The 72089-nt window shown below is 34.6% G+C and overlaps 1 protein-coding gene across 3 annotated transcripts; it reads right to left on the bottom strand.

Moving 5' to 3' along the window:
• Positions 1-47615: 47615 nt before the first annotated feature.
• LOC103487254 (probable plastid-lipid-associated protein 4, chloroplastic) lies at positions 47616-69372 on the bottom strand. Of its 3 annotated transcripts, none has more exons than XM_017044313.2 (7): positions 69233-69372; positions 69013-69087; positions 58825-58938; positions 58363-58458; positions 53122-53196; positions 50862-50929; positions 47616-47833 (listed from the first exon to the last, which is right to left on the bottom strand). In XM_017044313.2, the coding sequence occupies exons 2-7, from the start codon at positions 69022-69024 to the stop codon at positions 47761-47763; spliced, it is 438 nt and encodes a 145-aa protein (XP_016899802.1). In that variant the 5' UTR covers positions 69025-69087; positions 69233-69372; the 3' UTR covers positions 47616-47760. The 3 variants fall into 3 exon arrangements, 2 of the variants coding, with proteins under 2 accessions (XP_016899802.1, XP_008443741.1); XR_001762361.2 differs by adding an exon at positions 52842-52968 and having other exon boundaries at positions 47816-47833; positions 69013-69364; XM_008445519.3 differs by having other exon boundaries at positions 69013-69364.
• Positions 69373-72089: the final 2717 nt, after the last annotated feature.

Below are 72089 nucleotides of genomic sequence, written 5' to 3'. Positions count from 1 at the left end.
TCCTTATTGGGAAGTTATTTTGGATAAGCGTATAGAACATCCTGCGAAGGAACATGGCAAAGGGTAAGAAGGTGACACAAAAAGAAATGCCTAAGTACCATCACGAGAAGGCAAGTGATGCGATAAGGATAAGATGACAAGAAAGAAGCATGTGTTGGATGCTAAGAGTTAGGCGATTAAAATAATAATATGAGAAGAAATGCCTATGCCTAAGGAAGGAAGCAAGGAAGTGTCTTGTCAGGATGACTTGACCACTCGCTGAGATGAAGTAATTGTCTGCTGCATCTCGAGAAGATAGGAGGGGTCAGACGATTAAAGAGTTTGATTTTTCAAAGAGATAAGGTGTGCATCTTGAGGGAAAAGTCTAATTGCTACTAACGAGTAGCCCACATGTCAAGTTTGGGTTGGTTGCATGGTACGGTGAGTCAATAAAGAGACACGTCTAAATTTTTAAGCGACCCTTGGTTGTGCGAGGTCATTATAAAAAGGACCAAACGCTAAAAAGGAAAAGAGAGATTTTGTCTGGAAGAGTTAGATTTTCAAAAAAAGGTGAAGGAGGGAGATCCTAAATGATAGACGACTAGCCGAGGAAATCGCTAGGTAAGAAGAGGCATCCAAAAACAAAAAATGAAGGAGTCAAGGCTAAGTATATTTGTCAGTGACAAATAAGATATGAATTATGAATCAATATCTATGGGTGATTCTTTCTAATCCAAGTGAGTATCTCTGTAACTATTGTTGTCTTTGAGTAGTTATCATGAGTAGAATATCTGTGAATCCTTGACAAGGGAGAAAACGTTTACGAATGTCTTCCATACATAGTTAGTATATATAAATCTTTCGTCAATGGAAGAAATGTTTGCGAATATCTTCCATAATTAGTTAGTGACGTGGTTGTAAACGTGATACGTGAGAAGTATGTTTTATTAACAAGAATATTCTAAAGCTGTTTCTTATTGTGTGATTTTGGTGGCTACTGAAATGCTATGTAAGGAAAGTAAGTAAGTGTGCTAACCTTTCTGTGTACTGTTTATAATGGTTGTTTATCAAGGAAAGATGCAATCTACCGCTAGACGCTAGTGGGAATTCTAGGTAACTGGGGCGATGCTGGTTGAGTGTGAATCCCAGGTCTAGGTAAGTCACAATGAGATGCTAGTTGAATGAGAAAGAATGAATGTGACGAGGCACTGGTGGAAATCCCAGGTAACTTGCACAACGATGGTTGAAGGTGAATCCAAGATCAAGACGAGGGGAGAATTCAAGGCCTCCAATAACGAGTTGGAACACGTGATGGCTTGAACGCATGGAAATAAATAGTGCTTACAGTGACAATTGCTTTGGTTGATACAAACGTGTTATGGCTTGAACGCGTAGAAATTAATTGTGCTTATAATGACGATTGTTGTGGTTAATATCGTGATGACTTGAAAACATGGAAATCAATTGTACTTATGATGATGGTTGTTGTGGTTTTGAACGCGTGGAATTCCTTTGTGCCTATGGAAATGGTGGTTGTGGTTTAATGTAATGAAAATCATTTGTCTACATTCTAATCTTCTTGATATTTGTTATCTGAATATTATTATTTTCCCCATAAAGGTATTTTTCAACCCATCACTCACTAAGTCCATTTGACTTATGTTTTAAAGATTCCCCTCCCTAGATTGTCAAACATCAAAGCCAAGCAAAGGATGGACCTTAGGCGTTGTAGCGTAGTGAAGGAGGGAAGGCTGAATTATTCGATAGCCTTGCATGGCACGTTAGCCATGAACATTTCTATTATGCCTAAGGAGTTGGCTGGCACGGTTGCTCCTTAGTGCAGATGGCTCGACTCACAGGAAGGTGAGAGCAATACTTAGGTTAATGAGGCCTAACCCGATGAGCCAAAGAGCAAAGGAGTCAAAAAACTGAGCTAGGAGAAGAAATGCTTCACACCTTTAAGTATTCGCCTCAAGAAGTAACATTAGGTGGTGGACGAGGAAAGGGGTATCTTTGTGAAGCCATAAAATTATGTTTTAAGTCTTGTTGTAAGGAAAAGTGTTAATTATGTTTGAACCTTGTCAAAATGTTAGGTTAATAAAGAAAAGTTATGTATTTATTCCATTGTTTTATCTTATGTTTGTCACATAAATAGCAGAAAGGCTTTGTTAAGATAAGATTTAAAGGCTTAGTAACAAGGCTATGATTAATGAAATCTAAGTTGTATTCCGCTGTTGTGTTAAGAAAGCTTGGCATTTAAGCCCTTCATCGATGTTATAAAAGAGGAGTAGTTATGTTTACTAGGTGTTGGGCAACTATTGATCTATTTATTTATACCTTATTCTCAATCCATAGTATACATATATATTCATTATTTTGATATTTTGTGTAAAATATGAAAGAAAACTCCTATATGAACCCAACGCAATGAAAATCACCTAAAATGGAGTCCAAACGAAGAAGAACAAGTAATTTAAAGTTGGAAAAATTGGTAAATATTCAAAAATTCGTGACATGTGCCAGCCATCCTCAGGTCACGAGTTTGAATTTCAAGCACCGTATTATTATCTGGATTTCAGACAACTTGAATTCCTTCTTAGCATGCGCGTTCATCCGCCTCTCCACTTTTCCGAGTTCGAGTCTCTTGCGCTTCATTTCTCTTTTTTTCTTATAATTTTAGTGGCATTTTCATAATTCTTTTGAAAATATCTGAAAATCAACTAACTTCTCCGTCAAGCCTTATGAGTGGTTATTTCCAAATATTCTCAATATAAGCTCATTTTCCCCCTAATTCCTCATAAAATTCATCATCAATTCACAAAAAACCCTAAATTCTCTTAAGTTTCTAGAAAATCCCCCCCCCCCCCAATTCTGCCTTTTTTCTTCCCTCAATTAATTTCCAAAATCTCTTTTCAATGGAAAGCTAATCTTCAAGAGGTAAGTGACAATGGGCTTTTTCAAATTCTTGGAGAATTTTTCTTATTAATTAGACATGATTGAATATTTGAATTTCTTGTTGTTTTGTGTGAAATCTTTAATTTTCTTGTGTCAAGAACATTTCCTTCTTTTAATTACAAGTGTTCTTTGCAATTTAGTTTTTGAATTTGTTCTTGATTCACCAATTTGTATGTAAGATACTCATTCCTTAGAATATTAATGCAATAGTGATTTGATTATCCATGTCTACACAAAAGCTCAATTTATTTCTTGCTTATAATCAAACATGTCAAACCTTGAAATTGATTAGTGCTTAGGGAAATCACCTTGTTTCTGGTAATTTATGGTTTAATTGCATCAATTTTATGTACACAATTAAAATCAATTAAGTTATGGTTGTAATTTCTTTCTAAAAAGTATGAAAGATACTTTGATTTTCTTTACGAGCAAGAATTAGGCATGCATTAGTTGTGATTGCAATAGTACAATAAATGTTTGTGGTGATTATCGCTTTTCTTGAACTTAATCAAGGCTCTTACAAAAATCAAGCAATTAGTTGGTCTTGTAAGAACCTTGATCAAGAATCCCCTTTTAAAGCAAAAATCATTTCACCATTTAATTCGATGATAAGAATTTAACACCATCCATTGCCCATCACCTAGTTTTTTTTTCTCATAAGAGTTTAATTTCTACTTCTTTTTGTGTGAATTGAATTTACATCTCAAATTTCCTTGATTCTTGGTTCAATTTTGATTTTCTCTACATTTACTTTAATGATTTCCTTTTGCTACTAACAACATTTCTTTCAAGCTTGATTTCAAGAAATTTTCTTTTCGACCATTCCCTTGGGTTCAACACCCCTACTTACCACCGAGCTATAATAAAAAGTAAGGGTAAATTTGAAAATACTTTTTGTCAAGGTAAATCTTAGTAAGCATCCTACCTTTAGCAAGTTACATTTCATTTTTAAACATATTAATGGTTGATTCTAACGACCTTACCGATACATACTTTATTATGTATCATCTTTTCCTTGTCACTAGGCGTTCAATGTTTACTACATAGTGTGGTGAGCATTGAAGGTTTAGGCATCATGCTTCACTTAGTTGCGAGAAGCAACTTTGGGGCGAGGCGTGACACCACAAACCCACAATGTAAAATGGCGAAAATACCCCGTGGTTAATCCCACACACGTGAAACAAAAACGATCTTGTACCCAATCTAAACGATATTGTATCCTTGTACCTAATCTAAATGATCTTGTACCCATTCTAAACAATCTTGTACCAAGTTTAAACGATCTTCTACTGAATTTAAACATTCTTGTACCAAATTTACGATCTTGTACCAAATCTAAATGATGTTAGTACAGGATCTACCCTTATACCTAGTCTAAACGATCTTGTACCAAATCTAAACAATCTTGGTACACGATCCTATACCCTTTTACTCAATCTAAACAATCTATTAGTGATAGTTGTCTATCTCTATCTATCTGGAATATATATATAACTGGATATATTTATTTTGGAAAAAAGAAAAAGTAAAAAGGTGAAGAGGGTTTGGGGTATTTAATACACTTACAATTAATGGAAAATAAATTATCTTTTTTGGAACTTTTTCCATCTTCTTCCACAAGAGGACCGCCCGCCTCCTTGGAATTTCTTTTCGGCTGCTCGTCCACCTCAACCATTAACGACTACCACCCACACGTCCTTATCGCCTTCCATGGGATTTGATCACCGTCGTTGATCTCTGGTTATTTTTGGGTTAATTTTTTTTGTGGTTTTGGTGTTTTGGTGTTTTGGTCGTGGGTTTAATCATTAAAGATTGGTTTTAAGGAATTTATTATGGAGTTCATGGGAAGCCATTTTTAGTCTTTGAAGGTTGTTGAAGAGTGAAGAACTTTTGGAATTTATATTTGGTTTTTCCAACAAGATTAGCATTTGGAGTTTCAACGTCAATTGGGTAGGTTAAATTGGAGAATTAAAATTGGTCGTTTGTAATTGATACTTTTATTAGATAAAATTATTAATTTAATTTTGTTATGTCTAGGTTCAATTTGAGAATTTAATTGCAACCAAGGAATTAACCTCTAAGTTTAAGGTAAGAGGTTTACTATTGGATCTTTGACACAAGTAAGAATGAATATGTATTGAATGGACTGAGTTACATTAAATTGCATTGACAAATATATGTATCAAGTTAGAATGAATTGGATTAAATTGTATCGACAATATGATTAATTGTGATATATTTTGGTAAAATCATGAAGTATGATGATTATAGAAATTGAATGAAGTTATTGAATAAATATTTCATGATATGTTTATGACTGAACTGGACTTGGATTGAGTTTGAGTTGAATTAAAATGTTTTTGGATTGATAGAGGAAACTGTGGAAATAGCAAAATCTTGGATAGAAAAAAGAAAACTAGAAAATCCCAAAATCGTTTTGATTCATGGCAAAACTACCTACCATATAAATTTTTCCAATTTTTTTTCCCGAATTTACCCCTCCACGAACGGTAATTACTTACATCCAAATACAATATTGAGATCAAAAAATCAAACAAAATATCACATATCACGAATACAGTGTATTTGTAAACACATTTACTTATAATAAATCTTAACTAAATCAAAAAATATTCTATTATTGCAAAAGATTGAACTAACAATCCCTAAAGATATGGTTTTAGTTTCAATATCTCCTAATTATTAGGATACAAAATCAAGTAACTAATACAAAGTCAAGTAAGTAATACAAAATCAAGTAACTAAAGAATTTGTATATTTCATATTATTTATAAAAAATATATTAAATGATACATATTACAAATTTTTAATAACAATTTCAATCAAATTCATCCTCTAAAATCATCAATTTGAATTCAAATTCCTTAAAATAACTTCAAAGATAAATTCAACTATTTCACATTTTTTATTTTTCAAATTATTTATTAATAAATATACATAAACAATACATAATACATATTTGATATTCTAACATTACTTTTAACATTATTTTCCACCATATTTTAACCTTTAGTTTTAATTCAAATTTGTAACACTATTTTGAAATCCAAATTTTACACCTTAATTTTAGATTATTACTTTGAATTCCTAAAATTATGTCAAACATAATGGATAATTCCTTAATTTTAGCATTTTTTATTTTTCAAATTATTTATGAAAAAACATACATAAATACATTAATTTTAGATTCTTAATTTGAATTCCTAAAATTATGCCAAAGATAATGGATAATCCTTTAATTTTAGCATTTTTTAATTTTTAAATTATTTATGAAAAAACATACATAAATATATATGGATAACATCCGAAGGACCCTCCAACGAACATATATATATATATATATATATATATATATATATATATATATATATATATATATATATATATATATATATTATTTAACTTCAAAGATACATTTAACTATTTAGCATTTTTTATTCTTCAGATTATTCATAAAAAAAATAGACATGAATAATACATAATACATATTTTATATTTTAACATTCTTTTTAACATTATTTTCCACCATAAACCACTGAATTTTAAATCAAAATTTTAACACTATTTTAAAATCCAAATTCTACAAATTAATTTTAGATTGTTAGTTTGAATCCCTAAAATTATGCAAAAGATAATGTTTGATATATATCCCACTCTAATTTTACACCTTAGGCCACAGTTTCTCTAGTTTTAATTCAAAATTTTCAAATTATTTTTCAATTAAAATTTTACACCTTTATTTTAGATTGTTTGTTTGAATTCCTAAAATATAGTATTTGTTATATATCCCACCCTAAAATTACAGTTTGGTTTTAATTTAGTTTGAATGCTTAAGATTATGCCAAATATAATGTTTGAATCCTTAAAATTATTTTGTATAATTTATGAAACAATAATTTTATATGCATCTGTCATATGCTATGATAAAGCTGAAAATCAAATCTTTATAATTCAATAATATTTTAGCATATTTCTCTTCACTTAATTATTCTCACACATTTTAAATAATGTTGCTAATTTAAAAATATACTAGACAATAATTTAAGATACATCCGCATATGCTATGATAAAGCTGAAAATCAAATATTTGTAATTTAATAATATTTTAGCATATATCACTTCACTTAATTATTTCCACACATTTCAAATAGTTTTGTCAATTTAAAAATATACTTGACTACTCAGTAAACATGTTCCCTTTGTAGACTGTAGCAGACGATGTGCCGAACGAAGGATATGCTATGATGCGAAGCCTGAAGATTGAAGATGCGAACAGACGATTGAAGTTGCAAATAAGATTGAAGTCAAATATTAGAGATATGCCAGACAAAGGAGATGCGAAGGACGATGTGAAATAGACAATGTGTCGGACAAAGGAAATGCAAAACGAACGATGGGTTCTCTTCTGATGCAAAGGAGATGCAAAATGGACAATGTGAAGGATGAGATGTAGATGAAGTTTGTGTTTTCCAATTTGAAGCGGACGAAGTCAGGGTTTTCAAAGTAAGGGAAGGAAATGCTTGAAGATTCTTTTTTTTCCAAATTTCAAATAATGGAATATCTGAAACGGTGGCCTACACAAATTGAATGAGATTTAATGGGTTCTTTTCTGTTTTGGAAAAAAATAGGGAAAGTAGATTATTCAATTGTGGGTGCAAACTTTTATTTAATTATAGGGTATTTGGAGATTAGTAAACAAATATATTTAGGAAGCACATTTGTCACTTAAGTATGGGTATTTAGGGCATTGTCCCCTCCAATTTTTATTTAAAACTCTTATGTTTTACTATTTTGTCAATTTAAAAATAAATTTGTCATTTATACAAACTAAACCTCTAATTTTGTCATTCTTCTTGTCAGCATTTGATGATAACTGTTAACTTTGGCTATTAGGCTAGTACACCCAAACATACTGTTAACTGTTGATTATATGAATGATAAGTGCACCATCGAGTTCACTTTTATGCTTGATGTATGCTCCTACAAGATCACTAAACTAATTGATGTGTACTCTTACGGAATCACTAGACTGTTATGACATAGTGTGTTTGGAAATTAATAGTTCACCTAGTGGGACCAATAATGGGTCTCTTACTGAATATTTTATATACCCAACCTATCTATGTTTAATGTTTTAGGCAAAGGTAAAGATAAACTGACGAGTGACAAGAATAATGCATGACCGTGTCATTGGAACTAGATATAACTACTGCTTTCGCTATTTATTTTTATTTCTATAGTTTTTGAATGTTATAAACCTTTCATTAGATGGTAACTAAGTTTATTTAAACATCTGATTTTATTAAGGGACTCCGACTAGGTTGTTTTTAATTATTTTAACACTTGTTTTTCACTTTAAGGTTGTCTTCATTATTATTTTTTTTAATAAAATGTTCTAAATTTTGCATAGTTTTGGTTTTAAAAATATTATTTTTATTTAAGTAATGATCTAAACTTAGGTTGAAAAGTTGGGTCGTTACAATAACCATTAATACCAAATAGCAATTATATATGTCAAAGAATAAAAGCTAATAAGATGACAATTGGAAGACAAACAAAAATTTAAGAATTATTATGACAAAATAAAGTAACTAGGTGACATTTAAAGTCTAATCAAATGACTATCTCAGAAGACTAACTAAAATTAACAAAAAAAAAAGTAATCAAATGACTATCTTAGAAGGCTAACTAATTTTTTTTAAAAAAAGTAGAAAGTAATGAGATGACAATAAGGTAATCAAATGACTATCTCATCAATATAAGAAATAGTGGGTCTCCCAACACTTATTTAGGCCGTCGAGAGAAGAAATGTCGTGAGATAGGCTTTCTGCTAAAGCTATAGAAAGAGCATCGGCAGAGGTACTCTTTCCCGACACCACTTGTAAGACATTGAAATTTGTTTGGTTAATCTCGACACTATTAGTAACACATCGGAAATACCCACACCAATCCTGATGTGGCGTTGGCATAAAGGAAACCTTTAATTAATTGTTGTCTTTTTTACCGACCCCATGCACGTAGACGTCGAGAATAGCCATACCACTCCTAACATGTACTGCAAGGCATCGGTAAATAAAGAAAACAATTAACTAAATGTTTTGTTTTACCCGACACCATGCATGTACACGTTGGGAGTGGTATGGCTATTCCTGATGTGTTACTAATGGTGTTACAAATAGATAGGAATCCCTGATGTTTTCGTGCTGCATCGAGAGTTCCCCTATAAAAAAATCCTTCCAGATCTATCATTCAGAGATCTAGAAAGAAGAAGAAAGGGTTGAGTGAGAGAGACAAACGGACGAACGTCGCGGCTTGCTGCCTGCCACCTTCGTCAAAGCATTCTGTCATCTTACTTCGTCGCTCGCCGTTCTGATATGGGTTTCGGTTCATTTTTTAAGTTAAAGAAAAACTTGTAGATTTAGTTTTTGAAATTGATTTTGTTTGCTTGAGGATATGTGTTTGATGTATTTTGAAAGTTTGATTTTGTTAATTTAGGAATATGTGTTTTTCTTTTTATTTATGTTTATTGTTTAGAAATACATGGTAAATTTGTTGTTTACAATATGTGATGAAGAAGATGGAGCTTAGAAAATGAGAGACTTAATGAATTAGAAGTATTTAGGGGGGCGATGGGGGGCAGGCATCGATTAGAGAAAATAATGGAGAATTTGGAAGTAAAATTAAGAAAGATTAAGAATCAAAAGTACTTTGTTTTTAGACTTTGTTTGATGAATTGCAAGTTTTGTTTTGAAATTTGTTTGATTAATTGTTGATCGTAGAAGTTACCCTAAAAACTCTTTTGTTAAGAACTTTAATTTATTGTTAGTTTTACTCATGGTGATTTCATGGGATTGAGGATGGTGTGGCTTTTTTGTTTGGGGGTGAGGGTGGGGGAAATGTTGCAAATTAAAGTTTAAACTTGAATCATTCTTCATGTGCCAAGGTTTGAAATTGTATTGAAATGTAGTTTTTAATTTGTTAGTAGTTTTATTTTTTGAAAGTGTTATCTAGCTTGTAAAGATTGAAGTAATTTGTGGTTGACTTTTTTGCCTATCTCGTAGTTATGGTAGCTTTTAGTTTAAACTTATCTTTGTTGAAAGTTGCAAAATTGGGTACTTAAGAGGTGTAGTTTGTTCATGGAGTAAGTTTGAGGGGGGAGAGAACAAAAATAGGAAGATCGATATTTTGTTGTAGAAGTAAGGGTTTCTAACTTTCAATAATCAAACCTATTTATATTTTAGATCTTTAACGATGAACAAGGGTTAGATCAAATTTAGAAATAAATTGTCGGCTGAGTATAGAGAGGGAGTGTCCCAATTTTTAGAGGTTGCAAAGTTTCACATCGATGATTATAGATGAACAAGGTGTCCATGCCAGAGGTGTATGAACTCAATTTGGGAGTCATTAGAGTGTGTGGATCGACATCTATTAACATTTGGAATATCCTTCTCTTATGCTTAAACTCAGGGTTGATTAAATCCGTAATTAATCCAATGTGATAAGTCATTGGTCATGACCATTGTATGCAAAATACTTACTATGTATCTCTTTATTGCATGAAAGTTAAGTCCTCGTTTATTACAAGTTTTCCTATTACTTGCCCAAGTATAAGCGAAACAAAAGTTTTATCTAGATGATCCAGAGTCGAACATAGGGAATTGATTTCAATAGTTAGTTCTAGGATTTACTCATCATGCGATATGAAAGAATTATTTGTACAGTATAATGAAATGTATGTTTTACTATATCTACTTATCTACACTAGAGGATATGTAAAAGGTGATAGATGTGGAGGCGAGATGGAACTGCATACTAACTAGTATAATAGAAAATGTAGGAATTTTCCAAGTAATTAGCCGTTTAAACCATGCGAAGGCCTTGATGCGATGTATTTCACATAACTAGTTTATAATTAAGGCAAGCACCTCTCAGTGTTTCAAACGCCACACTTGTTCGCCTCTCGGGATGCAAATGACTAAACTTAGTTAAGCGAGATACATCTTGTCACACCCCCTTGCAGACGATCTGCTAGCTTAGACCGAAAGACGACGTGAAGCTGACTAACAACGCTTTTCGCTACCAATATCTGTCGACTCTGTTGAATTCTTTAACGTGATAAACTTGCTAATCTAGTATATAAGCTATTATACATGCAACACAACACATCGGAACTTAAACTAATCATATACGTACATGAAGTGTAGCTCGGAAATAACTAATTTCGCAAGTAAACTTGGAGACACCTTAATCAAAACATAACCAACAAAGGTTTACACAACTGCAGCTCCTAAAGCTTATACAAACTATAGAGTATCTATATCATACACAGATATATACATCAAATATATACATCACAACACAACAAACTCTATGCACAACTCTAACCAAGTACTGCCAATCAATATCGGAGCTTCACCAAACTTAGGCAGTCTATCAAGCACCGGAAAACTCGATCTCTACCTGGAAAGTGGGTAAAACATTTGGAAGAGTAAGCTATAAAGCTCAGTGAGTGGCTCAGTTTAAAACTATAAATTTAAAGGTAAGAGCACGTGAAAGCTTACATATATAAATCTGTTTATTCAAGTCGTAAATATTAACATATAAGAGTAAGAATAGCTTTCTCAAATACTCAGTATGTATGTCATTGAAAACTAGCAAGCCATATCAAGTATATCAAAATATTTTAACTAACATAACAAATCTACGTGGTGTAGGACACGCCCAGTACAACCAACATTTACGAGCTCTACGATTTACTGGGGTCCACCCAGCACTTCCATCGTTTTTGTCGTAGTGGGGCTCGTCTAGCACTCACAACAGCATAGTTGTTATGGAGTACACTCAATGTCAACAACGGAATCTAACCTATGTGAATACGGTACATATAGCCTCGAGCTCAAACACTTAAGTCATGTAGTTAATAGAAACATCAGAAAACCATACGAAAACATTAAAACAAGTATGCTATCTTTATCTTTCATAAAGCTTAAACTTACTTAGATTGTTCGTAAAAAGTTGTAATTCTTAAAACAAAACTTGGTAACTCGTGCTTTGTTTGAAACACAGTGGTTCAAATACTTTCCAGACATTCGATAATCACGTGCTAGCATAAATTTTCATTAAGAAATCTAGTCTCGAACCTCCTACTTGAAAATAATTATGGAATTCAAATGATTTTCATAGCTTCATAATTAAACGTTTAGAGCAATCAATCATAAATAATAATTAGGGAGAAATATTTTCAAAATTGGTTTTGTCACTCACAGTTTTAGACTAGTTTCCCCGTGTGTAAATCCGACATATTTCCTCTTGGCCTGTCAAACAACCAGATCGAGTATTAGAAACAAAAATATTATTATCTTAAAATGTTATGCTTGACATGGCTCACTAAGGATAATGCTAAAGAAGTCTATCTTTTAAAAAAAATAAACCATACTCCACATATTTTTCAGAATTTTCCAGGTTCGCAGCGTGGAATTCAAATAATCATAATTCTTCCAATACATAACCAAAATGATATTTCTTTATGTCAAAATATTCATTTTGAGATCCTCTAAAACTTACCTCAGACATGTAAATCTGATTCCCTGTATATAATCTCAGATATCCCTCGAAACAGAACCACTCCAATAATCACGTACACCACAACCCCTTTAACTTGTCCCTACAATTTAACTTATTTTTAGTCGTTTTTGGTTTATGATTTATTCATAAGAGTTGTAGTAAATTGAATAATCTTTCCAGCCATACCAAATCGAGATCCTAACTCCACCAATACACCCTGAAATACTAAAAAAACCAGAGATCTTCTGATTTCGCGTGAAAACAATCTGCCCTGTCTTCCCTGTCAAAATTCACCCAATGAACATTAGAATTTGCTCAAGCTTTATTCATAAAATTTTGTTCAAAAATGAATTAGCTTTCAGTAAATTTAAACCTCACCTCTTAATTCTTTTTGTATAGCTCAAAATCAATAAAAAAGCAGAGATGTGCTTAATGAACTATAGACAAATTTGTCTTGCAAACTCCTTATCTTCTTCAACATATATCTTTTGAAGTTCTTCTTCAACATACATCTTTTGAAGTTCTTCTTCTTCCTTTCTCAGCCTTCTACCCTTTGAAACCCCTCTAAAATTTGGTAAAGAAATGGTGAAAAAAATGGTGAAGAATGGAATGAGGGAAGCTTCACGGTGGAGGAAAAGAGAAGAAGAAAAAGAAAAATGAAAATTTTCTTCTCTATTCTTTTTCCTTCCTTTATAACCTTTCTTTTCTTTTCTTTATAACCATTAACTATATATAAAAAATTATATACTTTATTTCCATTTTCTTTTATTCATTTCCTATTTTTTTAAAAAAATCCAAAGAAAATATCGAGTTTACACATCTAGAAGATTTCACTTATAAGGCTTATAGCACTTCTCTTTTAAGGGTGCTAGCCTCTCGACACCTAATACCCACATTTGTTCTCATTTCATGATAAAAATGGTGGAAGTTATCTCGCCAAGGTGGAGTTCGTCTCCAAACTCCTCTTGGGAACGTTAGCTATATCCTTGCTACTTGCCCTCTCGAGCAGTTGGTGATAAGCACTGGCCAAGTGATAATTATAGCTCAACTAACGCGATAAGAATTATAAGCTAAGTTTTTTATCAAGAAATTTTCATGAGATCAAACTACAAATAACACATTGACATATGAATAGTGCAGAAATGGTAGATTGAAAGGGTATAAACATGCAATATATTAAAGAATGTAGGTCTTCAGCCCTTGTACAATATGAACAACATATATTACAAAGAATACAAAAATGGAAAGGAAAGAGAATCGAAAATGATTACAAGTTAAGGGAAATGGAAAATGGGCTTCCATCCATTCAAACTTCAAGCTTCACTCGTAGGTTGACCGCAGAAGAAAAAGATTTCTGTTACAAACGGCGGAAAGACTACTTCTTTCCGCACTTCTCTAGGGTTTGGCCCATTTAAGCACACACTTCTCTTGAGGTAGAAGGAGACTTTATATAGGTAACTTTCGATCGGAAACTTGTATTTTTCTAATCATGTCAGTGTCGAATGCAGCCTTTGTCAAGTCACATTATCTCTAACTATCATTCTTGTCTTCTAGTGAATTGTCCTCGCATTATGATGTAGATCCTCGCCTAGCAATCATTCTCACCAGACAGGATTTTCTCGCGTAAGTCTTGCACGAGATCCTCTGTGATTCACTAATCTCTTCTTTTGCTTCTATTCCTGCGTTAAGACACTAAAACGCGGTAAAACAGACATTAATACTTATGTAAAGTGTATTTCTAAATACTTATGCTTTTTTAACATAATCATCGTATTTTGATAAATTTGTTCTACATTTTGGCCAAAATAACTTGTATTTCTATAAGTTATCACTCTCCTATATTGACTGAGTGTATCATGGAGAGAAAGAGAACTTGCATAGAGGCATAAAAAGTTTTGACAAAGGAACTAACAGTAACCCTTTTCAAGAAAATAAAATGTTGGATATGCTTAATGATTTATAAGTTCTGATTGAACATGAAGAAGCAACGGAAGAAGGTTTGGAGAATGAAATGTCGTTTAATGGTGTAGAACAATAGACAACAAACATATTTCAGGAGTTATTGAATGAAACATGTAATGAGCTATACCTTGGTTGTTTAGAATTTTCCTCCATGAACTTTTTGGTTAAGTTGATGCATATCAAGGTTCTCAACGGTTGGATTAACAAATCATTTGACATGTTACTAGAACTATTAAAAGCAGCGTTTTCAACAAATACTACTATCCCCACTTGATTCTATAAAGCTAAACAAAAATTGTGTGACTTAGGCCTAGGATATAAGTCTATTCATCCATGTAAGTACGACTACGTATTGTATTGGAAGGAATTTGGTGATTTGCAACATTGCCCAATTTGTGGTGAGTCTTAGTACAAGGTTAATGATAACAAAAGGAACAAAATTCTGCATAAGGTATTGTGCCACTTTCCATTAGTATCGAGATTAAAGCGATTTTTTGCATTGCAAGAAGGCTCGTTTGACATGAGATCGCACAAAGATAAGCAAGTCAAAATAGAGGATGTGTTAAGACATCCAGCTGATGTAGAGCGATGGAAGCATTTTGATTGTGAATTTTCTGATTTTGCTTTAGATTCACAGAATGTTCGTTCTGGATTAGCTTCATATGAGTTTAATCTGTTTGGGAATATGAGTACCTCGTATAGTATGTGGCATGTGGTTATAATCCCTTAGGATTTACCACCTTGAAAATGAATGAAAGAGGCCAACTTCTTCATGTCATTGATCATACCTAGTACAAGATCTCCAGATAGGAAAATTGATGTTTACCTATAATCGTTGATTGAGGCATTGAAAGAGTTATGGGCTTTTGGTATGCGTACTTATGATTCTCTTACCGACCAATTCTTTCAATTATATGCAGCCTTGTTGTAGACAATTAGTGACTTTTCGACATATGGTGACTTATCTGGATGGAGTACAAAAGGCTATTAGGCATGTCCTATATGCATGAAAGATAAACTGCCATTTGGGATAAAAGGAAAAATATCTTTCATGGACATCGACGCTATCTTTCAAAAAATCATGTTTGGCGTAGAAGTAAGCCCAATAAATCACAAGAGTAAACCGACCAAGTATGCTCTAATGGCCCTATGTTGGAGCATGCTTAAACCAGTCACAACCCTACGACAAAAACTTCTAAGAGATTTCCTGAGGATGAGAGTAATGGACACCACGTTTCGACGCGAGGAGAAGAAAGTGAAGGGCAAGATGATGCTAGACTAAAACCTCTGGTAGTTAATGGAGTAGAGATAAGGGTGGATGATTTAGATCTAGCCGCATTGTTGGCACTGGTTGAAGAGAGGAAGAAGGCAAGACAAGAAAAAGAAGAAGTTGAAAGAAGATAGCAAGAACAGAAATAAAAAGAAGAAGCTGAAAGGAGAGAACAAGAAAAGAGAGAAAAGGAAGAGAAATAAAAGAAGAAAAAAGAACGGAAAGATCGCAAAAGATCGCAAGGAGGAAGAAAGAAAGGAAAAAGAGAAAAGAAAAAGAAAAAGAGGAGAAATGTGAGCGTCTCACAAAAAGCGCTCAAGAGGAAGAGCAAAGGAGAGAAGAAGTAGAAAAAAATTGAAATAAAATGTAAAGGATTCTCCACTCCTATCGCAAAGATCGAGTTTGAAAGGGTTGCGAAGAAGGCCGAAGAAAAACAAGAGAATGTAAAATCCAGGCTTCTTAAACTTAAAGTGATGGCGCATGGTGTTAATGCCTTACCGCAATAAAAGAAAGAAATTGTGAGGAATGGGTTAGCGCAAGCAAGAAGAGCTCCCCAACAAAGTTTACAAAGTAACCCTCTCCACAGAAAAAGGAAAAGGCAAAAAGAACTCTAAGCGAGAAGATTTGTGAGGAATTTAAGGAGTTGGAAGAATTAAGTCCACACGTGGATGTGGTAGTGAAACCTTTAAAGAAAAAAAGGAAGGTTACAATCAAGAAGAAAATTTTAAGGGAAAAATTTGCCAAAAGGTGAGAAGAAAAGGAAAACCAAGGTCTTAGGAACGAAGAGGTTCAAGAAGAAGAAGAAGAGCACCATGAAGGTGAGGTTGATGAGCCCCTCTCTACAAGTGACGTGAGCAAACATTTTAGATAGAGAAGGGGTTCTATTCGTTAAAGGCGTTTTGCCATGATTCCTTTCATCACCCATAAGAGCGTTTAATTGGCTCAAACTTTTCGACTGCAATAATGCCTAATGTAGTGAACTTATTCTACAAGGGATTTATCTGCAAAGAAGAACACTATGCATGCTAAAGCAACAAAAAGTTTACTTTGGGCCAGATGAAATCAATGCTTTTTATGGATTTGATGATAACGCAATTGGACACACCATTTTTAAGAATCCAACGTGGCAGGACATGAAGGATGTGTTAGAAGGAATAGCTTGTCCAAACACTAAATGGTACAGAACGCCAACCGAGAAATATCAATTCTTCTTACATAACTTGAATACAGAAGCCAGTGTATGGCTTTTATTTGTGAAGAAGAAGATCATGTCAACACGCCACCACATATAGTACAATCCTCATGGACAAGGCAATGCTCTTTTACTACACAATGGAGGAGATTTCTATGAACGTGGATGAGATAATTTGCGAGCACATCCTTGCGTTGGTCAAGAATCGGCGTAAGACCATTTCCTTACCTGATTAAGCAACTATGTTGGAAGGCATGCCCGACATTGGAGAAATTCCCTAAAATAGAGGTGAGGAATGGGTTATGTACAGTATCAGGCCTTCGCCGCATAATTAACCTCCACAAAAACAAGGCTAAAGACAAATGCCTCAAGACTAAGAAAGAAAGAAAAGTTGATGAAGTTACTGAAGTAGAGTGTAAAGAAGAAGATGAAATGGAGGATGAAACGTATCCTATTGAGCCGTAAGAGGAAAGGCAAGGAGGAGGTTTCGGGATCATGGAAAAAGGTTAAAAACATCTGAAGCCAAGGACTCTAAGGACCCTTTGTCTCTTGCGATCATCACTATGCCTGATGACCAAACGCCCCAAACCACCATTACACCTTCACCTTCCAAAACCTTTAATACACCTAAGAAATACAAAACCACCACTTCACCGCCAAGAACACCATCGTCTCCTCCAAAAATCCAAATTTGATCTCCCCATAAATCCAAATCTAAAATGCCAAGGCCTCTCCGCCAAGTCCAGACCATTACAATCCCTTCCTTTCCGCGGCAAGCGAACAATCCTAAAACTCTTGTCGTCGCTGTGCTTGACCAAACAACCCAAACACCTAACCTAAATGATCCCTCAACTGACCAAGGGGATTAGCCTCTCTAAGACCATTGTGAAGACTCTCTCTACAATCCACTTGCTTTACTTGATAATGTTTTCAATGATCCAGTTGACACGACCCTAGTCCATGTTAGGTCGCCCAAAAAAAAGTCTTGAAGAAGGCGATTGATGGCGAGACGCGCCCTCCTTCGTCACCTAAATACCACGCAAAAAGAATACAAAGCAACAAGATGTGGCGGAGTATAGTGATGACGATGATCATTACTTCAGATTCATCAACAACGACATTTGTCAACCAATGTGAGAAGGATTTGAAGACATGTTCCAATGTCAAACAAACTTACAAGAAAGTCAATTGAGACGTCAAAAACAACTTCAAGACTTAGAACTGAAAATTGACAATAATAAAGAACTTCGTCATCAGACTCAACTTAACGATATAAAGGTCGATATCACAAAGCTTAAAACGCAGAATCAGGCGCTAAATACTCTATCAAGCAAGCATCATTACAAACGAATAAACAGTGCAAAGCCTAAATGAATTACACCTAAGCGACAATGACTAGCCTCATACCCGTGCCTCACTATCTGCCCGAATTTAAGCAACCCCTCACTAAAGTTGACCTAGAACCAAGTGACGCGATAGAACTTTCTCAACCACGTCAAGCATAAATAATGAAAGTACAAGTGTTGATGCACTCATTCTACGTTAAACTTTTCTTATCACAAATTCAGCTTTCTGCATTTAAGTATTTTAATTTTTCTTTGGGTCGCAAGGATAACTTAAATGATATAATTGTTTGAGTTAAGTTTCATTAGTTACTTAGGCAGACAATTTGTTAAGAAAACTTACTTAAGAAATATTTCTAGAAAGTTCACTAGATGAGCAAGCTTTAACTCAAACCTCTTTTGTAAGATATGAGAACCTTTTTGCGTTCTAAATTTTGGGGTGTGTGAGGTTCAAGCTAAAGCTTTTGAAACTTTTTGAAAGATCCCATCAAGGTGTTTAAAATAAGACATTTTAACAAAAGTTAAAACAAAGCCAAAAAAGAAAACTTTTAAAATTTATTAATTCTTGTATTCAATTGAAATAAGAACTCCAATGTTTCCACTTCTCACCCAAAACAAGAAGCAATGCTTCAACAAAAATTTGAGAGTAAAAGTAAAAGAGGCAATAAGAGTTAACAGTTGAAGAGAGGAACAGACTCACAGAGTGCCTATGATTTTCCACTCTATGTCAAATCCCAAATAAATAAACAAAAGTTTCTTCACCAAAAAGGATTCAAAAATTTTCGAAAAGTTTAACCAATTTTAGAAATTGGAAATAAGATTTTTTGGGAAATAAACAAGGGTATTTTGAGACGTAAGCTTGCCACGTTCTGAACCTAGAAATATTTTCATAATGGGGTAATACGAAATTAAAGTGAACCCTAATGGCAAATAAGACTAACATGCATTATGAGAAGTTTAGTGGATGCAAATACGAAGGTAAGTCTTAGGTGTGGAATGGTGCTTGAGGACAAGCATTTGTATAGAGCTATGCTTGAGGACAAATGTTTTTATAGAGCTATGCTTGAGGACAAGCATTATTTGAACTTGGGGTGTGGTAACTTAAATAAATACAAGTTATTATTGTCTTTTAGGTAAAATAATGGAGTCTAATGCAAGATAAAGTGTCAAAACGCATTGCTTTTACTGCAAATTCATAAAGATAAGAGAATACAACCTACATAAGTCTCCAAACCTGTTTTACCATGCTTTTAGTGATTTTATTGCAGGATAATGAGGAAAAGAAGAATTATAGTGAATTGCAGAAGGAATGCGTGCGAAGGTTGATGTGATAAGAAGATTGTCTGGCGATTTACTTCGCTAGGTGATAGGCCACATCATCATGCAAATAGATTCTTTAAAAGACAAGAGTGGTAGTTGGAGTTGATGTGACTTTACAAGACTGCTTTTTGGTGCTGAAATGTGTAGAAGAATAGAAGCTTTCCACCCAAAGTTACACATAAAAGACATCCATCTTCCCCAGTGTAAATGAGGTCTGAATGGACCCAGAACTAGAGAGCTCCGGGGAAGTCTGTCTTCTTGAGGGTCGACAGAAAGGAGTAGCATTTCTCCTTTTTGTAGAAGTCATTTCCCTTTTTCCCTATTCTCCAATCAACTTCTGAGTTAGAGCAAACTACCAGCTTTCCCCCTAACTTGTAAAAGAGCCAAAGAATGCTTACAAGACATTCTGTGGCTCAGCTCATCTTCTTTACTTTCCATTTTTGTATCTTCTTTGTAATGTTTTGACGCTTATATATTTTCATGGCTGAAAGGCCTACATCAATCCATACATTACATTTTTATCCATTGTCTTTTTGTCACTTCTTTACTGTTCATCTTGTTGAAGTGTTATAAATAGTGTAAGTTCATGATAAGTACTTGTAAGGACTCTTTACATATAAGGTTTATCATGTTTAGTTGAGCTTGACTCCATCGCTTGGCTAGCGTTTATTGTCAACTGCTCTAGAGAATAAGTAGCAAGGAGATAGCTAAACACGTGCAGAAATGAGTTTGGAAATAAACTCCATTCTGGCGATTGATCTCCATCATTTGTGTCCCGAAAGGAGAAAAATGTGGTATCTTAACTTCGAAAGGTTTTCCATCTTAAAAAAGAGGCAATGTAATTCTTATAAATCAGGAAACCTAGATAGCTACAACATAGTTTATCTTTATCATTTGTATCCTGAAATGTGAACAAGTGTGATGTTTAAGTATCGAGAGGTGCTCGCCTTAATTAGAAGATGGTTATGTAATCTCTATCGCATCAAGGACAACCGCATGGCTTAATCGCCTACAACAGGGAGACATTCCTTCACATTTCTTTAACGCAAGTTAGTTCACTCCTCACATTCGCACCATTCCACATCACCTTCTACAAAAACTCTAGTTTAAATAGTAAATTTAATACATACAAGCACACTTATACTTGTACTATATAGATATTTATACTGCCTGGAAAGAAGTAAACGTTATAACTAATTTTGATAGCAATTTTTTGTGTTCGACCCTGGCTTACCCAAGAAACCTATAGCTTCTTGCACAATCCTTTTGACGAAGTAGTCACACATGGAAAGGATGTGTACCTTTTATTGCACAATCCTTGCTTAAAGACATAGCGAGCATATTGGTAGATGAGATTTAGTAGATTCGGGACTTAGTGTTTAGTGTTGTGGTGTATGTTTTAATTTATATTTTCTCTATGCGGGGAGTCATGGTCATTGCTTGCAAGATGCTCACTATGTCTCTTATTCTCGCGTAACAACCAAACTCTTATTGAGTACAAGTTTTCCTATTGCTTGCCCAAGTGTAAGCAAAACAATAGGCTTCTTGGGTGATTTAGGGCCAAACACAGGGAATCGATATCAAATCTTAGTCCTGAGGCTTACTCTTCGTCCAGACAGTATACAATTTCTATCTATATTGTATAAGGGAAAAATATGTTTAAAGCTACTATCTACACTAGAGATTATGTAAAAGGGGAATAAGAATGAAGGAGAGGTGGATGTGTGAACTAACTTGCATTAAGAAAGAATGAAGGAAGATCTCCACGTTACTAGGCGATTAAGCCATGCAACAGCCTTGATGCGATTGAGATCAGTTAACTAATTTATGATTAAGGAGAGCACCTCTCAATGCCAAATGACACACTTGCTCACCTCTCGGGATGAAAATTATAAAGCTTGGTTAAGCGAGATCTATCTAGAAGGATTCACTTACACAACTTATAGAACTTCTCTTTTAAGGGTGACAACCTCTCTGCGCCAAATACGCACTTGTTCTCCTTTTGGAGATACAAGTAATGGAAGTTATCTCACCAAAGTGGAGTTTGTCTCCAAACTCCCCCTTATGCGAGTTAGTCATATCCTTGCTACTTGCTCTCTCAAGTAGTTGGCAATATACACTGGTCAAGTGATGATTATATCTCAACTAACGCGATAAGCTTTTTGAGTTAAACTACAAATCAAGAATTTATCACAAATTAAACTACTGATAACACATTGATAAATGAATAGTAAAGGAGTGTTGGATTGAAAATGTGTAAAAATTCAATGTATTAAAGAATATAAACCTTAGACTATTATACAATATGAACATATACATTACAAAAAAATATCAAAATGGAAATTAAAGAGAATAACTTGACAAGTTAGCTGGAGAAAGGAATGATGAAATCTACTCTGACTCTAAGCTTTCACTTACAGACTGGTCGGAGAAGGAGATGACTTTTACAGACGGCAAAAAGGCTAGTCCTTTCCGCCACTCTCTAGGTTTTCAACCCATTCAGGCACACTTTACTTGGTGTAGAAGGAGACTTTATATAGACAACTTTCGACGAAAATTTTCTATTTTTTTGATCATGTTAGCGTCGATTGCAACCTTGTCAAGTCACATCAACTCCAACTACCATTCTTGTTTTCTAGTGAACCTTCCTCACGTAATGACATAGTTCTTCATTTAGAGATTGTACTTGCCAGACGGGTTCTTCTTGGGTAATGCTTTGCATACGCTCCTCAACGATTCACTATTTTTCTTTTCTTATTTAAAAAACAAAAACCAGGGAAAACAGGCTTGGAAACTTATGCAAGATGTATCTCCTAATAGTTATGAATTTGCAATAGAATTTACGTTTTGACAAATTTACTACGCATTTTGGTTCCATTATTCTACCTAAAAGGCTATAATAACTTGTATTTCTACAAGTTATCACATATTATATGCAATGATCATGTCTTATCGCGTAGTGTAGATGCAGACATAAAGCCTCAATGACATATTAACAAATCTATCATCAAACAAGTCGAGTGATGAGTCTAACAACAAGAGAAACCTTATCAATGAAAAGACAAGGTCCATTACGAACATCACGGTGAAAAAAGTAATTGGTTGGTTGGTTTTAATGGTAGGAGCAATTTGAAAAAGGAAAACACTTATCCTAATCAAGGACCTAATATCAAACCAAGTGTAGTCATTAAGTCCTAAGAACTTAGAACACCAATAGTCATCAAATGTGATTTCAAAACAAACAAAATATTTCTCGAAAGAATCAAACTCAAAAATTGGTTAACCGTAATACTTGTATAATGCTACTAATGAGTTTGCTTGGTAACAAATATCCAGCATTCTTCATTTGAAAGCCGCAAAAAGAAAAATAGACAAAGGATTAAGTATTGAATTTTGTGTATGTGATTGTCAATAAAAAGATGCAAGTTGTGCATGAAAAGCAGCAAAACCACATGAATAATAAACGAACAAAAGCCATCTTCTAACAAAATATAAGGACGAAAATCAAATAACTTTTTGCTGTTTAAATCAACATGTTTAAAAGGATGTCAGATTGTTTGGAACTATGTTAATCATCTTCAACAGCAGGTCTCTTCATTCTAGAGGAAAAAAACAATATAAATAATCAAGAACAAGATGCATTTCCCACAGTACAACAACCAAGAGATACTTTTTTTTTCAAAGAAACAGAAAGAAAACCAGAAGACAAAAAAAAAGCATCAAATTACGCAATACTAAATCAATAAACCTAAAAGAATCAAGAGATCATTTATAATGACATGGTATTTTACAATCAACAGATGTCCCGAAAGAATCAATATGGTTTACTTTGTTCGTTGTCTCTCTTCAGCTGGACTTTTAATTTCTTTCCACCTAATTGGCATCCATTCATCATACTTATGGCAGATTGAGCAGCCTCGGTGGAAACATAACTAACAAACACTGCAGAGGGAACAATGGTTAGACATCTACACGTACCAAAATACAGAAAATAGTTTGATCTTCAACATTTGTTTTTGCACAAAGTTGCAGGTGTAAAATAGCAAGAAAAATTTGGGAAATTGCCAAAAATAGGTTAAAAAAAAGAGATTTAAATGAATTTTGAGACAAGTTTTCAAAATAAAGACTTTTAGGACAATTTGGGTGTGAATGGACAAAAATGCCCTTCATTAAATTTCTATCGCTCTCTATTGATTTTTCGCCTACCCACGTTCGCTTTCCCTTCTCTTTCACATAGAACACCTGAAGTAAAAAAAAAACATCTCCTTTCGTTGGCTTTTGAAATTTCCCGCTCTGCTCTTCGAAGATACTCCGACTGTTCGTCTGTCGTCGGTCCTCCAGTGCATTTCGTCGCTTCTCCTTTTCGAACCTAAGAATCAACTTTGAGCATGTTCTCTTATTTCAGTGAGTTTTATCTGTAACCCATTTTCAATATATTTGCTGGAATTTGTTCCTTTTTCTTCAGGCTTCAATCATGACATCGACTTCGACATCGACCGACGGACCCTTGTACAAGATTAATCCTTCCCATCATTTTTATTCCCTAGTAAGTTGTTTGTCTCATTTGGAAAAGACAACATATAATATTAAGGCCAAACTCAAACCCGATCAATTAGCCTTATTTAGGAAAACAAAGTTTAGGCACTTTTTGGACCTAAATATTGTCTTTAATGGGCCACTCATCCACTACTTACTGTTAAGGGAGGTGGAAGATGAAGGAAAGGATTCTATAAGTTTCTTACTAGGGGGCGTTGTTTGTACTTTCGGTAGGAGAGAGTTTAACATCATAACTGAACTATGGGGTCCTAAAGAGGACTATATTCAGTTGGTTGGAAATAGTCGACTGTTGGAGAAGTTTTTCAAAGACAAGGAGTGTGTTTATGTTAGCGACTTAGAGGATATATTTTTGGAATACGAGAGTGATGATGATGATATTGTGAAATTAGCTTTAGTCTACTTTATAGAGATATCTTTGTTGGGAAAAGATAGGCGAACCAAAGTGGACATTGATTTTTTAAGATTGCTGATGATTGGAATACGTTTAATAATTATGATTGGGGTCGGATTGTTTTTGTACGCACGCTAAGTGCCTTGAAAAGAGCCTTGGACAAGCAATATGCCAAGGGAAAGAAGAAATCAACACAGACAAAAAAATATACTATCAATGGATTTCCGCATGCATTACAGGTATGTGACTTCTTACTTCTTACTTCAAAACTTTAAAACGATCGTTTAGTTATTTTAAACGATAGTTTAGTTTAGTTATTTAAACGATCGTTTAGTTGTTTTAAACGATCGTTTAGTTGTTTTAAACGATCGTTTAGTTGTTTTAAACGATCGTTTAGTTGTTTTAAACGATCGTTTAGTTGTTTTAAACGATCGTTTAGTTGTTTTAAACGATCGTTTAGTTGTTGTTTTAACGATCGTTTAGTTATGTTAAACGATCGTATAGTTGTTTTTTTAACGATCGTTTAGTTATGTTAAATGATCGTATAGTTGTTTTCAAACGATTGTATAACCACTTGTTTATATATCTATATATATCTTGTGGCACTTCCTAAACTTGTTTGTCAAATGTCGAATAGGTTTGGGCATATGAGTCTATACCAACCATCATTGGATGTGGTGTAGATAAAGTAAACGATCATGCCATACCACGAATGCTGAGGTGGGTGTACCAACAATCACCAAAGTCCCAAACTATAAGCTAGGTGTTTGACTCGCCAATGGTAAGTAGCAAGCAATAGTAACTTACTTAAGGATCGCATGATTTTGTGCTTATTTCTTTGTCCTAAATACATTTGCCTTTTTCTATTTGCAGTTTATAATTAAGGCGGTCATTAAGATGACACCTGAAGAGGAGCAGTTGAAAATTGCTTCAGGTGAACTTTTTGAAAACTTCCGCTCATCTACCATTATTCAGTCGAAGAATGGTGGTTCAAAAAGAGTAAGAGAAGTTTTTGATGATGAAGATGACTTCAAAAAGAGTAAGAAACAGAAGTCCAAGATTAAGATGAAAAAGGCTATTCGGAATCTCCAAGATCGAGTAGCGGTTGTTGAAGGGCAACTTAATAGTATAAAATCAGATATTGACGAATTGAAGGCATGATGTCAACCATATTGAAGCACATTGGACTTCAAAGAAAGGTTAGGAATGAAACTGTTAAGTGTATTGACGTTAGTTATTTCATATTTGGTAATTACTCATACATTAAGTTGCATGTTCTCGCTAATTCATTTTGAGGTTCCATAGGGTGACGAAGGGGACCACAAGGTGTCCGAAGGCTTAGTAGATCATACATTAGAAAGTAAAGAAGTGGATAATGCTAAAACCGAAGATGTTGACACAGGCGGTACCCCTAATTGGTTGAGGATGCCAAAGGAGGATGAACACATTGAAGTTAAAAAAAAGGTTTGGTTCCATGTTCTTGCTAATATTGATGTTTAATTTCTATCATTATCCACACTAATGCATTATGAGCTTCCATAGGGCGACGAAGATGTGTTGGAGAAGAAGGTTGATATTGGTTTAGAGGAGCCAATAGATATCGTTGACGATGAGGACGTCATAGAGATAGAACCATTTCTCACTCAACAACCACACGTTCGGCCCGCCTGTAGGAAGCGTGCAAGTGTTTACCTATCAACCCCATTCGCAACTCTACCTAAACGGTCTGTGACATCAACCACCAGCACCTCTCAGTATGAAGCAATTGTTTATGATCCTATGCATAAAATACTTGACGTCCATTTAGATAGACTTCGAGCTTGGATTACAGACAAGCGTACAGACGATGAGCTGCGTGAAACCTTTCATGGGAAAAATTGAAGGCTTTTTTCAGAGACTTGTTTATGTGTCGCCGGTGGTTGGCGGATGAGGTATGGGATTATCTTATCATTTATGCAATTATAATTTTTTCATTATTATGGTTCTATACATTTACTGCTTACTTTCGTTTCTATTAGCATTTGGATGCACTTTTTCTTTTCATTCGCTTGAAGATTAAGGCAGCCGGGATACCTTCTTCTCAGAACTTCACAACTGCAGACACAATCTTTATGGTTTGGAATCGTCGCGTTACTTTATGTATGTATTTGCGTTTGATATTTGTCTTTCGGTCTGATATTTGCGTTTTTATGTTTTCCTTTGCAACGCATTTTAGTTTCGAAGTGGCCCCTATACAAAGAATGTATTAAAGAGAATCGCCCGTTTGACTGGGACGAAGAGTATAGGTTGGTTGACTATGTTGTCGGGTCAAAAGAGGACTTCCAAGATCCTTGGGCAAGTGTTGATTACGTTTACTCTCCATTCAATGTCCATGGCAACCATTGGATTCTATTATGCTTGGATTTGGTAAGTTGTCAAGTGAAGGTATGGAATTCGCTTCCGTCACTTACAACTGCCGAAGAGATGACAAACATATTACTGCCCATTCGACAGTTGGTGCCAAAGTTGTTAGATAGTACTGGCTTCTTTGATAGGAGAGGTAGATCATCGACATACAAGGAACCTTGGCCAGTTGTCATTGTTGACTCAATTCCACTTCAACGAAATAATAGTGATTGTGACATATTCACAATTAAGTATTTTGAGTACATAGCTGCTGGTGTTGGTTTAGATACATTATGTCAAGAAAACTTGTCATACTTTAGAAAACAATTAGCATTTCAATTATGGACCAACACTCCTATGTATTGAAATATTTACATAAATCACAAGTATCAATTGGATGTTCGATTATTGTCTATGTTGCATTTCAATTAGTATCAATTGACATTTCAATTAGTAGTATCGATTATTCTCTATGTTGCAAAACTACTTGTAGCTAAACGATCGCTTAATTTTTTTATGATTTTAAGAAGATCGTTTAGACTTTACCAAACGATCGTTTAGACTTTACTAAACGATCGCTTAATATTTTGACGTTTATTAAGAAGATCGTTTAGACATCGTTTATTAAGAAGATCGTTTATACTTTACCAAACGGTCGTTTAGACTTTACTAAACGATCGCTTAATATTTTGACGTTTATTAAAAAGATCGTTTAGACATCGTTTATTAAGAAGATCGTTTATACATATGTGCGCGATGAGTATTTCTCTACACGAATATTTTATGATATGTATCTAAACGAATACAAATATTAACTCAAATATTCTTTCTCAATTTTGGTCGCGTTTAATTGAAAATATCACAAAGTATTTATTTTATAACAAAGTTTAAAATTATAATATGTTATTCTCTCTATAAAAATTACATAAAAAAATTATATAAACGAATACAAATATTAACTCAAAAGTACAAGAACGAAATATATATTTTTTTATTTAGCAAAAGTATTTATTGGCCCAAAGTTCCAGCACATATTGTTGTCTAAACAGTTTCATGTTTGGCACAGTTAGACAACCAAGGTCACTAGCAGTTACAAGGCATTCAACAAATTTAGCACAAAAAATTCCACAATCCAATGAACGCCCTTTCTGTAATGTGGCTTTCGATCTGCGTATTGGCCAAGGGCCATATGTGAAATGATCTGAATGGAGGTTGACTCCAATTGCAATCGCGAGTGAGGGGATGCATCGTGCAGGCATTTGAAGAGCTTCATCAACAAGTTTCTGCTCAACATAATTTGGCATTGAGTCGAACACGTAGATCCTGCATTTTCTCATATCAGCTGCAATAGCCAACCAGTGTTCTTTTATGTTGATGCAGGTAATCACGTAGTTGACATCTCCCCACCCTGGTATGTGGTTGTAATCACCAACAGCAGTGTTGAAATAGTATTCCACATCTTTTTCTGTCCATATAGTTAAGTGTGATGTTGGGTCTGTCCATTCAGCTTTCGTATTATCTGGTGTCACCAGATGAGTATCAAAATATGGTTCCAAACAATGCAATCTGGTTTATTGATTCCAAGCTTCAAGAACAAGTCAAAAAATTTAGTCAGAATATAATGATGCAGTTTAACTTCTATACAAAAAAAAATTAAAGAATAACAACTTACTAGAAACGAGGAATGTAATATTCTAAAAGAACGCTTGCAATGGTGCTTGAGATGCAACATTTTATTCTGCAAGTGGATAATAGCAAATCCAATGTCTACAAAGAAAAAATAAACGATCGTTTAGTGAATGAAAGGAGAGTATAAGCGATCGCTTAAGAAATGTACATGTGATCGTTTACTTAGTAAGCGATCGCTTAAGAAATGTACATGTGATCGTTTACTTAGTAAGCGATCGTGTAATATTAACTTAACGATCGTTTAGTTAATAGAAGCGATCGTTTAGTTAATATAAGCGATCGTTTGGGAAGAGTACTTACGTCTCCATGTACCCATATGTTTTCTTCAAGCTGTCTGAAAAAGTCTTTCTTTCTGGTTGTGGAGACTACTTTCCTTTGTTCATGGGTTGTTTTTCTTGATCTTTTCCATTGTAAGTATTCCTTCCATAATTTTGGATCCACTTTCCACATCGGATTATATGTATCTACTTCTCTGATTTCCACATCTGGGACAGGTGTTGTAGATTCTGATATGATCTGAGCAAATGTTGTGGGTGGATTACCTTGTTCATCTTCATCTTGCACCTCTTTATTTGCTATTTTACATAGCTTTCTTCTCTTTATTGGTTTTTCTTGTTCATCTTTATCAGGCACAGTTACTGGTTCTTTTTCAACCAAAGTAACTGCTTCATCATTTTTTTTAATCTCAACCTGTTTTTTTGTTGTTTCCTGCAATGTAATCGTATTAAACAAGTAACAAACTATTCATTCAAACGACTACAAATTTGTTGTGTATACATACCAGTTGAGATTCTTCATTTACAATTTGTACAGTTTGATCCAATGGAGCCAATTCACAAAGTGCAAGAGGTTGGCTCACAAATGGAAGGGTAGTAATCATTTGTGGCAGGTCTGTTTCTTTCTGAATTTGATGACTTAGACTATCCGATATATCTCTTATAGTCATTAGCAAGTCTGCATCCCTACCGTCTATGCTTATATCACTACCACATTCCTCTTGATATTCCCTAAACAAAATGAGAAAAAACATGAGAATAAGAAAAAAAATACAATTGTTAGGTATTTATAAACAAGTAAACAATGAATGAAATGTTAACCTTTGGGTTTCCTCTTGATGTTCAATATGTTGTTCTTCAGTAGGTTGTTGTTCAGTATGTTGTTCTTGAACAACATACTCATTGTCATTCTGATCAGTATGATCATTCCCTTGATTTTCAGTTTGATTCTAATAAACAAATAAAAATGAACATAAAATTAAAAAAATAATGTATTGTTAAACCATCGTGTATATAAAAGTAAACGATCGCGTAACTTTGATAAACGATCGTCTATCAAAGTTAAACGATCGAGTAACTTTGATAAACGATCGTCTATCAAAGTTATACGATCGTGTAACGAATGTATTATGAAAACAAATTTTACCTGGACCAATCTCTCCAGTATCTGCTTCATTTCATACAACTCCAATGACTGTTTTGTGATTGTGTCATCCATCCTACAGACTATAGAAGTCAGTGTGGATAAATCCTTACGAACTTCTTTTATTTCCTTCTTCAGTTTCTTGTAGGATTTTGAATGACTTTGTTCTTCTTTGTCATTGGACTTCTTTGATCTGAAATGTTTCTTCTTGGTGATTGGATGCATTTCAGACTCGTCAGCCACTGTTTGACTTTGTTCTCTTTGGGGTGACAGTTGTTCTCTTTGTGGAGATGAGTCTGATTGCTCCAATGATTTGTTGTTCATTGCTCCAATGGATTCATCGTCCTCCATTTGCATGTTATCATCCCCTCGAATTCGACTCTCCATGAAAGCCTTCTCTTGGGTTGACATCTTCAGTTTAGGTTGAACAACAGTCTGCAATGTAATTGTATTAAACGACCATGTAATTATATTAAGCGATGACTGACAAGTTTTACTTACATTTTTGTTGTCGAATATGTTATTCTGCAGCATTTTGTAAGATGGAGCTTGTGTACAATTCCATCTCAATATCCTAGGGATTAATCCCTTACTGTTTCTTGTGGCCAGATGCTCATTTGCAGTTGAGAGTACTTCATAAGCCCACACCTACAACATTTAAACAAATATGTTAAACTTTGATGTTCAATTGGCATTTACTTAAAGTGTATGAACAAATAAAAATCACCTGAAAAGCAAGCACGTAGCCTTTGATGTTGTAGTATGACACTGATTTGAAACTTCGTGTCTTCTTCAGCTCGTATGCTTCTTTTTTTCCTTGGAGACTTGTCTTTAAACTGTTGAGCAGACGAGTGTAGAAGAAAGTTGACCAATCGAAGCTTTTAAATGCTTCTTCATCATCAACTCTTCCCAAAATATCCATGTCAAACTGTGTTTCTTATCCTTCCTGACCATCACAGTTTCTATAAAGACGGCCAAGGCGACCTTCACAGCATCGTCATCATTTGTAAACTCAAAATTCTTGAAAATTTCCTCAATTTCCAAGCATGTTATTAGTTTCTTATTTTCTGATCCGAATAGAAGACTTTGTAGGCGTTTTCTATCGCAATCTTTCTCCAATGGATTGTTTGTTGGTCACAATCCAGTTATGATGTTGAATTCCTTTTGGGTAAAACGGACGTTCTTCCCTAAAACTGAGAAACAGATTCCATCTGCGTTACCGTCTTCAGGTATCTACCTCAGCAAGAAATGATGGATCAACTGGCCGTTGAAGACCATGTTCACATTCAGCAATGGACCAAAAATTGTTTTTCGAACATTTGCAGCTGGTCCTTCGTCGGTTTATCCTTAATAAGACTGCCGATCTTGTGCACTTGGCATGACACAGTGGCAGGGAAATACTTGTCGCTAGGTACAACCATCCTGAAATGATAGTTAATCGAAAAGTAATAAATTTAACAATCTGGAGAACTATATTGAAGACAGAAGTCGGATCCGAAACCCTAAACGCTTCACAATAATAATTTAAGAACACAATGATAGTTTTTGAAGACAGAAGTCGAAACGTTTGAAATATAAAGAAAGGAAAAGTGTAACGTTATAGTAGGAAAAGTTCGGGAAAATACCTTTTAACGTTGACGAAAAATATGAACTGAGACAAAAATGGTCTGAGAGAATAATGGACCGAGAGAAAATGAAGGTGAGTGATCAGTGCGGTTGTGTATTGCGTAGTGACGAAAAATGAACGAAGAAGGCGGAACGTATATATCGGTCGTTTTTACCAAAGGGGCAATATTGTAAATTCACGTACTTTTTTTGAAATGTTGAATCGCGGTTGTAAACAATTCGCGGGTGTCTTTCGATGTTTCAAAAGATCGTTTAGTTTCTGTAAACGATCGTTTAGTTTTTTATAATCGATCGTTTAGTTAATTTCAAACGATCAATTGGTTGTTTTAAACGATCGTTTAGTTTTGTTTGACCAATCGTTTAATTTTGTTTTACTGATCGTTTAGTTAATTTCAAACGATCGATTGGTTGTTTTAAACGATCGTTTAGTTTTGTTTGACCAATCGTTTAGTTTTGTTTAACTGATCGTTTAGTTTTTTTCAAACGATCGTTTGGTTGTTTTTACACGATGTTTTGCTTGTTTTTAATCGGTCGTTTAGTTTTGTTTAACCTATCGTTTAGTTGTTTTCAAACGATCATTTGGTTGTTGTTAACCGATCGTTTAGTTATTTTTAAACGATCATTTAGATATTTTTAAACGAACATTTAGTTATTTTTAAACGATCCTAAAACCAGTTTTTGTGTTCTTAAATGAATAAGTCAATTGTTATTTTCGTCTTCTTCATCCATCTGGAAGTACAGAAAGTAAGAATGTTGGGACAAATCATTAAGAAAACACATCATTAACAAACATTCATTAATTAGTGTAATACTTAGTACATTGGTAGAGAAATTTCTAATCTTGTATGCTCGACTTGTCGGTATATGAAATTGGATTGGTACACGTTAATCTGTTGTGACCTATTTGTTTACACTGACCACAATTATGCAATTTCGGAGCTTCACCAACACTTGGAATCCTCTTTTTCTTCGGTCGACCAACTCTTTTGACTACTTTTGGAGGTAAAACAGTCATATGTATGTAGTCTTCGCTTGTCTTCCAATCTGACTGATTCCCAACTGGGTAGACGGCATCCGCATATGCAGCCAACAAACATTTATTAGTGTAATAATTAGCACATAAACTATAAACATTTATATTACGATCCCGTGCTGCAGCAATGGCATGTGAGCATGGTAGTTGCTCAGCTTGAAACTCCTTGCAAGTGCATTCTTTAGTCTGAAGGTTTACGACCTCCTCCTTATCTAAATCTTTGACATGAAATTGGTAACAGTCAATTGGGTTAACCTTCATTGTCAAAGCTCCTTCTTGTTTCTTTTGAATAACTAACTCTGCCCATTTGGTCAATGTAGACGTCACTTTAATGCCTTCTTCTCGACGCTCCCAAAACCAACGTTGTAGCAAAGCTCAAACATTTTCAAGGAATGAAGCAATAGGCAAATCTCTAGGTTCTTTCAGTATAGAATTCATGGACTCTGCTATATTTGTTGTCATCATGTTATACCGTCTTCCTGGGCAGTGAACACAAGACCACCGTGCTATTCCAACATCATTTAAATATTTCCCTGAACCATTAGGAAATGCAAGAAGATGTCTCCACGCTTCTACAAACGTTGATTCACGATATGTTCTCGATGCATTATAAAACAAAGTAGCAACCGTGTCATTCTTATATTTATCATGCAAATTTTGACTCAAATGTTGGACACAAAGGTCGTGGAATGCAGAGGGGAAAACTGATGAAATACCCTTGGCGAAGCATGTTTTCCGATCTGTCACAAAGCCTAGATTAGGCACCTCCCCTATTGCACCTTTCAATTTTTCTAAGAACCACTGTATTGAGTCATCTGTTTCTCTATCAACTACTCCAAAGGCTAGAGGATAGATCTGATTGTTACCATCTAAACAAACGGCCACTATCAACTAACCCCGATATTTGTTCTTAAGAAATGTTCCGTCCATGACTATGACCGGTCTAATGCAATTTAAGAATCCTCTAACACATGCACCAACAGCCATAAAAAGATATTTAAAGAAACGATCATCTTCGAGTTCCATGTGAAATATTGTACCTGGATTTGTAAATTTGAGTGCTTCACCATATCTACGCAAAAGATTATATGACTCTTCAGGAGACCCTCGCACTCGTTCATATGCATTTTCTCTGGCACGCCATGCTTTCTCATAACTCATATTTATGCCATAGTCTTGCCTCATGTCTTCTATGATATCACGTGGTTTGTATATGCGACCGGGGTCCCTTGAATTTGGACTTTATTAATTCTCCAACAACCCAAGATTTTGCTTGCCTATGGTCACGATTCAAAAACTCAAGAGAACATGAATGAACTTTCACATACTTTTTAATCTTGAATATATTTGAATCCTTCAGTCTAACCGCTCGCAATCTTCAACCACACTTGTTGTCGATGCATCTAACGAAAAGAACCTCTTTTGTAGACTTTTTTACTACAAACTGAAAAAAAAAATTCATTGCCAACACACTTAATCTCATTGACAAATCTCTCTTGCAAAAAAAGATTTGTCCTACATCCAACTCTTCACTTGTAGAGCTTTCTTCCGACCAGTCACTTCCTTTTGTCTTCAACTTCCGACTAGAGGAGCTGTAGTCAACTTTACCTTTTCCTTTGCAATCTTTTGTAGGAGCATCTCTTTGTTCTGGGATGTCAAACAATTCATTGTACATCTCAACTGACTCCCATGTAAAAGTATCATCTATTGAATGATATGACTCATATGATTCCCATATAGCCGAATTGGTCCCTATCATGTTATCACACAAGCCAACATGAACTTCACCAATATCAACTTCATTCTCATCTAATGTATCCATTCCAATTGGAGGAGGATGAGGGTTTAAATTTTGAACTTGGTTGCTCCCAGATACTGAATTGTAATCTTTGTTTAACACTTTCATGCTTCGATTGCTTGTAGGCTCAAAAGATAGGTATAGGGGGACCTCCAATGGATTTTCACTAAGAATATAAAACTTCAAATCACGGTCATTGCTTAACTCAAATGGAGGAGCTTTCTTTTCCCCTTTGATCTCATATATACATCTTATCTTTATGTCGAACTTTGTAGGGTCAACTTCTGCAAGGTCATATAGTTCAGACTGTAAATCTTTGTGTGTTATTTCTTTAGGGACAACAATGCCTTTTAACACTCCTCCTTCATATTTTCTTCGTCCCTCATCTCATTCACCACCGTGACGCACTAAAATCCGAACATGTGGCATCCTTAAACTACCTTAAGTAGTTTTGTATCTTCAAAAATTGATTTGAACTTAAGAACCTACAAGATGCGTGCAAGATGTAAAGAAATAAAAAAAAATAACTGCAAGATGTGTGCGGGCCTAAGAGAGTTACTAAACATGCAAAGAATAGATCTACATGGATTAGGAGGTGTACCAATTTGATTTTGAAATAAATAGTAGAATTTTGGAACGTGCGAGATACGTGCGAGATGTGTGCGAGATACGTGCGAGATAAAGCATGAGGGCCTAAGAGAGTTACTAAACATGCAAAGAATAGCTCTAAATGGATTAGGAGGTGTACCAAGTTGATTTTGAAATAAATAGTGAAAGTTTGGAACGTGCGAGATACGTGCAAGATGTGTGCGAGATACGTGCGAGATACGTGCGAGATAAAGCATGAGGGCCTAAGAGAGTTACTAAACATGCAAAGAATAGCTCTAAATGGATTAGGAGGTGTACCAAGTTGATTTTGAAATAAATAGTGAAAGTTTGGAACGTGCGAGATACGTGCGAGATAGGTGCGAGATAAAAAAAAACCTTCATTCCTTCTATTCCTATTGCTTACTCCTCCTCTATTTGATCCAACTAAATCCTCATCCTCTAGTTCAATTCATTTTTCACTACCCATTGAACTTTCTAAAAACCTAAAACCAAACTTTGACTAAACTAATTTACGGCAAATAAGTCCAATTCCAAAAACTAGACAATTACGGATGAAAATAGCACCAAATACCCCAACCAAACGTTTACTTACAGCAGATAAATTGAAAATCGATTAGACATGAAACTCACCTAAATAAGAGAAAACGCTCGAAGTTGATTGAATGGTCCGAATAGGAGCGACGAAATGCACTGGACAACGACCAACGAAGGGCAAGCGACGAAGGGCAAACGACGATGGGCAAGCGACGATGGGCAAGCGACGATGGGCAAGTGACGATGGGCAAGAGACGATGGCCGGAGTAGATTCAGGTGTTCTACGCGAAAGAAAAGAGAAGGGAAAGGGAACTATACGCAAAAGAGAAGGAATCGATCGTGGAGAGAAGGGAAAGCAAACGTGGAAGAGGGAAAGGAAAGGAAGGGCATTTTTGTCCATTCACACCCAAATTGTCCTAAAAGTCTTTCTTTTGAAAACTTGTCCCAAAATTCATTTAAATCTCTTTTTTTAACCTATTTTTGGCAATTTCCCGAAACATTTCAACCCCTCATTAAAGGTATTAATTGTGCTCACCAAAACATTTGCTAACTCCAAATGTTTTGTCAACAAATACTTTAGCACTCAAAACTTGGGCAAATGCTCTAAAAGAGTTAGCAGGGACCATCATATAAATTTTATTTTTAATAGAAATTTTATTTAACTTTAAACCTTTTATTCTCTAAACTTAATCAAATTCATAAAAGTTTAACTTTACAGAATATTTCACCAACCCAATAAGAGCATACGGTATAAGTATAAAGTAAAAAGGTCGGGATCTAGCAAACACTCGCACCCCTGGTTTTGTGTGTAATGGAATGAATAATGAATGCTCAGAAAATAATTCAAAGCACCAGACGAATACTTACAGAGGGCAGGACAGAGGAGGAGGGAACACTTACAGGCTTGAATCTAAAATCAAGAAACACTTACAGTTCACCGCAACGAAGCACCGGACGAAGAAGGAAACGACGGAGGAGGGCATGACGGATAGAGGGCACAACGGAGGGGTGAATGAGAAGGGGCACAATGGAGGAGTGAATGAGAGGAAGCATCGGACGGTCTGGGAATAGGAGAGGGCCTGACGGAGGAGGGCACGGCGGAGAAAGGTCAGGGTTATGGTTTATGACGGAAAATTTGTCGGGAGGGTTATAACGGCAAAGAATTAGGGAGGGTATGTACGAACGAAGGAAAAAAATTGGAATAAGGGATTTTTCATTTGGGAATTTTTTTTAATGACACTAAAATTATGGAGGTAATTAAGGATGCGAAAATTGTGTCACTAAAAATGCAAATTCGAAAGTATCGTTTTTTTTTTAAATTCTATATTTTTTATTTTTAACGACACATCTTACTCTATCCATTTCTTTTTTTTTTCTTTATTTCAAGTGTCATCGTATCTCAAATTTGTAGTAGTGGGTAATCACCTAGATTAATAACATAAGCTAATTACTACAATAAACTTTTGTACTTTATCAAGTAAACATCCACTCTATTCCTTTCCTTCATCTTTTTCTTCTTCTTGTTCAGAAAGCTAATTAATTTAATCATTATTAAAAGATAGTAATCAGTTAATGTGAATAGAAATCAATAAGCAATCATATGATAAAAGATATAGTTACCTCTTTATCATTCAAGTGTTGAACATTCATTTCATCATCAATGTTAGTATGAAGACTTTTGGTCATAGTATTATTTGGATAAACAGAATCTTGTGATTGCTTGCTTGTCCATGTTTCTTGTAAGCAATCTTTCATTGATTCTATTGATGATTAACTTAAAAAATCTCAAGACTTCCTCTCTTAAAGAAGCCATATCTTGCTTCACTTGTTTAACCTCTGTTGTAATAGAATCTTTTTTCCTTGAACCAACCATATTTCTTCTTTATTGAAGTTGTCTTGATCATCATTCTAGTTTACTGCCCTTTTATAGATTCATCGATCTTTTCTTAATTGCATCCAATGGTTGATTAACAAAACATTGAAAATAATTTGAATGCAAACCAAAGGTAGAAGGATTTAAAGGTACAACGGAAAACTAAACAGAATATGTAAAATTTAATGAGTTAGTGATATAAAAGTGCAATAGATAGTAAAGATAGTAAATAATAAATTAATCACTATGTTTGGTAAACTTACATCAGTAGCTTTGAAGATTTGATCTTGAAGGTAGTTCCAATGAGGCTTTTTTGTTCGTTTCCATCTTAACATTCTAGGGTAGTCTTCACTAGTCTTGGTTACAATCTCATTACCTTGATTTGAAAGCTTAGGTATTTCATATGCCTAGTAACAAGGCTTGTGGAAAACCTTGTAATGTACAATTTGCACATTTCGATTGTGCAACCCTTTTAAAAAATTCTATTATTAGATTGAAGACTAACCTACCCATGAAAGACTATTCAACCTTTCATCATCTTCAGTCATCTCAACTTCTTTCCATTAAAAAATATTGTGCATTTGTTTTCTATTCAGAAGACATTCTAAGATGTAAAATTGTGCAATTTTCACAACTATCTCATCATTTTGGGAAAGTAGTGTGAGGTAACCTTCTATACTATTTCTCTTGATTGAACTTAGATTCCTGAATATTGCGTAATGACTCAACTCTTTATACTAAGCTAAGGTCATTACTATTAAAATAAATAGCAGTCTTTGCGCTTAAAAGAGAAAGAAGAAAACTAAATTCTTAAATAAATAATTTCAAATACTTTTTCATAAATCATAATTTGGAAAAATAGGAATAAATGCTAGAAGATATAAACCTAGTTCAGGCTCAATATGAAAATAATTAAGGAGTTTCAATAAATTCAGATAAAAATACTATAATCAATTGCTGAAAACATGAAAGGCTAAAGCAACATAATTCCCCTATGGCACATTACGAACCCTTCTTGTCATTCATCAACTTTCCTCTAGCTCTACATTTACCTAAAATATTAAACATATAAAAAAAATGAGTATAAACATATACTCAGTAAGGGACCCACTACTAGTCCCACTAAGTATCTGTTAACTTTCCATTAGGATCCTGTGAGAAAGTACCCAAAACTATCGTATGCCCGATGGAACACACACAATATAGTGATCTTGAAGGAACACTTTCATTTATCGGTGAATCCTGAAGGACAACTATGATATTAGGTTGTAAGTGATCTTGTCGTATCACTCATAAACATGGCATGACAATCCGGTGGTTCCATCGGACACACAGTCATAAATCTGTGAAAAGGTGGTGATCTCGAATGACAACAAACATGTAGGTACAACCCTAATAGCCAAAGTTAACAGAACACCACAATTCATAGCATGTAGCATATCATAACATCATAATCATGACAAAGTCTTTAGTCATGTGATTAATGTATCGTGCATAAACATCATCATAAATATATATCAGTCATCAACTGCAACACATTATACATATTAGCTACATCAATGCATAAGGAAAAATACATGCAAACTCTTAATTTCACTACCATTCTAGGTTTAGTAGTAGAATCTCTTACCAAAGATATTAGCAAAAATATTTATTCCCTAAACAGTCACATTCAAGCTTCCCAACAAATAGATTCTAAATAGCAAGGGAAATCCATAACTAAATTAATAAATTTAACAGTTGGCTAGAGACCCAAAAATCATCTCAAATCAAATTACCCAAAGTAGAGGTTGAAACCAAATCAACCTTAGCAGGAAGAATTCCACAATTTTCTCAAAAAAATAGCCAACAACCTTCAAAGAAAATGATTCACTTTATTTCAAAAATGAAATTTTTAGGACCAAAATTAATATTTGATGGTTGTACCAAAACCCAATCAAAAAGCTTACTAAAAATATTGCTTTAATGGCTTAAGGAAAGTGAGGCAGGAGGCTTGACTTGTTAAAATGGCTCGGAATGGGAATGGAATGCACGGCTTGGCTTAGGTTGGAAAGGATTTGGCTTGGATCTAAGGGAACGGAACGCTGACAGCTTAGCTTTGTCCGAACCCTCTTCGCAACGGGTGAGCAAAGACGGGCTCGACCAAAGGTGGCTTGGTAAGGGTTGAACATGAATGGCAAGACGAAAGAAAGAGCGGTGAACGAAGATGAAGGCGATGGCATTGCACAGAACGTGAACGGTAACAACGAGGATTGATCGGCTAGCATCGGTCGAGACGAACGGAGATGGAGCTACGACGAACAGTGTTGAGCAAATCTCAACTGCGAATGATCGCTTGCAAATAACTGGCATCGTCGGAGGGAGTTCCGCAGCGGAGAAGGTGGCAGTGGGCTATGGTTTTGCAAAGGAAGAAGAAGGTGAATAGTAAGTTGCACGCTTATGGAGGACCTATTTAATAATATTATTATTACTATTATTTCCTTTTTAATTTCCTAAATAACCTCTTTTTTCCTTTTCAAACAACAAAATCCATCTTCTCTTTCTTAATTAATTTTCTGATACATCCCACCTTTCTCTCTTCCCAAAATATAATATATTCTACTTAAACATTTTTCTAACAAATATTTAATTAATTTCAATTTCCACAAAATCAAACAATTCTCACCAAATATCTCAAAATAACACTCCAATAATTCTAACATTATTAAATCAAACTAAGATAATTAAATTTAAAATTACCTTAATTTTTCGGGTGTTACACCATCTCTCAACAAGCATGGTTTTCAAGGCTTATTGGTCAGTTCTAAGGATTTTAGAATAGGGTACAATGAAACTCTGTGAATAAACTAAATTATTGCATTGTATATTTAACCTTATACCCTTCAAGATATAACATTAATTGTTCATTCTCGCTATCTTTTACCCTTAACCGTCCTATAAGATGAACTGGTAATTGCCCTTCAAAATCTTTCATCTCAAAATCCAAAAAGGATCCAAATGGGCCATTTTTAAACATATCTACTTGGTTTGACGTTCAATTCTTAACCAAAGTTTCAATTATATCTATTTTTTAGTAATAATGAACCTTTAATGCATATTATGGTATGTCATGTTAGATTACATTTACAATAAGTTAATGGATAGATAATCAAAGGAAGTAAAATGTAAGTTAATTAATAGGCAATCTACTTACTTCAGAGCTTTCATCAATCTTTTTTTTTTTTTTGTTGAACATTCACCTTTTTCAAATTTTCTTGATCATTTTTTGCTTTTCACTTCTTTGATATTCCTATTTCTAAACAAAAAGTATGTATTAGAGGAATATCGCAAACTATCAAAGGGCTACTCAAAATAAAACAACAAATATGTATCAAAGGGCTATCACAAACTAATTAAATTTATCAAATGACTTTCAAAGGGTTATCAACAACTATCACAAACTATCAGATGACTACTCAAATTTAAAACAACAAATATGTATCAGATGACTATCACAAAGTAATTAGATGTATTAGACGGCTATCAGAGGTCTATCAGACAGATATAAAAAACTATCAAAGGGCTACTCAAATTTAAAACAACATATATGTTATATAGAGAGCTATCACAAACTAATTAGATATGTTAAACGGTTATGAGAGGACTATCAGATAGATACAAAAAACCATCAGATGGCTACTCAAATTTGAAACAACAAATATGTATCAAAGGGGTATCACAAACTAATTAATTATATTATACCGTTACCAGAGGGATATCACAAACTAATTAGTTATATTAGACGTCTATCAGAGGTCTATCAGACAGATATAAAAAACTATCGAAGGGTCATTCAAATTTAAAACAACATATATGTATAAGAGGACTATCACAAACTAATTAGTAATATTAGATGGCTATCAAAGGTCTGTCGACAAATATAAAAAACTATCAGATGACTATTCAAATTCAAAACAACATGTATCAAAGGGCTATGACAAACTAATAAATTTTAAGAAAATGTGACGTAAACAAAACCAAGGAATGTTGAGTGATATTGTTGTCGAGAACTGGACCATGTAACCACTCCAGTCCAAGTTTGGTATAAAGTTTAAAGAATCTATTATTTTTATAATAATCTATTATTTTTGAAGATTTAATTAAGAATCTATGGTTTCTTAAAAAAAAAACCATCATGCAAAGAAAAATGGAGAAGAGAAAAGAGATACCTCGTGTTGTTGCACTACTGATGATGAAGAGGAAACCCTATAATCCATTTAGAACAACAGCGAAGAATATGAACGAATATGTAACAGACGGTAAAGCACTGTTGATTTAGAACAACAACAAGCAAGAATTTGAAAGCAGACGAGATAAACCGTAAGGATTGAAGTTAAAGGGAGTGTGAAAGAAGTTTTAAGAGAGACGAAGAAGATACACGTTTGAAAGCCTAAAAATTAGGGAAGGATGCGCGCAAGAAGTTAAAGAGAGAATAAAGAAGTTTAGGAGAGGGCACACGTTTGAAACCCTGAGAATTACATAAGATTGCGCGCAAATGTTTTGAGAAAAAAGGGGTAGTTTTGTCTTTTCCTTTCAAGCCCATTAACCATTTTAGACTTTATTTTTAAATTTTCTACTATTATAATTTAGAAAATGTAGTGACATAGACCTTATTATCATAATTAATTTTGCAGCTTGCCTAAAAGTATTACAAAACTTTCAAATTAAATAACTTTATTAGAGAAAATTATAACATGAGTTTATGAGTTATATATATATATATATATATATATATATATATATATATATATATATATATATATATATGTATGTGTATATATATAAAAGATCTAACTTATATATATACATCCTTCTTTTCCTTGTTCTTAAACTTTATATCTTTGAAATATTTTAAATATAATCTTTTATCAAAGAAGATTAAAAAATTAAACCAATTATCTTATGAAATTAACTCAATTTTGGCTCACAAAATTCGAAATCAAAGACAAATAATACTCAATAAAGTAAGATAATTATTTAACATTAGAGTTCTTTTTTAATATAGCAAAATAAACTAAAATATTTACAAATAGAACAAAATGTTACTTTACTAGTGATAGATAGTTATAGACACTAATAGACTCCTATTGTCTGTAGACAGGGATAGTTTGCTATATTTGTAAAATTTTTCAACAATTTTATCATTTAAAATAATTGCCAACAAATTACTTAAACTTAAAGAGGTCACATGTTTTGTGTGAATTGGAGGCCACATTTGATGATTTGTACCTCCAGTATGTAATGGACAGTGATGTCGTTTTTTGGATTAGTAATGTCGTGGATATACTTTGTTGAGACTGGTGTCCTAAATCTTGTATATTTCGTGTTTTGTAAACAAAAATATGCTTAGAGGTCGGTTATTTCCTTCCTTATGAATGTAACTTAGTTGGATGTTTTTGAATTTTGGCACATAGATTTATATTATTAATTTGATTAAAAAGAAAAGGGCTTGTTTTGTTTTGGGCATAATTTATTTTGCTATCAAGTCTATAAGTTTGTGTCAATGAATGAGTAAGAGTTGCATGCTAAGAAGATCGGTGCAAGATGGAGCAAGAACAGAGCAAAAACGAGGGAGAACACAAATTATTTATCGAATAAATCTAATAAAATAAATAAGAAGTATTTTATTTGATATTTATACAACATTAATTCAATCCAATAAACAAAAGTCTAAGATTACATGATGTTACTTGAACAATATGTTATTAACATACAAGTGATTCATATTCAAGTTATAACATAAAAGGTCTGCAGTGAATGGATAAAGGTAGAGGTGTAAATGAATTGGGTTGGGTTGGATTGAGGGACATTTTGAGACTAATCCAAACTTTTGGGTTGTATTGTTTTTTTTTTTTTCTTATTCCTAATGTCTGTTAAATTTAAAATCATCATAAGTGTCATATCCATAAATTCAAACATCCATGAATCCAAGGACATCATTCCAAACATCATCCATAAACATTCATGAAGTACAACTTTAATAATAAAGTAACAACAAAGTTCTTAAGCATAACAAGAGTCAAATATAAACCTAACTTCTAAAACCCAATCAAACATTCCAAGCATTTAAGTTTGTCTTGAAAATTCAAAAAAAATATCAAATTAGTAGTTTAAATAAAATAAATGAATCGACGAAAAATATAAGTATTTAACTGACCATGAAAATTATCAACCTACAGAGTATGTTTGTGATATGATGGAGGACCTAATATTATCTAAAAACACAAAATAGAAATATATAATGTCATATAACTATATAAGAATACAATTTCAATAAAAATAAAAGAAAAAGGCAATACTTATCGTTTTCAATTTTTTCACAAATCTCCATTTCTTCAAACTCTAGATGAAGATCCAATAAGATTGTTTTGCCACGGACCCAATTTTGTGTACAAATCAAAGCTTTCATTGTTTTAGGTGACAATAAACTTCTAAAAGAATCAAGAATCCTCCCTCTAATACTAAATGTTGAATCATGCATTTTTTCAATCCCTCGTTTATAATCAATTTAATTACGTGAGCATAACACCTTATGTGTAACAATTCTCTTTCAAAGATTAAGGTTATCCAACTTCTAAGGCTATTCTTGATGTACAAACTTTCTCCATCACTCAAACCTGCATTATCAACGATTATAGAAAAGACTTTATCGATCTCTCATTCTAATAAACAACTCTCAATGAGCTTTCTAATAGTATCACCCTTGTGGTTAGCAGCTTGATAGAGGTTTAAAATCATTTTACGAAAAACCCAATCTAAATCAGTGAAGTATGCAGTGAGTACCATGTAGTTAACATTTTGCAAAGAAGTCCATGTGTCTGCTGTCAAACATACCATTTGAGAATTGCTAACTAAGAATGATTTCAACTTCTTTTTTTTAGTAAGATACAATTGATATATATCTTTAGCAATTGTTATTTATTGAAGGAGGGTCAAACTTAGGACAAACCACTCTATAAAAATGTCTAACACCCTCATTTTCGATAAACTTGAATGACAACCCATCAACAATTATCATCTTAGCACATGTTTCCCTACATAATTGTTGACTAAAAATAGTAGTCACAAAATTATTACCATATTTTCCACAAGTGGAATGTTGAAAAGTTATAATAGTTTATCTTGTTTCTACTTCCTTATATGGGTACTTCTTATACTAATTTTTTAAATGTTTCTATAATGTGCTAGTTCCACATGAGGTAGTATCACAACAATACTTTTTACCACAATAATTGCATGTGCACTTAGAACTATTATCTTCAAACTTTGTGAAGTGATCTCATATAGTGGAAGTTGTCTTCTTAGTGGCTCTAGCTCTCTTTTTATTTGGTAGTGGTCGTTTACTCAAACTCACAATTCTTATTTCATCATTAGTGAAAGGAGTGGGGGCAAGACTAGTACTAGTTTCATTATGTTGTCCACTACTAAATATTTAGAGTCAGATCACCCACATGACATAATGGAATGTAAATTAAACAACCACCAAGAATGAAAAACATTATTCAGTGCATATTCAATCAACAAAGTAGAACCAAAACTAGCATATCCACTCAATCTCAATCTCCTATTTAATTAGCATATTTAATAAAAAAAAAAGTATAATAAAAACAATCACCAACAACCTAAATCCTCTAGTTAATTAATTAGCATATATATCACATACAACCCAGAAAAAAAAAACTACATTGTACCCAACTTTCAACAATTACAAAATTAGATCTACTGAATTTTCAAACCCAAAACACATAAAAACTACTAAAAAATGCAGATCTTTTCCAAAGTTTCAATGAAGAAAAAACCTCAAATCGAAATAAATAATTAGTAACTAAGCTTAAATTTACCCGTCGACATGCGACCACGAACAACAAGCGAGAGTCGAGCGGAGCGTCTCGCATCGATGGCAACACAACGACAAAGTTGAAGAGTCGAAGATGGGAGACTGGGAGGGAGAGTTGAGCATAGTGGCTTGCACCAGTGACAACACAATATAAATATAATATAATATATATATATATATATATATATCATCAATGCGGGTTGGGTTTCATTAAACTGAATTTTAATTTTCAACCCCCAACCCAAGACCTAACCCAACCCGAAATTTTAATTTTCAACCCCCAACCTAAGACCTAACCCAACCCGAAAAAAAAAAACCCAAATCAAATTTTAAACTAACCCAACCCATATAATATGGGTTGGATAGTTCAGGTTATTCGGTTGTCGGGTTATTCTTACACTCTAGATAGAGGTTAGGTGTCTTAACCTAGTAACACTACATATATGACTCACTTTGTAATTGTTACACAACATGTAAATGTTACAAACAATATGAACCATATTGTTAATGTGAATACATGTGAGTGAAGGTATCCTATATAAAAGAATCTATACATAGACTGAACCACAAAATAATTGATTTCTCTTTATAACATTGCTACTTGGGAAAACAAATATTTTTCTAGGATGACCATAAGAAACTTGACATTAAACCTAAATAAGTTATGAACTCTTATTTACGATGATAGTCCTTTGATCTACATGGGTATAGTGGTCATGGTAGCCGACTTAACAAGTCTTCCATTTTGGAGAATTTTCTAAGTAGTGAGCTAGGAACACAAGATGAAGTTCACTCCTACTTCCTTAATAGTTGCTTTTAGGTCTTGAACAATGAAACTTCAATCTTCCACTGGCTCGGTAGGTTAACTATAAATATATGTTCATTAATTTAATAGTATTTAAGAAGTTAGATGCAACTGCAACGACGAAACAATAGTTGTAGTTATGAGTAATTTGTGAAGATTCAACTTTTTGTTGATTTGTTATATTCATGGCCACAAAAATAAATTTATAGCGCGAAGAGTGCAACTATCGAACTTTAGTGAAGTGATCATAGTTAACGAATGTTGGTTAATTGAGTTACAGAAATTTAACTGAGTAATCTATTACTGAAGTTTCTATATGTAGGTCTATTAGATCCTTTACTAGCTCATAAATGATAGTAACGATGAATAATTTTTTGAAGGAATTTTATATTAATATGATTAACATATCATGTATTTTGATACATTATAGGATATAGTTAATTATAGATACAATATATAATCTAGACTATATTATGAAATATGTATGCATATATATATATATATATATATATATATATATATATATAATATTTGGATGAGATTTGAATATTAAATTCATATGAAAGAGAAAAATATTCAAATAAGATTTGAGTATTAATATGAGTTGGATTCATATAAGGACTACATTGTGAAGATATTGTATTTGGATGAGATTATTCCATATGGATTGGATTCATATCGAACTATAGTATAAGAGAGACATATGAATATAGATATATGATATTTATATGTTAACTAATTAATTTTATATTAAATGTGATTTATTATAAGATAATTTGACTTATATGACTAATGGACTTATTCAAGATTAATTAGTTAGTTATGAATAAAAGAAAGTGAATGTCATAAATATATAATATTTATATGTTAGTTGATTAATTATATGATGAATTGATATGATGAATTGGCTAATTAAAGGTTAATTACTCAAATATTGCAGCCTCACCCCTATAAAAGTATCCTCTTCAATTGGTGAATCTAGCCTCCATCTCCAGAGTCTCAAATTCTAACCCTCGTACTCTCTCAATAATTCTCTTCAACCTTTCTTCCTCTTCCAAGATGCTTGAGCTCACACATCTAGTTCTTTGGAATCCTAGAGAATAGTAAGAAAGCCCTTGTAGTGGTGTTTGTTATTCGTTGAGGAGTTCATGCTCATGACATAGATATGCTTTGTTCAGGACTTAGAGAGGATACCGTGAAGGTTGGAATCTACAATGGTAAGTTTTACTTCTCCTTTTCTTCCTCATTAGTAGCATGCTTAGGTTGTGTGAATGTTTATCTAGCTAAATCTAGTTTAGTGGCTGTTTTTGTATATATAAAAACTGATTTCCATATTGCATGATCATCACATGCTTTCGTCGGAATTTAATTCCCTTCAATACTTAAAGCATAATTTGGTATATTGCAAAAAAAATATCAGAAGGTTGCCACAAGTTTTATGAAGATATCATGAGAATCAATTTACAATAACATAATATTCACTCTGATTTAGTGCTTCATCAGGCTTTAGACATCAGGCTTTAGAAGGATACTACTAGTAAAGTAGAGAGATTAAAGTGTTATACAGGTACTCGATAAGAAGGATCGATCATCTTCAAGATAAAGAGATTCCCTTTGTCACCTCTGGATATTCTGCCAATATTCAGTGATATATATAGAACAGTTTAACACCCCAGTGATGAGAATGTATAAAAGTAAAATCAATCAAATGTTTGGTGAATGAAAACATAGATATTATTAATATAACATACAAAGATATTAAGAAAGCTTCATAATATTAGATTGATGAAGAATGACGTTTCAAAGATGTAAAGCATGCAAAATGTGGTTCAGTTAATCTCTATTTAAACTTTCAAGTCCACTCATTTACTATTTCATGACAATATAAGCCTTTTGTAAAAGCCCAAAATTTATAGCAACCGTTGAGAAGCTAAGGTGAAGGAAGAGAAAATAAATTAATAGACAAATAACGAGAATTTCTTGGAAGGGTTAAAGATTAAGTATTGAGGTTTGGATATTTAGTCAATAAGGGAAAAATGGCCAAGTTAGGTGGGTAGCCAAAAGAAGATCAAATAACCTCTGAAGCACAAGAGGTTAGGCGTTTTAATCATAGGCTAGTCGGCAAATTGACTTTAGATAACCTCTAAATGACATGTTTTAGGTGGCCAAATGTTGATGAGAACCTCTAAGGTTAGGCGAGAAAGACAAGTTTGGGCGGCCACATAAGGAGGAATAACGTCTAAAGAAAGGACATAGGTGTTAAGGTTGCTAAGCGAGCAAAGGTTTGCTAGGCGTGCGTTATGATTGACTAAGAGGTTAGCAAGGTTTTTGTGGGCTACACGAGGAGATTGATGTTGGCTATGCATAGAAGATTGGCCATATGCTAGGCGAGATGACACACTAAGAGGTTAGTAGGCATGAAAATTAGGCGGCCAAGAGCTAGGCGAGGAAGGCTTGCTCGCGAGGGAGGTTAATTAGCAGCCATAGATGTTAGCAAGGCGTGTAAGTAAGCAACGTGGCTGATTAGGGGAAACCAGTTTAATGAAAATCTAGGTGTTTTAAGCGTGTTTCATGCATTTTGCGGCCAAGTAAGAGGTGGATTAAGAAGCAGAAGGTGGAATAAAGAAATTAAAAGGCAAATTAAGGAAGTTGAAGGTGTCAATTCAGTTTCAAACAAGGGTTCACTATAAATAGGCAACTTCAGACAAGGTTTTCTCACAATCCACTCGTGCCATTTACCTCAAATTACTTTCAAAAGATCGGAAGTTGAGTCCAATTTCTAGACAAGGGTTGTCGGTTAATTTGGAGGCAAGGAAGATTGCATTCGAACAAAGAAAATTCTAGGCATCTCAACTAGGTTGACACCCCCTTAGAACCAAAACATCATATCCTAGAAATAACATTAAACAAAACAAAGCAAATAAACATTACAACTTGTATAAGTCCAGGCATAAAGACAGGCCGAGTCAAGGAAAGAAACTAAAAATTGATGAAAATACAGAAGGAAAGACTACAGTTTCTGAATGTTTCAAAACTGAGACTAGATCCAATACTGGATGAAGAATAAAGGGCTAGTTGTGAGAGGAAAGCAGCCCAGTTGAGATAAATATCTTGAATTGAGTAAGCCCCGAACTCCTTTTTAGGGAGACCCAAGCTACTTCACTTCTCTATAAAGAGAGAAAGACTTCTAAGCATGGCTTTTCTTTGTCGTGAAAGAGCCTCTGATTTCTTTCAAACTACAATTCGAAAAGGATAGCTTTTAGCAAATTTAACCACAATAATATTGGCTTTTTGGGGAACGGAGGATCCTCTAGAAGCTTGAGAATTGAGGAGCAAAGAGAGCCATCAAAAACCCAAACAATGTTGATAATGGAGAAGAATTTGTTCCAGCAAAAAGAGAAGAAGGGGCAAAGCAAAACGATGTGAGGAAGTCTCATTTGCTTTCAAACAGAGGGGGCAAACTGAGAGAAGTAGGCACTTGTTGGGGGCCTTCTTTTAGAGGACATCAGCACAATTGAGGGATCCAAAAATCATGATCCAAATCAGAATGTTAACTCTTTGGGGGCTGGATGACTTCCATAAGGCTTTAAATAAACGATTATCCATTGGGGAGCTGAATGCAAATTCATCGAGAGAGATTAAATATTAAAACAACTTTGAAGATCAATTGACCAAACCTTGTGGTCCTCAAAATCAAGAGTTTTTTCAACTGAGAGAAGGGAGAGTAATGATTCCAATTCAATAATTTCTGCATCTTTTAAACTTCTTCTAAATGGTAGGGACCAAGAGAGAGTAGCCAAAGCCAAATGATCTGCAACCGAGCCATAGGGGAGTAAGGCTATTCTGTAGAGTAAGGAAAGTTCCAACCCAAATATCTGACCAAAAGGCAAATTTAATTATATATCACTAACACTCCCTATCACTTGTGGGCTTGAAATATTTGAAAAGCCCAACAAGTGAAAATCAATTTTAATTGGGGAGGAAACGACAATGCAGGGGCTTGAACACAAGACCCCAGGACCTCCCTAGACCACCTACTCTGATACAATATTAAATCACCAATTCACCCAAGAGCTTAAGCTAGTGGTTGAAGGCAAATTTAATTATATATCGCTAACACTATTGACTTAAGCTTAAATTAGTAGTGATTTAACAAAAATCTCTCCCTTCTCGCAACTTTAGAAAAGTTACTTAAAGCCTGCAATAAAAGAGGCAGATTTGGTCGAATTCTAAGGACAGAAGCAATTAGAGATAATGGATTGAAGTTGATAATGAGTGGACCTACTACTACTAACTTTTAGACACAAACTTTCTTCATTTTTTTTTTTTTTGTAAATAAAGCTCATTTATATCAATGTTCGTTATAAGAAGTTTATCCATCAACTTGTAGTTTATCTTTGAAATAATTATTATTTTATAGCTCATATTAACAGTTTCTGACATCAATTAAGAGAGAGAAATAAAATTGTTTTAGAACGTGACAATTGATTATTCATTTATTAATAGATTTTACTATTAAATTTTGATATAAATATCATCTAATCTAACCATCTGTTTCACTCAAAGAACTAACTGCTTGTGATCCAAAAATCAAGTAGAATTCCTACAACTAGAACAAAACTAGAAAACAGTAAAAAGAAAATTCAGCATAACTACTTACCGCAACTCTTCATCCAAATATGTGATATCCAGTTCACCACGGGCTCTTCCAGGTGCTTTGACCGGTATCTGTTGATCAAGACATGAAAAGATTTACATCAATGAAATTAGAACTGGTGAGAGATTTATTGTGAGACCTTAGTCGACTGCTCTATGATTGGCACTTGGCCACTATGATTCCATTCAGCCACAACCAGCCTACTTCGTCATCAAAGAAAAGCATTAGGTTTTGTAGCCGTGTACAAGTCATGTGAGGGGGCTATATATGGCAATATCAAAGCTAGCGGGAGGATTAGCCTATCCAGAAATCTCAGTCTTCCATAGTTTTTAGCTTAGTTTCCGGGAAATGAGTAAATGATTTCATAGTTTAATTTAAAAATTGTCTTTACGTCAATATACAAATTGCCTGAGCTTGCAAATCTAGACAATTTTTTTCAAGAATTCCATATTTGGCATTTATGGTCCCTAATTCTCACATGGCTCTCTCGCTTCATTGTTGCAAAATCTGTAAAGCAACTCCGAGCCACTTGTTCTACCACTTTTAGATAACAATAGTTTCCTCCAAGAAGCCAATCTCCTCCTTAACCATCTACCACTGGGTTCCAAAAAGAAACACATTTGAGATTACCTCCAAGAGGGACACCTGTCACATCCTACATAACCAGCTCATATACTCAACTTCCTTGAGCCTAAAACCGTCTGGTATAGGATTAACGCAAGCAAGTGCAAACCACATTCTTTTAGTGGTTGTCGGGTAGAGGATTAAAGGCACACATAGGTGTTTGTGGAAGGATATTTCCTTGAGCTTCCTTCTTTCTCTTACTTGGTTCATTGTGTAGGGGTGAGGGTAAGAAAACATATTTTTGGAAGGATCAGTTGGTGGAAAATAAATCTCTACGCATTTACGTTTCCTCGTCCATGTCATTTGTCCTTAAAAAATAGTCATGGCTGAAATTATGGTAAGGTTTGGGAGCTCTTTTTCCTTTTTGCTGAGTTTCTAGAGTTTGTTTTCTGATAAGAAAAAAATGGATGTCACAAAATCTTTTTTTTTTTAAATCAAGAAATTTGAGTTTAGGCACGAAAGAAGGGATGTGCATTTTTTAAGCAATATGGGCTCTTTTTCACCTCTTTCATTAGTTGGTTAATGGACCCTTCTACCATTAGGGATCTTATCTTTTCTGCTCAATGGGGTGTCAAGAGATGCTTGAGTTCGTCTAGCAGGTTATTTATGAACAAGTTAACACTCTTGATCGATTTTTTTTTAAGAAGTTGCCTTTGCTAGTAGGGTTGTTTTGTTGTATTGCTTGTCAAAAGAAAAAGACGATTTGAATCATATCCTCTAAAGATGCCAATTTGAGATGACTTTTGAGAGAGTCAAAATTGAAGCTTAATTAAAACTACTCATAACTTTTTATCATATCCACGATACTTTGTTCTTATTATTTTTTCATAATAATACAACAGGTAGAGGGGAATAAATAGAAAAATACAAAGAGATAAAAAAAGAAAGAATATTTAGGGCAAATCTCCCAATGGGCTAAGCCCACTAATTTCAACATATAATTACTTCAAGGAAAATACAATATCAAGATAATAACTAAAACAAGTAAATATAGATGCACAAACTCCTCAAAACATTCTACAGGGTTGAGAATTCTCTCCCAAGGGCCAAACACTGTTCTAAATTCTTCACGCCCCTAGTCATACTCTCTCATACTATTTTTAACTCAAAAACCTAACTTAATGTCTAATTACTAGAATGCCCCCTTACAGTTGATCATCTAATTATCCCAATATATTCCAGTCTTACACATAACCAATTAATTTTACTCAAGATAAAACTTCTTTTCCATTGCCAACAGAAATAAAATTAAAATGCTCCATTATTTAAAGTCTTTTATGAAACATAGTATATCTAACTTATTTAAAAAGTTCCTTTTCAAAAAAAAAAAAAAAAAAAAAAAAAAAAAAAAAAACTTACTTAAAAAGTTAAGCTTAAAATTCAATTGCAACAGCTAAGCCTGTTTCCTAGGATCAAAAGTAGGCCTAAGGATCTCGATTCTTTCTAAGCAGGGTGTCCAGTAAAAAAGCTTCTTCAGTCATAGGTCCTACAAAAGACATCCAAACTATCCAGTAATGTAACTTCTCATTTCAATTATTTAAGGAAAATGAATTCCGGAGTCTGGAAAATGCAAGCACAAAATAAAGTTTGATCTACATATGGAACTAAGTAGAATAGTCAAAGAAACCAGATGATTTACCAGACCAAGAATTTTGAATGTGTCAAATTGAACAGCTACTTTTCTTGAATTTAAAGGCTTCAAGTCTGCTGTGACCTACAAAAAAGACAAACATGAACATAAAGTATGACCTATAAACCAATCTCTCATTATCTAATTGAGAAAAATGGGAAGCACTTCTTTAATATATTGTTACATCCTTTTTGCAACGCTTTTTTGGAATGTCAACGGTTAAACCCATATAGAAACTTGAAATATTAAGATGACTAAGTGCACATGTTAGGGATTAATTTTGAAATGGTTAAAATCATTTTTCTACCCTGAAACATAACTTTAATCAATCGAGATTGATTCAATCTTTAATTATACATTTTTAATTGCAATTTTGATCCTATTAAGATTGATCTTGCATGATTAAAAGCATTTTCAAAGTGTTGTTAACCATTGTAGAATCACTCGTGGGTAAGCCTATTCAACATTTTAACTAAGGGTCATACAATCCTTCATGTACCTCTGCTGCAACTCTTCCCTCTGATTGTTATCTTTTAAGGTGATGTATCACTTGTCCTTTTAATTTTTGGGTTGGTTATTCATTATCGGTTTTCTGGTTTGTTCAGGGTATGTGGTTAATAGTCCTTTTTATGTTTGTTTTACTGTAAACATTTGATTACCATGTGAACTGATCTGGTGCTTCGTACTTCTTATTCTTGAGGCTTACACTTGTATATAAGTATTATTCAGTAAAGATTGTCTTCCAAACTTGTATACATCAAGTTTTAGTATTTGAGCTCCAAAGATTTTGGCCCTCATGGGTTGGAAAATAAATGCTATTTCCAATCAGGTATGTGAAGCGGATGACAAAAATCCTCTATAAATTTATCCCAAGACAACTGCACGGTTGCTGTCCATTGAAGGTGCACTTCGTGGGATGTGATCGAGTATTGATGACACTTCTTTTTACAGTGAGCAGACAACTTGATCAATTAACCATTGCTGCTCCTCCACCTCAACCTTTGGACAAATAGGTAAACACAAGAAACAGAAATCGAACTCAAGAAAAACAACAAATCTGTCCTAGAATCAATAATAGGGAGTGCTCACAACCTTCAACAAGTAATAAAGCACCGGTAAACCTTCCAAGAATCCAAGAAATCCAGCAAGAAGATCAAGATTCAGAACCTCAAATGATAATGAGGAACCCCTTATTAGAAGATTTCTAGAAAATATACAACTTCTAAGAGTTGATCATGACCAAGAACGTGAGAACCAACCACAAAACTATAAGATGAATATTGATATGCCAACATTTAATAGGAAAATCAACCTCGAAGCATTTCCCAATTGGGTTAAGTGTGCTGAGAGCTTCTTTGACTAGAATACAACAAAGAATCAAAAGGTTCAGCTGGTTACATTCAAGTTGAAATCAGGAGCTTCTGCTTCATGGGATCATATCCAAGCTAACAGACAATTAATGAGAAAATAGACCAATTAAGAGCAGGCTTCGAATGCTACGTAAGATGAAGGTGTTAAGAACCAAGGTAGTATGGGATGCTTTTGTCCCACATTGGTTAGAATGTGATGACCAATGTGGTACTTAAGTGGCTTGGTGATAGAACACCAACTTTGGATGATTCTTATTCAATGGAATAACAATAACGATTACAAGGAATTGGCAGAATACCAAATCCTTAACAAGAACGAAGACAATTAAGAAGAACAAAATGGAAACCCTACCCTCTCTCTGCCTTTCCTATCTTTCAAGGAATAGACAAATGTCTCACATAATTTTCATATCCTCACTGAAAGACCTCCCTCACTATTTAAACCTTCCCCTATTACTAAATAATTGTGGGTCCCATTCTTGGCAGCAATACTACCCATTACACATGCACTCCCCTTACTCCCTCTCGTAGTGTATTGCCACCACATTACTCTCCTTATCCAAAATCACCTTGTCCTCAAGGTGCGGATCTGGAAATTGCTGTTGAAAATCATAACAAACCTCCCAAGTGGCTTCACGAGGAAGTAACCCTTCCTTCCCAACTGATCAATACCTCCCACACTCTGGTCATAGGATTCTCACGACACCCATACACTTCCTCTGGTTTGGCCATCCATTCATGATTTTCAGACAAGTAAGGAACCACCTGATGTGCCTCTGAATGCTCACCCAACACTGCATTCAGCTGTGAGACATGAAAAACCGGATGTATAGAAGCTGATGGAGGTAGTTCCAATTTATACACCACTTGTCCAATTCTTTCCAGCACCCTCTATGACCCAAAAAATTTTGTAGATAGTTTTTCATTTCTCCTTTTTTGCAAGGACACTTGCCGATAAAGGTGTATCTTTACAAATACCAAATCTCCCACCTGAAACTCCACATGTCACCACTTTTTATCAGCATAGTTCATTTTTCCTTGAGCTATTCGTAAATGGTCCTTCAAAACCCCCAAAAGCTACATCCCTTTCCTTGAGTTTCTGATCAAGGGTAAAATTAGGAGTCTCTAAATCTCCATAATAAATCAACGAAGGCGGAAATCATCAATACACTTCATGGAATGGGGTAATTCCAATGGAAATTGATACATGTATACCAGTATTCAAAACAATGTAGCCAAGACAACCATTCTTAGGTCTTTCTCCAAAAAAGCAACAAAGATATGCCTCAACACTTCAGTTAACCACCTCAGTTTGACCATCTGATTGTGGATGAAAGGCTAAATTTCGGTCAATTTAGTATCAAACAATTTAAACATTTCGCTCCAGAAATTGCTGACAAACACCTTATCACGGTTAGAAACTATGGACCTTGGAAGTACATGTAGTCAAACCACTTCCTTGACAAAAACTTCAACCACAAACTTCGTTGTATTTGATGCTTCAAAGCCAAAAGTGGGCGTACTTACTAAGTTTGTCCACCATCACCAATATCACATCAAATCCATCAGTAATCCATCAATAAAATGCATCGATGTCACTCAATATAGCATCTAGAATTTCCATTGGAGATAACGCCAAAGCCTTAGTACATTGACAAACTAAACATTCTTCGCGGTATTTCTTTAGATCACCCTTCATACCTTCCCAGTACAGCTCTCCCATCAAACGTTCATAAGTTCTGGAGTACACCGAGTCATGATAAGTGTGTAATATAGTAGGTAATAAAGATGAAGATTTTGATTTCACCACTCTATCTTTGTACTTCAACACTCCTTGATGTAGGGAAAAATCAACCACACTCTCTTCATTTTTATTCAACTCTTCAATGATTTCTCTTAATCACGGATCATTCTCCACTTCTTCTTTAATCATTGTCAAATCCAATAGAGCAGGGGTGGAGAAATGATTTAAGTGCATTGTTGGAGGCATTCGAGATAGTGCATCCACAACCTTATTCTCCAACCCCGGTTTATAGACTACTTCAATTGTGTAACCCAACAATTTAGCAATCCATTTTTGATGTTGAGGCTAGATCACTCGTTGTTTCAACAAAAAATTCAACAAGCGTTGATCAGTCTTCACCACAGACTTCCTTCCTAACCAATATGGTCTCGACCTATGTAAAGCCAAAACCACTGCCAGAAGCTCCTATTTGTAACTCAGTTTAGCCCGATCCCTCATTGACAAAGTATGACTGACATAAGCAATCAGCCTCTTCGACTGGACTAACACAGCTCCAATTCCATAACCAAATGCTTCTGTTTCAATCTTGAAAGGCAAGTTGAAATGGGGTAATGCTAATACACGTAATGTCATCATAGCATTCTTTAATTTTTCAAAAGCTTCCGGAGTTTTCTTTGTCCACTGGTAAGCTCCTTCCTTCAACAGATGGGTCAATGGAGCGGCCATATTACCATAGTTCTGAACAAACCACCTATAGTAAACAATTAGACCCAAGAATCCCCTTACTTCCTACACATTCGTTGGTATTGGCCGTTCCCTTATTGCTCTGATCTTTTCAGAATCAACTTCTACCCCTTTCCCCGAAATGACATGCCCTAAATATTCCACTCTTGCTCAAGCAAAGTGGCATTTACGTTTGCATACAATTCATTTTCTCTCTGAATCTCCAACACCGACTCCAAATTTTTCAAGTGGTCCTCCAGACTCTTACTATAAATCAGTACACCATCATAAAACACGAAAACAAATCTTCCCATGTAAAGCTTGAAAATAGTATTCATCAAGGACTGAAAAAGTACAGGGAGAAATAGTTAGCCCAAATGCAGTACTAAAAACTTATAGTGTCCTTCATGAGTTCTAAAAGATGTTTTCTCCATATCTCCCAAATGCATCCATATTTGATCATAGCCAGCCTTCAAATCAATCTTCGAAAACATACTTGCTCCATTCAATTCGTCAAACAACTCTTCAATAATAGGTATTGGAAACTTATCTGAAATTGTCACATTATTCAATGCACGATAATCAACACAAAACCTCCAGCTACCATCTTTCTTCTTCACCAATAGAGCAAGACTAGAATACAAACTAGTACTTGGTCGTATAACTCCAGATGTTAACACCTCATCCATTAATTTCTCCAACTCCTCTTTTTGTTGGTAAGCATACCTATACGAGTGTACATTGACCAGATCAATCCCTTTCTTCAAATGAATATGATGTTCAATGCTCCTCCTCGAAGGAAGTTCCTCTAGCCAAGCAAACACATCTTCAAATTAACAGCATAGGTACTGATTCAGCAACTGTGGGTACTTCATCAACTCCATACGGTTCGGCCCACAACACTCCCCCTTCTATAACTCTACATTCAATTAGAAATCCTTGATTGATGCTGACCAAGACTTATCAAACTCTTCAAGCTTACCCTAGCTTAACTAGCTAGGATCACCTCTCAACACTACATTCCAACCTTCTTGATTAATGTCATGGTCAAATTCCACCAATCAACCTCTGTTACACCCAACGAGTGCAACCATTGCATTCCATGAATACATCAACTACCCCTAACTCCAAGGGTAAGAAACTATCTTTTAATTATATATCTAACAAAAAAAATAAATGACCCATCTCAATCTACGGATGTGATATAATCTGGTTCATAACTTGGTTTCAAAATAACTTCATTTGATATGGCATCTGGCAAGCAAAGGGTAAAGGCAATAGTAAATATAATCTACAGAAATTACATTACATACAAACATAACTCATTGGCACACAAGTTAGGAAGTAGGAGAGAGATAAAGCACATAATATCTCATTGAAAACAAATACAACAAAGGGAGCAGTAACTTATACCTGGTTGAAGAACGGCCAAGATTCCATATTTTGAGCTCTGAGAGAATCTACATTGATTCCTTGATAGTTTATTCTTGACCTAAAAAACTTGGGCCTCTGCCAAAGCACAACGGTTAAGAATTAATTAAGCCCATCCTAAGGTTTCTTGCATCAAGCCTTTTTGGTGAGCGATTCTACCTTGTTTTTTATTCTTAATAACTTAATCCTTCCTTAATCATTTCATGAGGATTCCTAGCTTGTTTTAGGCTAGTATTCTTATTCATGACCTTATGTTAACACATTTACCTTAATCAATGATGGTATCTTATCAATAATAGCTAATGAAAGATCTAATTTTTAAATATCCATCAAAATCTTGAATTAAACCAGAGATAGAGAAACAGCATAAATGACTATACTGTGCATATATGTTGGAGTAGAAATAGTTGTGATGAAACATGTCATAATGAAGTATGCAGCTACCTCAGTTTGCAGAATTGATCTGGAAGTAGTATATATGAGCTCCCATTTTCCATTTAGTAAATCAGATTTGAGTGGCTCCTTTATAGGGTTGACTGCTTCAAGCTTGCGTGATATCTTTTGGTAATAATCAAAATGAGAACGATTAACTATGCTATGATTTATTAAAGTGTATGTACATACAAAAAAGGACCTCTTCACCACTTCAAAAGTCCTATTGTTTCTAAGGAGCTTAAAAATAATTGGATTTTTGGAGAGCTGGAGAGGTCATCTCATGAGGTCAGTTAGGTGAACCTCCTTATAGGCATTAGTTACTAGACCTTAATCTTCAATAAGAGTCACAGGCCACTCTGTAATTATAGGTTAGGTACCAACTAATCCATCAAGTAGAAAGATCATAAATATAACAAGAGCAGGGGATGTAACTTCATGTACAATATCTATTCACTAAATATCTTGAGTTCAACAATTCCTCAATGATTGCAAAGAAATTCATAAAGAGATATACGAAAGCAAGATAAGGAAAACACATAAACCTATTGGCTATTTAAGAGAGTCGAATCCTCCCCTCGAAAGCTTTTGCTACCACAAAAAAACATTCATACCCAACCTTCACTCCAAACCCTTCAAAAACCTCTCATGGTCCACTTAGAGGATATTCCCTCAACCAACTGCCCCACTAACCTATGAAGCACAAATACTTAAAGTATGTAGAGAATCAATATCAAATACACATCCGACATTGATATATCCAGATACCTAGAAGATACTGATAGAACACCAAAAAGATGTGTTCTTATTCAATTGATATAAACCTCACTATTACAGAGAAGAACTGACGAATATCAATTCTGAGATGAAAATGCAGAAAATAAAAGAACAAGTAAAAACTACCCTCTCTACCTTTCATTTCTCTCAACGAACTTTGCAGAAACCACTCACCGAAATTCCTCCTTCTTCCCTCTCCAACTTCTTACTTATAACCACTATCATATGTAACTACCTAAATATCTAATTATCTTTATACTCCTAACCCTATGCCAATCTAGGTATCTAACATTACCCGGCCCTTCAAAACACCTTGTCCTCAAGGTGTGCTTACAATCATGATCACAAAATTGGGCCCTTTTTTTACCAACAATCTCAGCAGTTTGCTCTTTAATTTGAAAAAAAAGTTCTCCCCTTTCAGCTTTGAAAAACTCTTGGCTCCAATAAGGTTCATTAACTTCAGCCCATATCCCAGAATCATCTTCCTTCAGCCCACAAAGCAGCCCAATGTTCTTGAATCTTCCTTTTCCCAAACATGTTGTCATACTTAACCCTTGCATATCACCACCAAGTGTTTAATTTTCAAACTCTTCTTCTCTAGTGGGCTAGGCCCATAATCAAATTGTTGTGCCAAATGCCAGTAATCTTAGGATTCTAACTCAAATATCACAATTAATCCTAACAAAAATAAAACAGAGGCTGCACTCTGTTATTCATATTACTTTCAGCCAAAGCTCTCTACAGCTTTTACACAATAAAAGAAACCCTACCTACGCAATTCCCATAAAGACATATTTATAGCACTCTCTCTTTCCTACCCATGGGCCCCATAAATCACGATCTTCTTCCGCAATCATTCCCTCATCATTGGATTGTTGGTAATTACTTTTCTGCCCTTTCTCTTATAAGTATGAATAATCAGAGGCCTTACAACACCCCTAGGTTCCAAATTCATCTTGTCCTCAAGGTGAAACGTAGAGAATTGCTTATTCATTTGATATACTGATTCCCAAGTAGCCTCACTTTTTGGTAAGCCCTTCCATTTGATTAACCACTCATTTGCTCCCACCTCTTTACTCCAACAAATTCCCATAACTGTCTTGAGCCACAACTACAGTTCAAATTCCTCTATTAGAATTGGGGCTTGGTGCTGTACTTGTTGTTGCTTCCCCAGTTTCCACTTCAACTGAGAGACATGGAAGACATTGTGGATGACTACCTCTGGAGGTAGTAACCGGTAAGCCACTTCCCCAATTTCCTCTATTATTTTGTAAGGTCCATAAAACTTAGGAGCAAGCTTCTCACACCTTTTTCTAGCCAGTGAATGTTGTCTATATGGCCTCAATTTTAAGTACACTTCTTCTCCCCCTTTGAACTTTAGTTCCCTTCTCTTTAAATCGACCATTTTCTTCATCCGATTTTGAGTCACGCTTAAATTCTCCTTTAGTGCATTTATGGCTAAATCCTTTTCTTTCGACATCAATTCCACCTCATTGTTGGAGGATTTTTATCTCCATATGATATCAAGGGCGGCGGAGGTCTACCAAACACAAGTTCGAAAGGTGTAGTCTTGGTGGATGCATGAAAAATGGGTGTTATATCACAAAGCCAAGGAATTTATGTCATCAGTTCGGTTGCTCATTACATAAGCACCTCAAATAGGTCTCTAGGCATCTGTTTACCCATTTTGTTTGCCCATCCGTTTGGGGATGGAATGTTGTACTTCTCTTCAGTATAGTGCCCATGGTAGCAAACAATTCTTTCCAGAAATTACTGAGGATTATCTTATCTCTGTCAATGATAATGGATTTGGGAATGCCATGTTTCGTCACCACCTTATCAATGAAGGTTTTCGTCCACCTATTTAGTCGAGAAGGGATGTTTCAAAGAGATGAAATAAGCATATTTGCTTAATCTATCAACTACCACAAAGATTACATTAACTCCCCCTGCCATTGGTAATCCTTCCATGAAAGCCATGGACCAATCTTCCAGTATGTGCTCAGAAAATGGAATTGGTTGTAACAACCTAGTTGGCCGAGTAGCTTCTGTCTTGTTTCGTTAACAAATATCACATTGTTCAACATATTTCTTGATATTTGTCTTCATCCCTTCCAATGAAGTTCCCCACTCATCCTCTTATAAGTTCTCGAAAAACCTAAATGACCCCCTAAAATAGAGTCATGAAATGTATGCAGCAGATTAGGAATTTGTGTTGACTTCTTGGAAAGAACTAGTCTTCCTTTGTATAGAAGTCTTCCATTCACCCGATGATACTTATTTCACTCCCTTGGATCTTTCTTTAGGCCTTCAATAAGCTCCTGGAGTTCCCTATTCTCTTCCACTTCTTTTAGCAAAATTTCTAAATCAACAATCCCAGGGGTTGACATGATATTCAGTTTTGGAGGTGGCTCTATTCTAGAGAGGGAATCAGTTGCTTTATTCTGCAAACCCAATTGATACAAAATCTCAAAATCGTACCCAAGTAGCTTGGTAAGCCACTTTTGGAATTAGGGTTGGACTTCTCTCTGTTTCAATATGAATTTAAGAGATTTTTGGTCTGAGATTATTGTAAATTTCCTCCCTAAGAGGTAATACCTCCATTTTTGGATTGAAAGAACAACAGCCATCAATTCTCTCTCATAGATGGATTTGGCTTGGGCTCTTGGGGCTAATTTCTGATTGAAGAATGCAATGAGATGACCATTTTGTGAGAGGACTGCCCCTAACCAAATTCCTAACACATCTGTCTCAATTATAAAAGGAAGTGACCAGTCCAATAAGACTAAAACAGGGATGGTTGTCATTGCTAGTTTCAGTTTTTGAAAGGCTTCAGTAGCTTTCCAATTAACCCCAAAAATCCTCTTAATCCGATCACATCTTTAGGTTGGGGCCAATTCACCATGATGCGTATTATTTCGTCATCAGCTTCCACCCCTTTACTTGACATCCAGTGGCCTAGATATTGGATTCTAGAGTGGGCTATAACTCATTTTTTTCTGTTTGCAAACAGTTGATTATCTCTAGGAACAGCAAACACCATCCCCAAGTGCTTTTCATGTACAGTCACATCAAAACTATAGACCAATATATCATCAAAAAATACAAGTACACAAAGACTTAGGAAGGGGCAAAATACCTGGTTCATCGGTGGCTGGCAGGTGGCCGGAGCATTGGTTAAGCCGAACGGCATTACCAGAAATTCGTAGTGACCCTCATGTGTCCTGAAAGCTGTCTTTTCAATGTCTTCTCCCCTCATTCGAATCTACAGGTATCCAGACTTTAAATCCAGCTTGGAAAAAATCGTTGTCCCATGAAGTTCATCCAAAAGTTCTATAACTGGAATTGGGAACTTGTCTGATATTGTGACTTGATTGAGCTTTCTATAATCGACACACAACCGCCACCCTCCATCTTTTTTCCAGACTAATAGAACTAGGCTTGAGAAAGGGTGGTGACTTGGTCGAATTACCCCTGCTTGTAGCATTTCAGTCACTGATTTCTTAATTTATACTCTTTCTGAGCATGTCCATACTTGTAAGGGCGTACATCGATCGGTTTCTGTCCTAGTAAGGTCATAATGTGGTGGTCAACTTCCCTTTTCGGAGGTAGCCTAGTAGGTGGTGCAAATATGTCAGTATATTGTTTAACAGAAACCGAATCATAGGTAAATCTTCCTCCTCCCTTTTTTCTAACACTTCTTCATAGTTGATCTCCTCTTCAATTTCAAAGTTCTGTAACTCAAGTAGGAACCCTGGTCTTCTTTTTCTCATGTCTTTTGTATAGTTTTTAAAAAGCATTCAGCTTTTATTAAAGAGGGATCCCCTTTTTGAGTAATCTACTTTTCTCCCACCATAAAGGTCATTGTTAGAGAGGGCCAATGGACTCCCATAAATCCAGTGGTACACAACCACTGCATGTCTAGTATGATACAACCTTCCCCAACTCTACTACAAGAAAATCAGCAATGATAGTTAATTCGGGAAGTTTCAACTCTACTCTTTTACATAGCCCTTTCCCTCTTCTATCTGTCCCCTTTCCAATGGTTACCCCAAAGGTAGCACCCCTCACAATCATTATACCCATCTCCTCCACTAATGTTTAATGTATGAAGTTATGAGTAGCCCCACTGTCCAATAACACAATTACTTCCTTCTCTTTGACTGATCCTTTTAATTTCATAGTTCCCTAGGCCGCAAAACCCATAATAGTCTTCAACTCAATTTCAGTCTCCACGGGTACTTCTAAGTTCTTCAATTCCACAATGTCTTCTTCGATTTCCACTATTACTCCTTCTGCTCCTTCTTCCTCATTAAAAATGAACAACATAAGCTCCCTTTTTTCTTTAACTTTACATCGGTGCCCATGAGAGTATATCTCATTGCATATGAAACAAAGGCCTTTATCTAATCTTGCTCTAAATTTTGTATCTAACAATCTCTTTACAGGTGGCTCTCCTTTTGGGTAGTTCCCTTTGATAGGGATAGTGATTTGTTTCATCTGGAATTCTGTCTTTCTTGGGTTCCCTTTTTCATTACCTCCCACAATCTTGGTTGATGAAGCATCCCCTCCCTTGAGTTCAAGTATCCCTAGTTCAGCTCTTGCAAATTTTAATGTTAAATTTCTATCATTAACCCCTTTCTCATACAAGCTTCCAATGTTTGGGGTTGTCTACCGACTACTTCAGCTTATAGGGCTGGTTCTAGTCCAGTCACGAAGTCATCCATGAGGACACTCTCTGCCATATCAGGTAAGGGTGCTGAATAATTCACAAATTTCTTCATATAATCATTGTCAAAGCCCTTGCTGAATGCGTATTAATCTTGCTCCCAAACTTCTTTGTCCAGTGTCACGAAAATATTCAAACATTCTCCCTTTTAGATCTTCACACGATTCCACCTTTTTATATTGTGGCTCCATCTGTACCAATCAACCTCATCTTGCCCAAAACTCACTACTGTTACCTTTACCTTCTCAGATTTTGGGAGGTTATTGATTTAAAAAAATGCTCAGCCATGGACACCCAAAACTCTGGATTCTCCCCCAAAACCATGGGCATTTCTAACTTTTATACTTGCTTCAGTCCACTGTTAATGTGCCATTATCAGTTACAATTTTCAGGTCTTCCATTTTTTCTTTCAACTTCATGACAGAACCATCAGATGTACCAGATTCTTCCTTGCGTTTGTAGTTGGTGTTTTCTCTCATATCCTCTGCCATCCTATCAATGACCTTCTTCAGATCAAGCATCATTCCTATAGCCCTAAAACTTCCTTTTCCGTCCCTTCTAACCTCTCTTCCATCTATTTGTGAACCACCAAACATGTAACAACCCCTAGATTTTCTAGGCTCTGATACCAATTGTTAGGATTCTAACTCAAATATCACAAGCAATCCTAACAAAAAGGGCTAAAACAAAGGCAGCACTCTATTATTTATATTACTTTCAGCCAAATATAAGATCACAGAGAGTTCAACAACAAAATATAAAAGGAAATAACAATGCTTACCCAGCACCTTTACAAGGAGGGTGAGATATTCCTCTACCAAAGCTTTCTGCAGCTTTTACACAATAAAAGAAACCATACCTACACAATTCCCACAAAACATATTTATAGCACTCTCTTTCCTACCCATGGGCCCCATCAATCACGATCTTCTTCTGCAGCCATTTCCTCATCATTGGATTGTTCGTAATTACTTTTCTGCCCTTTCTCTTATAAGTATGAATAATTGGAGGCCTTCACACACCTTTACCCTCCTTATAAACAACCACAAGCTTCCATCATACTATCGTCAATTTCATTTTTGGGACCCACCTTTAGGCACATTTTTCTTCCCTTCCATTTTGGAACTCACCACCCACTTCATCTACATAATGATAGGCCTCCAATGTTTTATTTAGAATAAGTTGAAGCCCACTTGAAATAGTAAAACCCAAAATTTTAGGGTTTATTTCTCTTGCCCCAACCCTCTTTCCTATCAATTTCTGTCACGTCATTGGCACCATCACGTGGGCAGAAACTTCATCTTCCTCTTCACGTGGTTCACCCCTATTCCAGACCACCTTCTCTGGCCACCGTAGATCGGCAACTGCCGGCGTCTTCTTTCTCCACCGCAACCAGCCGTTTTCTACTTCTTTGAGCAGCAATTTTTTCTTCACCTGAGTCTTCATTTTGAGCCTCACAAGTAATCCTCGTCGACCTTCCTCTATAGATTCTTCTTGGTCACTCTTCACCATCCTCTTCAGTTTCACCTTCGCTATATAGTGATTGCAATCGCGTTTTCCTCGATTCTTCTCTGGATTCAGCAACCTCTTCTTGGAATCCATCGATTTATGAATCTGAAGTTACCGATCTGCTCTAAACCGACACGAATCCGGATCAGTGTTGCATAGGTATTTCGACCTTCTTGAATTTGCTACGATCGTTCAAGTTTTCATCCCCTTCAGACTTGTTCGTTTTACCTTCTAGCTTGATTCCCTTCAATGTCGTACTCCACCTTCAATGATACTCTCAATTGGCGGTCCTTTGCTCGACGATCCTTCCATTCCTCCAAACATTGTCAAATTGTTCTTCACTACTCCTTCTATGCATTTTAGCAATAGTAGTTGATGTTTTTCCCACTGGATGCCCAATCTTTCGATGCTCTTTGCCAAGGATAACAAGGTTTCTTTGATTGTCGACAACTTGTGGGACTCCACTCGTATCCCCGAGATTTCCTAATCAAAGGTCTCCAACTTCTCTTCGATTCGTGTGCATGCCATTCTCTATCGTTTTCCCAAGTAAAAAGCTCTGATTCCAAATGATAGAACTAGAACACCAAGAAGATGTGTTCTTATTCAATTGATATAAACCTCACTACTACATAGAAGAATTGATGAATATCAATTCTGAGATGAAAATGCAGAAAATAACTAAGAACAAGTAAAAACTATCCTCTCTATCTTTTCTTTCTCTCAAGGAACTTAGCAGAAACCACTCACCAAAATCCCCCTTCTTCCCTCTCCAACTTCTTATTGATAACCACTACCATATGTAACTGTCTAAATATCTAATTACCTTTATATCCCTAACCCTACATTAATCTAGGTATCTAACAGATACATTCCCAAAACATGATTTGAAGTTTTTATTTATTTATTTTGTTTTTCGTGATACATGTGTCCTATCCCAAATATGTGAAGGGACATGTTGAAGCTATTTTTTGAAGGCTTGATGTTGTATTTTAAATGCCCAGCCCACAACCTATTCAGAATCAGACATTGCAAACATGAAGGGACCATACATTACTTATAAGATATATGGACTACTCCTCTCATTGCAAAATGGTTTTGAGATGGATCCTCGTATTATCTAAGACACTCCACTTATTTCACAAGCTCAATGTGGTAGCCCAAATAAAATAAATAAATAACAGAAAAAAATAAAAGAAAATAAATCCCAAAAATCATATTCTTTCTCATTGTACACCAAAATCATGACCCTCCCCCTTTTGTCTTCATTTTGCCCAACTTTGTTTTTGTTTTTTTTTTCACTCTTTCTAAATCTCCTTTAATTTAACTTGAAGTATTAGGTAGTTGTGTAAGATGACAGCTTCAACCTCAAGCAACTGTAAATCATAAAATACTTACATAAACTCAACCTCCTCCTTCGTTGTTGAAGATGTTATGAGATTTGGGACTTCAAAGCTTCAAATTTTTCTAGTTTCGAAAATACTTTTTACTGAAAACTTTGTTTTGATTTGTTGAATCATGAATTTTTCGTGGACAAATGTAAATATGTATTTCACTTTCCAAAATTTAGTATCAACTTGGTATTAATATTTTTTAGTAGACTACAATTAGTATCTAGCTTCATGTTACTTTTACAAATATAAAGATAATATACATAAATAACAGAAAAAAGTAAAAGAAAACAAACCCTAGAAATCACATTCTTTCTCATTTTACACCAAAATCATGGCCCTCCCCCTCGATCTTCATTTCATTTCTTTGACTACAACCCTCGTCATCGAGCTGTCAATCAATTTTTCCCAGCTTTGTTTTTGTCTTTTTCACTATCTAAATCTCCTTTAATTTAACTTGAAGTATTAGGTAGTTGTGTAAGATGACAGCTTCAACCTCAAGCAAATGTAAATCATCAAATCCTTACATAAACTCAACCTCCTCGATGGGGAACTTGAAAGCTTCAAAATGATGATCTTCAATGTATCCAATACCTTAATTTTTAGAAATTGACGTATTTTCATATCCTGTCTTATCAACATATGTGTTTGTGCTTCATAGTCATAAACAATGGTCTCCTGTGAATTACCCTTCTTAACCCCTTCCCAAGTTCAGATGGTTAATTGGGAGTCTCACATTTTGGTCTTAGTTAGACTTGTTGGAATGAAGTCTCTTAGATCTTATTTTGTTTGATTGACGCAACTTTTGTTAGCTTGATCCTTAATTATTTTGGTATTCCCCTTGTATTCAGTCACTTATTTCAATGAAAGTGTGGTTTCTTATAAAACAGAAGCATGCACATATTTATGTATCTGTACATGCAAAAACTGGTTATAGATATGTATGTACACATAACCAACTTGACACCAAAAGTCAAATCCAGAAGACTGATAATGCATTTAATGCTATGTTAGTAGATATATACATATAAAAAATAAAAAATAAATAAATAAAAGAAGACGAAGAAAGATTAGAACACAACATGAAAAAGCTGAAAGAAATCTAGACGTCGTATGGAAAACTAAACATCTTATGGAAGTACCAAGGTTTATCATGTTCACTAGTAATACCCGCAAAATTCACTACTTGATCTCAATGCCACTTAACAAACCAATATACATTCCTCTCACATTACTATGATCTAGAAAAACTTATAATTTATATTAACCCCATTTCAAAAAAGGTAAAGCTCTGGTTAACTTACCCTTATTTGTTACTATTGTTGTCTACTAGATCTTTAGCGAAAATAGTTGCAGCCCAATCAGAAGGGATAAAAAAAAAATTAAAACACAACCACCTTTTCCCTCCAATAGTATCGGGATCCAACGTCCATCACAGAGATAACTGACCAAATAAAACCTCCATAACTATGACAAAAGAAATTCTTCCCATCACTTCACATCCTCTTATTCATTCAAGGAGGTAATCCCATTTTCTTAAAATATGCAGATCAGACTATCCTACAAAAAATGATCAGTCCACAATGTGGTTTTCTTTGCCCTCTCTGAAACTTAGAATAGGTATACGGTTAAATAGAATAGCATCATTTTTAATTTCCCTACCAGCCTAACTTCTCCTTTTTAAAATATATGCCCGCCCCAATCCCCTGACTCTGAAACATCAAATTATCTTTATTTATCAACCTCACTCACCTGGTGGGGCTGTTGAAATTAAAAGGCAAGTGAGGAAACCCAAACCTGATCAACCATTTCCTGATCTTCAGGAGTGGCCTCAGCTCCTCGATCAAGGGGGGCAATTGCCTGAAGAAGTTCCTGTTTAAGAGCAGTAACATTATTTCCTTTTCCTTTGTTCAAAAAGGCAGGAAAGAAAGAGATCCTGAGCCTCCACTTGTGAGAAGGTGAAGAAGTGAGGAGGTTAGTGTTCGAAGACGGGTTTGAGGGAATAATAGGAAGAAACCTGGGTGGTTGCGATGTTGAAGGAGGCCAGAATTTGGCGGTCGGAGTAACTGTAGATGAAGATAAGGCCACAGCCATAGCCATTTTTTATCTGCTGAAAAACAAACCGTTACTATTTTTGCGCTCCGCTTCCATTTTTTTGTACTAGTTTAGTACTTGCACGTGTCTATTGTTTTTTTTAATACTAATTGGAGTAAGGGATATTACACCCGAACCTTTAACCCTCAGGAACATAAACGTGTCAATTAAACTGTGTATTATTTTTAGGATTAGGATCATGATTAAATGCACCTATTTCAAATATTTTTCCGACACTCTACTATAAAAATATATATTTAAAAAATATCTTGTAAATTTAATATTACGCGAGAATTTTATTATTCTTCCTTTTAACTTCGATTATATATCGGTGCTTGGATAACATATCTGGAGTAGATGGTTAAAAATAAGGTCTCGTTTGTTTCATAGATTTTTCTACGAGAATTCTAACATTTAATATTATTATTGAATAGATGGTTAAAAATGAGGCCCGTTTGCTTCACATACTTTTCTAATGAGATTTCTAACAAACATTTAAAATTATTATTTGTTTCACAAAATCTCACACTTTGACATCTATATAATCTATGGAGCTTTAAATGACATTAAACGTTTCAGATTTTTATTTAACGCTCTAGTTTAAGAGGGGACATGAATGAACCGATAGCACATATGAATGAGAGAGATCTTGAAAATATGAAAGTAAGGTTAAGAAAGACTTACAAAATTAAAAGTTACTACATATACAAATAAGGTACACCTTCCTTTTATATGGTTCGATCATAGGAACTACAACTTCCTTTCCAGTGGTTCGATCATAGGAAGTCCAACGTTGGGTGACCTTTTAGAAATTTTCCTAGAATGCATGCAACTAAGGACAAAACATGTTGAAAGAACTCGTGTTGATTCATGGGGACGACTTTCACTCTAATAAGCCTTTACGAGTAAGGATGATGTTGCTAGGATGCAGGGGAATGTCGGGGATCCGAATTTCAAATCCTGGGCATAAAGGCATTACATATGGTATTAGAGCGGAACATCTAGTAGTAAGATGTGGTTTGGAGACAAATTAAGCAGGAGTTGGTGGGTATGTAACGTCTGAGTTTAGGAGGGGACATGGATGAACCGATATCGCATCTAAGTGAAAGGGATCCCGAGGACATAAAACTAAGGTTAAGAAAGACATAAAAAATTAAAAAGTTATTACTTACATCTTTCTTTTCGGTGGCTCGACCATGTGAGTGAGAACAAAGCATGCTTTGAAAGAACTTGTATTGATTTGCAAGAATGGTGGAGTGTTTCATTCTAGGAAGTAGAACAACATAAATATAACTTAATTAGTTTATAAATTAATATAAATTATTGGTTAATATTAATTTTAATTAACTATTAAATATGAATTTATTTTTGGAAATTTTCATAAATATAAAAAATCGGTAAAATATTTATGGCATGTGTGTAACAAAGTCCATGAAGTTAGCCATTTTTTAAATATTGCAGGTTTTCCTTCCCTTTTATCGTCTTTCTTCTTCTCTTCTTCTGCGATTTGATTTTTTTTCTTTTCATCGTCTTTCTTCTCTTCTTGTTCTTTTTTTTAAACTATTATTTGGTTTAAGATTGTGTATCAAATATGAAAGAATTTTTCTTTTCAAACTATTATTTGGCTGTACAAGATCGTGTACTTGGAAAGAAACGTCGTTTAGATTTGGTTTAGGTAGCCAAATCTAAACGATCATATACAAAAAATAGTCAAATACAAACGATTATGTACAAAAAATAGTCAAATACAAACGATTATGTACAAAAAAATAAACTATCGTATAAACAAATCTAAATGATCGTGTACCTAAAAAATCTTGAAAAGACACTATTTGCTCAAATCTAAATAATCGTGTACCAAAGAATCTTGAGAAAATAAATTGTTGTATACCAAAAGAATCTTGAAAAAATCGTTTAGTCAAATCTAAACGATCATATACCAAAGAATTTTGAAAAAGAAATCATTTAGATTTAGTTATCCAAATCTAAACGATCAAATCTAAATGATCGTGCATAGAGAATGTTCAAAAAATATCGTTTAGATTTGGCTTAAATCTAAATGATCGTGTACCAAATATAATATATTACACGCATCGTTGATCGTGTACTAAAAGGTTTACGTTGTAATTATTTTTCTCTGTCAATCGATCTTAATTTGCAATGGAGGGATTTTTAGTTTTGGAATCCGGGGACTTTGCATTTTAATTTCGAACCCTGGATCAGCCATTTATCATTTTAAATGTTTATATCACTTTTGAGATTGTATCGTATACTAGCTTGTAGATGTTTGAATAAATTTTATTTTTTTGAAATAAAATATATTTTAAATACAAAAATCTAGACTTTTATGATTTTGAAAAATAAATTTTTTTTGAAATAAATTAATTATATATACTATTTGGCGTATGTTTTGTATTCTAACAATTAATTAAATTTGAAATTGTTTTGCTTTTTTTCCTCTTTTTTTTTGGCCAAAATAGATCTTGCTATTTTTGAAAAATTTTGAAAATAATATTCTTCTAGTTAGTTCTTAATTTAATTATGTTTAGACAGTAGGCATTTATTTTTATTGTATTAACTAAATAACTAATTATAAGTACATTCGTGTTAAATTTAATTGAGCTCTAGAAATTAGTTAAGTAATTATTTGATTTTATTTTTACAAATTATTGAACATATCCTGCACATCCAAATACAGATACTAACTATCTCAAACATTGAATGTCCCCAATCCCATCCTAGGGCACCTCCTCACTAGACCCGAGATGTGGCGTGAAGCC

This window comes from Cucumis melo, chromosome 2, assembly GCF_025177605.1.
Source record: "Cucumis melo cultivar AY chromosome 2, USDA_Cmelo_AY_1.0, whole genome shotgun sequence".
Lineage (NCBI taxonomy): Eukaryota > Viridiplantae > Streptophyta > Magnoliopsida > Cucurbitales > Cucurbitaceae > Cucumis > Cucumis melo.
This window is presented reverse-complemented; position numbering and strand designations above follow the sequence as displayed.

Bases quoted from the DNA above. Each gene is read 5' to 3' on its own strand.
- LOC103487254 (XM_008445519.3), bottom strand. From the start codon at position 69,315: ATGGCTATGGCTGTGGCCTTATCTTCATCTACAGTTACTCCGACCGCC. The intron at 58,939-69,012 runs GTTTGGGTTTCC...TATTACCAAAAG, and splicing joins ATCAGGAAATGGTTGATCAG to ATATCACGCAAGCTTGAAGC. The intron at 58,459-58,824 runs GTAGCTGCATAC...GTGCTTTGGCAG, and splicing joins GATCAATTCTGCAAACTGAG to AGGCCCAAGTTTTTTAGGTC.